At 44.9% G+C, this 71,598-nt stretch overlaps 2 protein-coding genes, 1 long non-coding RNA gene and 1 pseudogene across 4 annotated transcripts in view; 2 read left to right on the forward strand and 2 right to left on the reverse strand.

The window, feature by feature from the left end:
* Nucleotides 1-9,102: 9,102 nt before the first annotated feature.
* Nucleotides 9,103-10,692, reverse strand: LOC113836937 (annotated as a pseudogene).
* Nucleotides 10,693-15,175: 4,483 nt separating this feature from the next.
* LOC113836938 (C-type lectin domain family 2 member G-like) lies at nt 15,176-27,314 on the reverse strand. 2 transcript variants are annotated; one of them, XR_004771051.1, is made up of 6 exons: nt 27,175-27,314; nt 19,767-19,898; nt 17,606-17,787; nt 16,971-17,077; nt 16,540-16,801; nt 15,176-16,420 (listed from the first exon to the last, which is right to left on the reverse strand). XR_004771051.1 is itself a non-coding variant. In XM_027428398.2 (5 exons), the coding sequence occupies exons 1-5, from the start codon at nt 27,224-27,226 to the stop codon at nt 16,663-16,665; spliced, it is 612 nt and encodes a 203-aa protein (XP_027284199.1). In that variant the 5' UTR covers nt 27,227-27,314; the 3' UTR covers nt 15,176-16,662. The 2 variants fall into 2 exon arrangements, 1 of the variants encoding a protein (XP_027284199.1); XM_027428398.2 differs by having other exon boundaries at nt 15,176-16,801.
* Nucleotides 22,546-31,316, forward strand: LOC103164484. Its single transcript, XR_003487466.2, has 2 exons — nt 22,546-23,500; nt 27,192-31,316. It is a non-coding gene; the product is annotated as an uncharacterized LOC103164484 (long non-coding RNA).
* A 38,656-nt stretch (nt 31,317-69,972) lies between these two features.
* Nucleotides 69,973-71,598, forward strand: part of LOC100760941 (killer cell lectin-like receptor subfamily B member 1B allele C) — a 13,790-nt gene continuing 12,164 nt past the window's right edge. The window contains 2 exon segments of the mRNA XM_027428396.2: nt 69,973-70,011; nt 70,014-70,206. Of these exon segments, the coding sequence (XP_027284197.2) occupies nt 69,973-70,011; nt 70,014-70,206 (232 nt within the window).

The raw sequence follows: 71,598 nt of genomic DNA on the forward strand, positions 1-71,598 counted from the left end.
TGACTGCCAACCTTAAGTTATTTTCATTGCTACTTCATAACTGTAATTTTTCTACTGGTATGAATTGCAGTGTAAATATCTGATAGGCAGGATATCTGACATGTGACCCCAAAGGCTTAGAGACCCATAGGTTAAGAAACACTGCTCTAGTGCCAGGGTAAGAAAGGACTTCCTAGCATGGTGAGAGCAAGCAGGCAAAGAGCAAGAGCTTCCTTCTTCCTCGTCCTCACATAGGCTTCCAGCAGCAGGTGTGGCCCATGTTCAAAATGTGTGCTCCTGCCTCAAGACCCGAATTGAAGGCATGTGTCTTCCTACCTCAAAAGTCTTCACTAGAAGTGGATTCACCCACCTCACACCAAGCACAAATTTTCACCGGTGTGACCTTCTGTAGGTGGAGGTTCTTGTCTGACCAGGTCCTGCCACTCTTCTCAGCATTAAAGAAAAACATGGATGCTATATTAGTCAGTCTGTAGGGAAGCTGGGGCCCTGGAAAGCATGGTGAAACTGGAACTGGGTGTCTGTCTACTTTCTTCCTCAGGCTGTAGGGCAGATGTCCTCAAGGTTCAGGAACAAAGGTCTAGTGTTTCACTCCAGCTGGTTCAGACCACCCTCTCCTGTGGACACAGAATCCAGTTTTTCTCTATTCCACGAATCTCACCACCGTTCCGATAACCAGTGCTCCTCATTCTCCTCCTGTGAGAAAACACAGACATGCTCTAGACCCCAGATAATTGGGGGGTCCCATCCCCTCCATTGTCTGGTACATGAATCTCTCCATTGGACCTGAGCGAAATTTGCCCAAGTTCTGGCATGGGAGAATCTGTCTGCAGCAGATTGCTCACCAGCATCCACATTTAAAAAGTTTACGATAAACAGTGCGTGGTTTAACGCATCATGTGGAGACTAGGCGCACAGCTCTCCCCTTTTTATCTTTGCAGCTGCCTTTTTAGAGCACTATGGGACTGCTCCACTATTCCCTGTCCGTGGGGATTTTAAGGAATACCTGTTTGTGATCAATTTTCCATTGAGCACAAATTTGCTGGAAAGCATCCAGACCCATTGTCTGTTTTTATAACTTTTGGCACTCCCACGTAAGCAAAACATCTTAAACAGTGACTTATAACATGTCTGGTGACTTCTCCAGTTTGTGGAGTGGCCATTAAGAAAACTAATATTTGTCAATTGTCAAGTGTACATATTTCAACCTGCCAAACTCTATAATATGAGTAACATCCATTTGCCATAGATGGTTGGGGAGTAGGCCTCGATGATTCACCCCTAAATTAGCCACAGGTAGATACTGTGGACACACTCCACATTGTTTGATGATTTGACAAGCAGTCTCTCTGCTTAAGCCAAATTGTTTTCTCAAATCCTGCGATTCTGATGATGAAAGTTATGAGACTGTCTCACTCTCTCTACCTGGGACAGAGCTATCAGTTTTGTTAATTTATCTGCAGCTCTGTTCCCTTCAGCTAGTGGCCCTGGAAGGTTTCAGTGGTCTCTTCTATGACCCACTAACATGGCAATTTTCTCAGGTGAATTGCATTTTGAATTTGCTCAAGTATAAGTACTGAAAAGAAGGAAATAAAGTCATACACCAAGGACATCTGTTCAACCATGTTCATAGCAGCATTATTTGTAATAGCCAGAAACTGGAAGCAGCCCAGATGCCCATCAAGCAAGAATGGATGGAGAAAATGTTGTACATTTACACAATGGAGTATTACTCAGCAGAAAAAAACAATGGAATCCTGAAATTTGCAGGAAAATGGATGGAACTCGAAAAACCATTCTGAGCGAGGTAACCAATCACAAAAAGACAAACATGATCTGTACTCACTCATATGTGGATTTTAGACATAGAGTAAAGGATTAGCAGCCTCCAATCCAACTGTCAGAGATACTAGTAAGCAAAGAAGACCCTAAAAGAGACAAACTTTGTCCCCTGGAGAAGGGTAAGGGTCACCATCCCCTGAGCAAATTGAGAACATGGGAAGAGGGGGGAGGAAGCTACAAGAGTGAGAAGGGAAGAAAAGGAAGGATGCAGAGGTCATGAGGAAGCAGAAATTTTGAGTCAGGTGTAGATTAGAAGAAAGGACAGATGACAGGTAGGATTTTAGTGGGGGGGGGTGATAGGGGAGGACGGGAGGGAGAAGGGAGCTTGGATCGTCATGTAATTCAATCTTGTTTGTAATTCATATATATATATATATGTGTAAAGAAAAGAAATGACTCTAGTTCTACAACATGGAACTGAGAGCTCTCTAAAGATGAAAAAATAAATTCGCAACCATCTGAGTAATACAGAAGCGTCTATTGAATAACACAGAAGATCAGTCTCAAACTATGGCTATAGCAAAATAGTATTAGCTTACTCTTTAACAGCTCCTGTGGGCCCAATTAATTATCAAAGAAATCCTGTTTTAATAAATGTATATGCATAAAAAAAATAAAGAAAAAAAGAAGAAGGAAATTAACGGTATCCAGGAGAGAGGTGATCCTGCCATAACTCCGCGTTAGTTAAAAAAGAAATATTTATAGAACGCTTGGTCGCTATCAATGAAAGTAACTCCGGAGTCGGATAAAACTCAAGAGTCACAGAAGTGAACTAAGCTTCTATGTTGGGGAAGGAAAAAGTGTAGTCCAGACTGGCCTCGAACTCAGATCCACCTGCCTCTGCCTCTTCAGCAAATCCTACCGGCCTGCGCCACAAGGGCCGGCGATACAACGCACCGACAGCTTCCTACTTCAAGCCAGTTTTGGATGACGTAACACGTTCAGCCTATACTACTCCTTCCGAGAAAACTTCAGACCAACACCTCACCGCCCCTGACGGACCTTACAACAAACACAGCGACTCACAACGGCCTCCAGGACTCCCGACAAACACAACAAACACCTCACAAACCTGCTCCCTCTTCAACACTCACTTGCTCAAACAACACAACAAAACACTCGCAAACGTCCCCAACACATGGGCCACGACGCCGACATACAATGCAAGTGGGGAGGGGACAGACTTGCTTTCCCTCTCACAACACGGTCCCGTCCTCAGGCTCCTACACAGGAACAAATGACCACAGTCCATTGTAGGGAGACACCCTAGCCCCGTCCAATAGTCCTGGGACAGGTACCAGGTGGACCCGGGACTCGCCCATAAGGGCGTGGTGAAGGAAAGCCGGGGTGAAGTAAGGGAGCTTCTTAAGGGGCTGCACGTGGGGACCCGGGTCCCTTTTGTTCTGGCCGCGCTTGCTGGGTTCTATAACCTAGCTCTGGCCTGTGTTTTGCCTTGGTGTCTTCTTGAATAATGAGACTTTAATCTAAACAGGTGGCGCTCATAAAAAGCATCATGTAAATAGCAAGGGTTTAAAGAAGGGCTTCTCCATCACTTGGCAACAAGCCAAGGAGATGGTGAGAAACTGTCCTACTTGTTCCTTTTATAACCAAACTCCACTGCCAGCAGGATGTAATCCTAAAGGCTTTCGGAGGAATGAGATCTGGCAAATGGATGTCTTTCACTTTACAGAATTTGGAAATTTGAAATATGTGCATCATACCATTGACACATTCTCAGGTTTCCAATGGGCTACTGCTCTCAACTCTGAAAAAGCTGATTCCGTTATTACACACCTACTGGAGGTGATGGCAGTTATGGGCATACCGGCGCAGATAAAAACTGACAATGCTCCAGCATATGTCTCCACAAAAATGGAACAGTTCTTCAAATATTATAACATTAAGCATGTCACAGGTATACCACACAACCCTACAGGACAAGCAGTCGTTGAAAGGTCTAACAGGACACTTAAGGAGATGCTCCATAGGCAAGCTGGTAAGTCAAAACCCCCCAAACATAGATTACATAATGCTTTATTAACGTTAAACTTTCTTAATGCCAATGACAGTGGACAGACAGCTGCGGAAAGACACTGGACTACGGAAAAAACTGCTAAACTGAACCAACCAGTGTATTATAAAGATGTGCTGACCTCGGTATGGAAACCTGGACATGTGTTACCTTGGGGTAGGGGTTTTGCATTTGTCTCCACAGGAGAAGAAAATCTTTGGATACCATCAAAATTGATCAAGATTCGAGTTGAGGAAGACAACCCCCTCCACAAGGATGACTGACAGGTATTTTCTGAGGAACCCCCCTCTAGAAGTCAAAGGACACTACATGTATGGATACTTAAGGAAAGAATGTAGCTATAACCATCAACAAAAGGAACGTGCCATATGGTAAAATTTACAGCTGTCTCTCGAATAACTCTATGTCTATTCATTTCCTAGTCCCTATTCAACTAAATCGAGACTGGATTTAGAGTTGGATTTGGCTTTCCTACTCTAAAATCCAAGCATGTTATTTAACATTTAAAAGTTTCTGTGTTATATCAAAAAGCCAATTGCTGTAATACAGAATAAATAAAGAATAAGAGGACTATCTTTGTCTTTTATTGGCTTTTTCTTTCACACCCTCTCATAATCGTTGTTCGTCAAGGTTCGTCAAGGTACCTTTCCCGGTACACATACATAAACAAGCGAACATTTCTCTGATGACACTTATGTTTGAGTCCCATACAGCCAACAAGACCCAGCCTGACAGCAATCCCTACATGCCCCGGAAAAGGAATTGGACTACACCTTCCTGACTACACTGGATTCAACTCACTCTGTTTTGACTGACACTCCAACCAAAACCTCGAGTAACGACTTCAATCAAGTTGAGGATTTCAACGTAGATCTTCAATCAAACAAATCTCATCTAACATGGACTAGACATAACTCATTAGAGACTTTCCCTGTACTGGCATTTTTTTTCCCACAGGGCCCCCACATGACTACCATCGTCCCATTTCAGCAGGAAGTAACCTAGAAGATGCTATGCCCCCGTTCCCCATTATTGTGTATTAGGGTAGTGTAAGCCTAGTTAAGAATGACCTTCTTACTGTTTAGAGTTGGGATTGGAAGAAGGTGTTCAAGTTAGACACTTTTTCCACATGAATTTAAGACTTAGGTAGAATAGACATAGGAAGTACCATAGCAGATTATTGTATCTTCTTGTATTTCACCCTTATGATTGTTAGTTTTGGATATTTTACACTATTAAGTTTTAATTCTCTTTTAGACTAAAAGGGGAATTGTAGGGAGACACCCTAGCCCCACCATATAGTCCTGGGACAGGTACCAGGTGGACCCGGGACTCGCCCAAAAGGGCGTGGTGAAGGAAAGCCAGGGTGACACAAGGGAGCTTCTTAAGGGGCTGCACGTGGGGGCCCGGGCCCCTTTTGTTCTGACCGAGCTTGCTGGGTTCTATAACCTAGCTCTGGCCTGTGTTTTGCCTTGGTGTCTTCTTGAATAAAGAGACTTTAATCTAAACAGTCCATCATCTCCTGTGCTGGGCAAAGAAGCGCTCACCACGGCGGGATCTGCAGGAGATTTAAGCCACAAGGAACCAGGCCCTGAAGAAGCCACGGTGTGGACAAGAACGTGGAGGAGGCTCTCAGGGAGCTCCCCAGGTGACCTCTTCACAGAGGCCAAGTGTCAGGACCTGTAGACCTGTCTACTTTGACCTGGCTTTGATGATAATCTTAAATTTATCAGCCCAGGAATGGACAAAAGGACTTGACTTAAGGTTCACTAATTACTTACAAAACAGAGAAACCTTAATTTTTAAGGAAAACAACACGGAAAATGTATTTGTCTGTAAAAATTGTATGTGATTTTACAGAAAGTCTATTTCTTGGTATATAAAAGGAGGGACCACTCAGATTTAGTTTTTCCAAACCCTTTTGAAATTTGCAAATCTCTAATTGGACCCCAGGGAGAGGGGCGACCTCAATCTAAGAATAATATCTGGACCTGAGCAGTTCAGCAGTTTTAGTTGCCCACAGATGAGTAGTGTGGTAGAGTTTGGTGACCATCTATCTGTCTTCTGATAAAGGCAGGGAGCACCGGTCCCTCATCCAGCAAGAACAACAAGCCGATTGTCTCCTGATGGGTAGCTCTTCTTTTTCTTCTTTCTTTCTTCTTCTTCTTTTTGTTTTTGTTTTTGTTTTTCTTTTTCCTTTTGTTTCTCGAGACAGGGTTTCCCTGTAGCTCTGGAGGCTGTCCTGAAACTCACCCTGTAGACCAGGCTGGTCTCAATCTCACCTAGATCCACCTATCTCTACCTAGTGCTGGGATCAAAGGAATTCACCACCACTGCCCAGCAAGTATCTTTCTTTTTCTCCACTTTCTTTGTATAAATGTTGGGCTCTAGGACAATTAATGCTGAGTCAGGGTAACTGCCTGAAGAGACCATACTGGTTCAAGGACTGCTTTCAGGGCAGCCAAATTTGCCAATTTGTTCCCTGGCCCAGATGTTGTTGTTGTTGTTGTTGTTGTAATTTATTTATTTATTTATCTTCAGTTGAATTGCATTTTGAATTTGCTCAAGTATAGGCATTGACAAGAAGGAAATTCACTCATAGAACAAGGACATCTGATCAACCATGTTCATAGCAGCATTGTTTGTAATAGCCAGAGCCTCAAAGCAGCCTAGATGCCCCTCAGCCGAAGAATGCATAGAGAAAATGTGGTGCATTTACAAAACATGTAGTACTAGTCAGCAGAAAAAAACAATGGAATCTTGAAATTTGCAGGAAAATGGATGAAACTAGAAGAAACCATTCTGAGCGAGGTAACCCAATCACAAAAAGACAAACATGATCTGTACTCACTCATATGTGGATTTTAGACATAGAGTAAGGGATTAGCCGCCTCCAATCCACACTGCCAGAGATACTAGGAAACAAGGAGGACCTTAAGAGAGACAAACTTTGTCCCCTGGAGAAGGGGAAAGGGTCACCATCCTCTGAGAAAATTGAGAACATGGGAAGAGGGGGGAGGAAGCTACGAGAGTGAGAAGGGAAGAAAAGGAAGGATGCAGAGGTCATGAGGAAGCAGAAATTTTGAGTCAGGTGTAGATTAGAAGAAAGGACAGATGACAGGTAGGATTTTAGTTGGGGGGTGGTAGAGGAGGAAGGGAGAGGAAAGGAACTGGGATCGTCATGTAATTCAATCTTGTTTGTAATTCACATATATATATATATATATATATATATATATATATGAAATGACTCTAGTTCTACAACATGAAACTCTAAAGATGAAAAAAATTCAGAACCATCTGAGTCTTACAGAAGCGTCTATTGAATCACACAGAAGATCAGTCTCAAACTATGGATATAGCAAAATTGTCTTAGCTTACTCTTTAACAGCTCCTGTGGGCCCAATTAATTATCAAAGAAATTCTGTTTTAATAAATGTATATGCATGAAAAAAATAAAGAAAAAAAGAAGGAAAGTAACGGTATCCCGGAGAGAGGGGATCCTGCCGTAACACTGCGTTAGTTTAAAAACAAATATTTATAGAAAGTTTGGTAGCTACAAACGAAAGTTAACTGGAGAGTCGGGTAAAACTGGGAAGGAAAAAGTATAGTCCAGGCTGGCCTCGAACTCAGATCCACCTGCCTCTGAATCTTCAGCAAATCCTACCGGCCTGCGCCAACAGAGCCGGCGATACAACACACCGACAGCTTCCTACTTCAAGCCGCTTTTGGATGACGTAACACGTTCAGCCTATACTCCTCCTTCGGAGAAAACTTCAGACCAACACCTCACCGCCCCCTGACGGACCTTACAACAAACACACCGACTCACAACGGCCTCCAGGACTCCCGACAAACACAACAAACACCTCACAAACCTGCTCCCTCTTCAACACTCACTTGCTCAAACAACACAACAAAACACTCGCAGACGTCCCCAACACATGGACCACCACGCCGACATACAATGCAAGTGGGGAGGGGACAGACTTGCTTTCCCTCTCACAACACGGTCCCGTCCTCAGGCTCCTCACACAGGAACAAATGACCACAGTCCATCATCTCCTGGGCTGGGCAAACAAGCGCTCACCACGGCGGGATCTGCGGGAGACCGATTCAAGCCACAAGGAACCAGGCCCTGACTGGAAGCCGCGGTGTGGACAAGAGCGTGGAGGAGGCTCTCAGGGAGCTCCCCAGGTGACCTCTTCACAGAGGCCAAGTGTCACCACCTGTAGACCTGTCTACTTTCCCTGGATTTCATGATAATCTTAAGTTTATCAGCCCAGTAATGGACAAAAGGACTTGACTTAAGGTTCACTAATTAGTTACAAAACTGAGAAACCTTAATTTTTAAGGAAACAACACAAAAAAAATGTATTTGTCTGTGAAAATTGTTTATGTTTTTACAGAAAGTCTATTTTGGGGGATATAAAAGGAGGGACGACTCAGATTTAGTTTCCCATACCCTTTTGAAATTTGCAGCTCTCTAATTGCAACCCAGGGACAGGGGCGACCTAAACCTAAGAATAATATCTGGACCAGAGCAGTTCTGCAGTTTTACTCGCCCACAGATTTGGTAGTGTGGTAGAGTTCGGTGACCATCTGTCTTCTGATAAATTCAGGGTGCACAGCAAGAACCACCACCTATTTGTCTCCTAATAAGTATCTCTTCTTTTTTCTTTTTATTTGTTGTTGGCGTTGTTTTATTTTTGCTTTTGTTTCTCGAGACAGGGTTTCCCTGTAGCTCTGGAGGCTGTCCTGAAACTCACTCTCTAGACCAGGCTGGTATCAAACTCACTGAGTACTGCCTATCTCTTCCTACCTAGTGCTGGGATCAAAAGAATTCACCACCACTTTTGAGTAAGTATCTTTTCTTTTTTGTCCACTTGATTTATGTGTATAAAGGTTGAGCTCTAGGACAATTAATGTTGATGAAGGGTAACTGTCTTAAGTGACAACACTGGTTAAAGGACCGCTTTCAGGGCAGCAAAATTTGCTGCTTTGTTCCCTGGTCCAGATATTTTTGTTGTTGTTGTTATTTAGTTATTCATTTATTTATCTTCAGAGTGAGGTGAGGAGCCCCTCTCTATCCACGGTCTGTCTCCCACAGACATGGCATTTTTTTTTTTAAACAGAAGAGAATACCTTAATTCTATTCAAACCCAACCAGGCCTCTGTGAAGGTTTAAAGGTATAAAAATAACATCAAGACAGGAATAACACCCACATAAGTCACTGTGCCATCCAGTTTCTATTCACAAAGAAAAAGCTCCAGTCCATCTTTTAATTTTTTTAAAAAAATTCCTGACATTACAGAACTAAACTGAAATGTATTAATATTCCACTCTTACATTTCCTTGATAAACAAAAATCCATGAACCAAAAAAAGGGAAAAAAAGGAAAAAAAAAGGGCTAAAGTTTATAAAACTAAATATGGATATCTCAGCATAACTGCTGAACAGATAAAGGAATTAAAAAGCTTTGAATTAAAAAATCATGAGTGGATGATAAAGTGCGTAGAAACTGAAAATTTACAAACTATTTAAAACCTGGAATCGCTGACTGTTTAGAAACTACACAGATGGATCATGGGTGGTGGTGAAGAGCAGGAAGGGATCATGGATGAACCTGCTCGGCTCTAGCCACTCCCCATGCCACCTGTCTCCGAGGAAAGCCTGACATTGATAAGGTGCTGAGCCAGGCTAATGCTGCCAGCAGACCCAGCATTAGAAGATGGTGACCTGCCAATCAGTAGATCCTTCCATTGGGTTTGCAGTTTTGATCTGTGCCCCAGACATCTGACGGATCTCATTGATTTTGGCGCCCTGACGCCCGATTATGCAGCCAATCATATCATTTGGAAAGGTGAGTTCATGAGAAGTAGTTTGAACAGATGCAGCCAAACCTGCCCAATAGCCTTTCACCTCTGGAGAGCTGGATCCAATGCCACTGAGCCCGGTGTTGCCATGGTCATGGGAAAATGAGACTGTTGCATTGCCAACTGGTGCAGCTTGATCAAATCTGGCTGTGGAATGGCATACTGTCCTAGAATGGTATAGGCCTGACCACCTGCAAAGATGACTGGAGAACTCGAGGGCTTGGGCCAGGACGAGATGGTCACGCCCTTGGGGGTGGGGTGGGGAGGACGACTGGGAGAGAGTCTCCAACATGACCACGCAGACCTGTTTGACACACTCAATGATGGATTGCGGAATGCCAGCAATGGTGATTGCCCGCTCAGGTGAGTTGGGAAGCATTTCCCCTGCCACCTGGACCCGAGACCCTGTACTGTCTCTTATTTCCTTGATCTTGCAACCACCTTTCCCAAAGAGGGAGCCACACTGACAGCAGGAACCACCTACCGTACTTAAGGTGGCGGGAGGTCTACTGGCAGCTGTGCAATTGGTCATAGAGCTGCTTATGTCCTCTTCCCGTTTGTCAATGATCACAGCAAAGGCTTTGAGATGGCATTAGTCGGGCCAGCCAAAGTGATAATTCTCTCAGGACAATTCCCTTCTGAGATGTTGATCCGGGCACCACTCTCCTCGCGCACCTTCTTGACGGATTCTCCTTTCTTTCCGATGATAATGCCATCTCCCTTTCCATGCATAAGCAGCCCGATGGTGAGAGTGACATTTAACCCATCTTCAGTCACACCGGTGTCCATGTCTAGTAGTCACAGGGAGCTGGACTTGGAGTGGTCAAGTCTTTGGTCACTGGTGGGAGTGAAAGCCAAAACTGGAGGCTCCAGTCGACTGAGGGGAAACTGAGAGCAGGCGGGAAGGGGAAGGGCGGGAAGCGGGTGGTTTGGGGGGAACAACAGGGGCTGGCGGGAAGGCGAGCACACACACACACACACACACACACACACCGCGCTAGCGGGAGGAGGAGGGGGGATGGAGGAGGTGGAAGGGCGAAAGAGACCCCGGGACGGGTGGAGGGCGCAGGCTGCGGCTGTTCCGGCTGCTCAGGCTGGTAGGGCCACACATGGCTTTGGCAAGTGAACAAAAATATCTGTGTCCACAGAGAGGGCTTTGCCCTGCTCACAGTAAAGTGCCTGGGTTAACCGCAGAAGCTCAGCCCTTTATGCTGAAGTCCCTAGGTTGAGGGACCGGGCCACACCGGTCCTGTCTAAGGTGAAAGCTGTGGCCCCAGCACACCTATTTCACCTTGAACAAAACTTCTCCCTTTCAGTGGCTCTTCAAGTCTGATGTACTCCACTGTTTGGCCACTCTCAGGAAGTACAGATTGCCAAGGATCACAGATAGGAGGTCAGAGAGAAGCCTCATCCTGTTGTAAATGAGGTGCTCTCAACCCAGAGGACAAGGCCAGGAGGAGCTCTATGAACTTCAAGTTCTTACTGAGCTGTCGTGGCTCGGCAATTCTCAGCCCCAAACCCGGCAAGTCATGAGGTTCTGCCTGAGTGGGGGAGCGTGGACTTGGAAATTCCTAGTAACCCAACGGTGATAAAGACCAGACACAAGCATCTTGTCATCTTTAGAGAGCTCTCAGTTCCATGCTGCAAAACTGGAGGCTCTTCTTTATTTAGCATTTTCCTGGTTGTAATCTAAACGTGCTCCTCTGGCCATTTCCCTCTCCCCCAGCAGACCCCTCCACCATATGCCTCCTAACTCTGTCCTCACTTGTTACTTGCACCTAGCCCTCTGCCAAAGTGCAGGCCTAGCCAAATGCTTAGTTCTGCAGAGATGCAAACTAGGGGACATTCTCCACTGAGGCCATGCTGTTCAATAGCAAAGCAGCTAGCATCCCCAATTCAATGCATACCTGAGCTCCTGGTTACTGGAAGCAGAGGTTTGGACCTTGAGAAATTCCCTAATGGAATTTTCCTGGCGCCCTGACACTGAGCCACACAGACTTGGCCAGGGTCAACCATTCTTGAAACTTCAGGTCTATAATCGGCCCCTAACTGAGTGAGCAGGGACTTTATAAAGGCAAAATCCACAAGTGTGGTACATTCTATTAGCCACTCAAACACTTACCAGGTCCTGCAACCTATGTGTCTCATTGCACTTCCACACAGCTGGAATAGCCACTCTGAAGACCTGGATCTTTAGTTATGGTTTTAGATTTTCACTGTCAATTGCATTTTCTATTAAATTGTTCACCACAAAATAAGAATACCCTATGGCAGAGCTGAGACTAGAAAAGCAATTTTCATCGTAACTTTTTCATGACTTACAGGTCCCCCCTTTACCTGCATCCTGTCCTTCTTATCACCGTATATCACTGATTGTCAGGGTGCTCTAGAGGAACATAACTTATAGAATGTATCTATAAGAGGTAAATCCAGAACTATCGTCACAAACACTCCTTACGAAGTTAATTGCACAGTGTATAATATTGGTTTTAAAACTGTTTATATCTCCCTTCATGTTCCCCATTTAATTTTGTGAAAAGAAAAATGCTGAGCTTCTGGAAGCTTGCCAAACTAAATACTTTCGAAAGGTTCAGGCTCTAATGCTGATGGGCAATATCTCTTTAAGAGACAGACCCCGCCCAACAACAGTCAGGGCTCGCACAGGAAAACGTGCTATGTCATCACCACAAAACCTGCCTCGCATTACTGCCTGGGTGAGGACTCTGGGCATGCATGGAACCTCAGTGGGCATGCGCAGTCTTCCCTTTAAAAGTTCCAACTTCCCTGCTGCTCGCTCTCTTTACTCTCTCTCTCTCTGCTTCTGCTTCTCTCTCTCTTCTCCCACCTACACGCTCTCTCTGCCTCTCTATGGCGACCGGCCATGGTGGTCAGCCATTACCCCTGTTCCTCTTCTCTCTTACTCCCTCTACTCTGCCATGCATTATACGGGCCTTATAATAAACTGAATATGCCTCATCTGTCTCTTCTCCTCTTTAGCTTCTGTTTTTCATGATATTATGAACACGATATCAATATACTTCCTGAGCCAGGAGAACACCTGAGTCTGCAGTGAAGGAGACTGTGACACATTTTCCCTCCAGAGCAACAAGTATAGTTGCAACCCCAGCATGCAAAGTAACTCCCATTTGATACCCTTGCCTTGGGAGCCAATGTGTGTCATTTGTTTCTGGTCCTACACAGTTAGCCTCTCTGTTGGGCTGCAGTGACCTCGGGGTCTCAATGAGTTGCTTGTCAGCCAAAAACCACAAGTACATCTGAAGGATCAAAAAAATTGCTGAAGGTTGAAAAGACTTGGGCTCTGAAGGAAAGAGAGAGGGGGAGCTTCTGATGGCTGGGAATGACATGGCTGGCACCTGAGATGGCTCCCAGAGAGGCAGAGGTGACTATTCATCACTCCTGTTGGCATTCTTTTGCTGATTGCTGGTTGTAAAGGTGCCCTGCTGGTTGTAAAGATTCCCCAGCCCCGAAGTTAATTGACAAACCCTGTAACCTGCCCCCCCAACCTCCTGTCCTGTCTTATCTCAGTCAAATGTATCCCCCTTAATTAGTAGAGTCACTAACTGACTCTGTACTTTGTGTGACCTTAAGTAACCATAGCAACTCGGTAGTTTATGGCCCACACCCTTATGGTCTGCCTTTTTGACTGGATGGTATCTCATTTGCCTGCTATGCAATGAGATCCTGAAGGACCCCAGCCTAAGATGTTTCCTTTGTAGATATGTGAGAAGCTAAATTTAAGACCCTAACAGGAAAGAGCCGCTAAAGTTAAAGAACAAATGGTTCCCAGAGATGAACATGTAAGTGCCCTAAACGACCCCTGAGCCCGGAGATTGTGGTCCGCCACCTGGAATGTGCCAATCAGAACTGTTACCCTCGACCACCCCAGACCCCGTCTGTTTGAAGTTTTTGCCTTTAAGAAGCCCCTAGACAGGAGTTCGCGGTCCAGCTCCTCTGTTCCTGCGTGAGTAACTAGTTGGTCCCCAGCCCCAGTTACTGAATAAAATAGCCTCTTGCTCTTGGCATCAAGCTCTCATCTCCGCCTGGTGACTGGGGGTCGCTGCTCCCGAGTGTATGTCCCAGGAATCCCACCCCATGGGGGTCTTTCACATCCTGTTTTCTAGTCCTGGATTACAGACTCAGCCTTGCCCCACTGGCATCACATCTAGTTGTGAAAACCTGGGCTCTTACACCTGGGGTTTTTCCACTGTGCTGTGAGTCTGTATATGAGGCTGCTCTCTCCCTGCAACAGAGAGGCAGACACACATTCTCTTAGCACAAATGACCAGACTTCTAGTCTTTCATTGAAATCTCCAGGCTTTCCCCCCATACATTACACTTGCTCTTGGGGCAGACGCCACAAGTGGAAGTCCCACTGAGATCAGGGAGGAAAGAAAACCCTGAGAGATTGCCCTGGGAGGCTGGCCATGCTTCTATGCTTCAGAGTGGAGCTTCCTGGATGACACTGAGCTGGTTGAGCACCTGGAGACCACCAAGGCCACCATGTCAGAGATAGAGCACAAGGTGATACAAGCCAGGGGAAATGAAGGAAAAATCAAGGAGACCACAGAGTGCTACAGGCCAGTGGCAGTGAGACCCTCTCTTCTATGCTTTCTTATTAACACTCACATAGAGATGGGTTCCCCAAGTCCAAAGAGAGTTGGTAAAGAAACAAGGTACTGGAAAATGGGTACCTCATGGAAACCTCTCTAGGGGAGTGAGCAATGAGTCTAATTAAAAGTCTGAAGATGACTGGAAGAATTATAATGATTTTGAAATTAATAAAAGTCAATGATGTATATTGATGACAAGATGAGAATTAGTTGAACCACCTTGTAGGTGAGTTGTATATGATTTTAGAATATCTCTAATCTATAGTCATATAGAAGAGTCATAAAAATCTATACTAGAATGACACGATGTGCCTAAATGTGGCTAAATATTGTGATTTTACATTATCCAAAGGAAATGGTTGAATTTAGAGGCTTAATTTTATCTATTAGTTTTTGATTAATTGTATTACTTTGATTAATCTGTATTTGATGAAGCATAGTTAGATAAGATGATTCTCTAGCTCTAAAAGTCTGTTTCTCTCTCTCCTCTCCTCTTTTGGCTAAATGTACACATACTGACAGAGCCTTTTGCTTGTTTACAAAATCATGGCCGTGTCATAAAGGTCTGATTAAAGGTCTTTCAGTTTGTTTAGAGATGTCTGCTGAGCATAAAGACTTAAAGATAAATATTTATCTTCTCTCTGCAACTAACTATCTACACGCTTCTTATATGTTGTATTACTGGGGAAGAACTTTCATTTCCACATTATGAATTCAATTGCAACTGTCCTCTTTAAATTTAACAAAAGTAAAACATAAAACTCTAACTCTATAAAGAGAACAAACTTAAATTATAAACAGTTAAAAATAATTTTGCTTTAATTATAAACTATAAAAATAATTTTAAATGCAGTGTAACGATTTATCACCCAACTACTAACTTATAAACTATTAGGGATAATTTACTTAAATTAAATTCTGGACTTATATTCACCCAATCTTCTAAACAAATAAAAAGTCATCTACCTGACCACCTACAGATATATGTATGTGTCTGTAAGACTGAGATGCAATCATAACAGAACATTCGCAGGTCACAGGAGTTTACACATTACAGTGCAGGTATCAGGGAGACAGCAAACTGCTCTAACAAGAGCGATCAACAGCTTTCAGAGTCCATGGTCCTGCAGACATGGTCCTTTTCTGGACAGGATTAACCTCCAGCACATAGTCACTCCTCTGGTGGGTTCACATTTGACCACTAGTTGTCACCTGCAATAATTCTCATGGCCCCTGAAAACACCAAATTTAGAGAGCAAAATCCAGAAAGTGAACCATTCTCCATCTTGGATATCTCACTGTCCCTCAGAGCCAGGCTGGTCGTGGGGCTGGGTAGTGCATTAGGGAACAGAGCCTGTGAGAGGTCCAGGCTGCTGTTGACCACCACCCTGCCAGTGTTTGAGGAGGCCTAATCCAGAAAAGGAACCTTTCTCCATCACGGACATCCTGATGCTGCTTAAAGCCAAGGTGAATTTCCAGCTGGTCAGGGTATCTAAAGGCAGGACCCACTAGAACTCCAGGCCTCTGCACGTCTCTCTGCCCTCAGTGAAGGCCGGTCTGCTGGCTCATTAGGTGTGAACATTGCACCTGTGGCCCAAGCAGCAGTGTCTCCAGTTGGGACCAAGAAGCCACCCTACTAGACACCATCTTGAATCAATCTTCAAATATTGTTAAAAGGTTCTGATAACAGAACTTACAGATGTGCCAAGGCTCGTTTATCAGAGAGTCAACCATTCTCTCTGACACCCGGCCCTGATTTTCTAACAACAGGGCTCACTTCAGTTCTGGCTTGGGTTACAGGGGCTGTGGCATCAGTGACTGAGGCTCCTCCATGGCGACTGTAGACCTGTGATGCGGCCTGATGCAGGATACCCAGAGCTGTGGGGAGACGGTGCAGGAGAGACTGGAACATCTGCCTCCTCTTCTGGCCTTCTGCAGGAGCCCTGTTTGTTTCAGCCCTCTTGGCTCAATCCTGTGCACCATTTTTTTTTTTAAATGTACCAGTCATTCAGAGGAATAGCGGATGAAAAAATTTTCATACCTTGAAATAAAAGTGGAGAACACTAATACTGATGTGATTGTAATTCAGGTTTAAGAGACAAGGACCAATCATACCAAATCACTTATATAATTTAGGATCATGCATAGCCTCCCAAGTACCTATAAGCATATCTTCCATGATTGCTTTCATCTTTGAAGTCACCACAGATTCTGAATTAATTTGGATGATTTTATAAGATAAAGAAATGAGGTTGCCATTGGAGATAACATGTTCCAGACCTCTCACGACTGCTTTGGCACATCACAAGCTGTGAAACTGTTGGGCTTGCTACAAATCCACCTCCTGTGAGTATAGTTCCTGCCACTGCTGACGTCACGGCCACTCAGGTAGGCACACTCTCCTTCTCCTCGGGGGGAAGTCCTAGAACAAAACAAACAGAATTTCTGCAGTCTGCCATTTATTCACTCCTGCAATGCTATCTCCCCAGTACAGTTGAACTCCCATGACACAACCTGTCATCTCTCACAGCCACAACCCTCACACGTCCCAATACGTGATCACAGTAGAAGGAAAAGTGTTCTGAACATACAAGTTGTTATATTCAGTGCCGTCTGTCCACATCCAATGGTGCTCTGAGGACTTTCTGTGGAGGCCGATCCAGTGGTCATGCTTCCCCTTGTACCTCTCCAGAAATTCCTGTCATAGAACACAGAAGGCGAATGCATGTGTCTCAGCTTCAGATAAGACTTGAGTCTCTCTGCCCTACAGCCTCCTCTCAGGATGGCAGCAGGTTTGCACTGAAGGTCATTGACTTTGGCGCCTAAATCATCTTCAGTTCTTAGTGGATGCATGGCACCCTGACAACCACCAATCCTTCTGCGGCTGAGAAAGTCCCTGGCTAAGCCTCTACTTGTAGTTATTAGCAGCTGTCACCTTAGGTATGCAACACCTGCCATCTCAGAAAAAGGCTTAACGTGACAGCCATTTTTCTCAGTCATGTCTATGTGGCCATGCAGTTTGCCTATTTGCATTGCAGGAGAGAATGTCTTTGGAATGTCTCAGGGCTGTTGCCAACACAAGTAGCACAAACTAACACACACACCATGATTCTCCCTGAAAGCGTAGGGTGGAATCTTTCCTCATGCTTCATATTTAGCCTCCCTACCTCAAGGCAGTAAATATTCAACAGACAAAACAACAAACCAATTCCTGATCCTTTCTTACCAGCTCCTCCGGGCTGTCAAATCTAGCTAGCTGGACTCCTTGTGCCATGCAAAAGGTCTGGCTGGATGTCCAGTTTTCCACTTTTTCAGAAAAATAAAAACATTTACTTCCAACTCCAATCCAATCTCTAGGACAATCATAATAGATATTTTTGTTTGAGACCTCTTCTGGCTTTCCTGCTCCTGAAATTACAAAATAAAGAAAACTCCTTACTTCTCTGAATTTCACTGTGGATGAATACCAGCACACAACACATGACACGGTCAAATAGGTTTTTGATACCAAAACTTGATCCAGACGTTCCTGTTATTATACCATATATACATTAAAACCATATGAAAACATACTGACTCTTGTTAGAGGCTGTCAGAATGGCGATTATCAAGAAATCTCACAACAGATGTCAGAACTCTGTGCAGAAATAGGGACACTTATTTATTTCTGGTGGGAGTATAAACTGATATATCTAGTATGGAGCCTTTTTTATATTTAAAAACAGACCTTTTGTGACCCTGCTATGCCACTGCTGAGCATATATGAGAGAAGAGTGCATCATAACACAAGATACCTGCACATCCATGTGGACTGTTGCCCCATTTACAAGAGTAAAAAAATCCTGACCTAGAAGCCTATGAACAGACAAACAGATGATGAAAAGGGGGTACATGTGTAACACAGGATTGTTCCTCAGATATAAGAAAAATGAAGCTTAAGGAAAGTGGGGACCTGGAAAGCATAATATTATGTACTCCCTTACATGCTTATCCCAGCCTAGAAAGTACAGTGTGAGGAGCTCTGAGTGTGGGCGTGGCTTTTAAGACATAGAAAGGAGAAGGAGGAAGAGTGATGAGAGGAGATGAGGAAGTCAGGGTGCAGCAAAGGTTCCATGAGTTGTGAAAAATGTTATAAATAGCATTGCTTTTCTACTTTCAAATTTACTAGTGTTTTTTTTTAATTTGTAGCTGATAAATGTACAAAAATGCAAATACAGTGAAAGTCTAAAACCATAACCAAAGCTCCGTGGCTTCAGGATGGCCACTCTAACTGTGTGGAAGTTCAGTGAGATACACAGGGTTTGGGCCTTGGCAAGGGTTGGAGTGTCTGTGTGATGTGCTCACTTGTGAGTCTATCATGATAAAGTGAGTGTGTGTGTGTGTGTGTGTGTGTGTGTGTGTGTGTGTGTGTGTGAAGCTCTTTAGGCAGCAAGGCTTCAGAGAACCACTTAGAAAAATAACAGACATTTTTCTTTCATAACTTTGCGTGGCTCTTTTGAGGGGCACTGAGCCTAGAAATAAATGATTTGATAAGAAATATTACATACTAGAAATGAAATACACACAAACACACACACACTTATTTTTTAGTGGGGGCTAATAGTTGTAGTTGTTCCCCGTTCCTATACCCAGTACCATGAGACTTTAACAAAAGGAACAAATGCAATGGGCACTGAGGGTGACTGTCTCTTCTTTTATCTGTCTCTTTCCAGAGCTATGTAAGAGTTTAGGTAACACTGACTAACTCCTGTTGGCAAATGTTTGTCCATGTTTAGACTTGTGTATGATTCATCAAGGTGGTTAAAGTTGACTTTATAAAATGATATCAGGAATCATTACTCCAGCTATGGCAGGAAAGCTGTACAAGATTTTATCATGTTATTCAGAACAGTCTGCACCTAAAAGCTCAGGAATGATACATTTCTGGAATGTTCTATGTAATATTTTCTGACCATAGTTGCAGTTAGTAACTGAAACTACGAAGCATGGGGCCATATGGCGTCTGGACCTTCCCCAACCCTGTTACTGTCCTCACTTCCCTTTAGCTGCAGCCACCTCCTTGAGGCTCCTCCCTTGGGTTTTTTCTCCTTGATCTCTGCCTAGAATAGTTCCCACAGGTGGACATATGTCTCCTGCACCTCAGTCTAGGGCTTGCTGAATGCCATCTTCCCAGAGATGCTGAGCCCGGCCTCCTGTGCACACCACAGCCTGTGCTGCTCCTCCTCTGTATCTTCCTGCTACAGCCTAAGTTCCCAGAGAACAGGAGTTTTGAGTGTGTTTTCTCTAGAGCCCTTCCCACAGTGCCGGCCTCACAGTGATCAGCAAGTATTTACTAACAACGAGAATGTGGGCAGAATGCTGCAGAATGTGGAGAATGAGTCACTTACTTGGCAATAACAAAGCAACAAAAAGTGCAATAACAGCGACAGAGAGGAACGCAATCACTCCATAGCAGCAGTGAAGCTTAACAGGAGACTCAGCGGAGATGATTCTCAGATATTTTCCTTGACGGTTTTTAACTGTAAAAGAGTAATAGGAGAGTGTCGACTTAGAAAATTTCTTTTCTTTTAAACTGATTACTCAATTAATTTGCTCTATACCTTTGGACACTCAAAATGATGCCTTCTATAAAGATTCATATTACAAACCACATGAACATATATTTACATACACACACATATATATATTATTTTCATTACAGGAAAGAAGAAAAATAAACCATGAATAGTATAACCATATATTATAATAAAACATAAGACAAACATGGAAATAAAGACATGATAATATAGTAGTATTCTATACTCCAACATAGTAAAACAGAATAAACAGTTATAAATGGCACTGTTTATTATGTACTGTAATACTATAATACATTAAAACAAAAAATGAACACATGGATTTTCTTGAATCAATTATTGGAGAAGGGACAGATTTTCTCCTGAGTTTCCCACTGTGGATGGTCAGAAGTTGTCAGGCAATTGTTTGTGGCAGGAAAGGCTTGTCCAGTTTGTCCCTTCTATATGTTTTCTTTTCTATTTATTTAGGCAGGGAGAAGAGCTGCAAGAATTTCTTGAGGAAGATGAGATAAACTTAGCACAAAAACCCACTTTACAATTGCCTACAAGTACCAGAAAGGGCACTAAAATCCTTTCAAAGAAGGTCCTGGTCCATACAGGATGTCCAGGTGGAAAGAAGACCAGAGATGCTGGAAACGGCACTTCAGCCAGGGGTCTTCTAGTTACTGAACTAAGGGTGAATGGTGAAAGAGCCAGAAATGAAAGGAGTGAGGGTCACGGTGAAAGGCAACAACAGTCAGCTGCATTGCTCTCCATAAAAAGTGTTCTGGTGAGAAGGGGGAACAGAAACATTTGGGGGAAAATCAGTGGAACTAGACCTACCAACAAACTAAGAAAAGAAGGAAATAGAAATATCAATACACAGCAAAACTTGTGAATATTTGGCATAATTTTCATAGGAACTGTCCCACCCCTACAAAAATTATCCACTAAAAAACAAAACAGTAAATTCAGCTGCAGTCTTCTTCATTCCCAAGGGTGCAGTTATGAATGCTGTCCCAGCCACCACCGGGAACAGGAGCAGGAAGTCTGCTCACTACTCCAGGGTGACTTTTCAAGGAGCACCGGTCAGGGCAAAGAAACAGGGTCACAAGACTAGAGAATGGCTCAGCAGTTAAGCTCACTTGCTGGTTAGTCTTCCAGAGAACACAGGATCAAGGGCAGAGCCAGCAACTAATTGACAAGAATTGGCCATAGAGAGTACAAAGGACCCAGGATGATGGATAGGGAGAGACACAGGAAGTGGAGGGAGAGAATAGAGATCGTGGCCTTTTTGGTCTGGGACATGTGGAGAGAGACATGCATGCTGGGGAGCCGCTAAAAAGGGGAAGGTCAGCTGGTCCTTCCTCCACCTCCTCTTTGATCTGTCAGGTTTCACCCCAATATCTGACTCCTGAGTCTTTATTGATATTAGAACAACTAGATAAAAACAACAGATGCCCTTTCCTGACCTTTGTGGGCACTAGGAATGCACTTAAAGCAGATAATTATGCAGGCAAAAACAACTCATATGCATACAATTTTAATAATAAAAAAGGAAAGAATTCAAGGTAGTTCTAAACACATAAGCAACTGGAACACTCACTGTTGCTCATATGTCAACAATTCTTAAGCTAATTTCTTGTTGTTGTGGTGGTGGTGGTTGTTTGTTTTCCTGACAGGGTTTTCTCTGTATTGCTTTGCAGGTTGTCCTGGAACTCACTCTGTAGACCAGGTTGGCCTGGAACTCACAGAGATCTGTCTACCTCTACCTCCCAAGTGCTGGGATTAAGGGCATCTGCCACCAACGCCCTACCCTTAAACTAATTTATGTCTGCCACAGTTTCACTTCCTGGAGAGTGGCTGCCCTCAAAAAAAAAAAAAAAATAGCACCAAATTATAGGAAAAGTCTTATGAAAACTAAAAAGAAATTAGAATAGTCAAAAATGAAAAAGAACAGGTTGAATTCAGAGATCATGCTGCCTAATCCCATGACTCATGGGAACAGGAATAAAGACAGCCTGATGCTACCAAAAAAATATAGACACTAGAACAAAACAGCAGGAAAACAAAAAAGGACTCCAGAAATTACATCAAACACTCATGGTCAACAGATATTTCACAGAGATGTTCGGTTTTTAGACAGGGAAAGGCTGGCATCGCCCAAGTATGTATGTGCTACTGAAGTAACCTGGTTTTGAAGGAACCGGCTTCCCTTTTGGCAGCCATAATGGTCGAACATGTGCTTCTATGACCTTGTCCTAGAAACCAGAAAGTCAGATGCCTGTCTCGTGACAAGGAACCAATCAGAAGTTAGCTGGTGGCGCTATGCTTTATGGCTCTGGGTGTGCTTTACGGACAAGCGCACAACAATGACGTAGAGAGCATAGCAACCACCCTGGGAGGGCCTATGAGCCATAACAACCAGTTGACCAATCAACACAGGGCAAGCCCTCCAAGCCTGGAAGCACACCAATCCTGAGCCTGTGCGTACCCCTAGACACTCCCCTTACGCTGCCCTATAAGATCTTTGGGGAGACCTTAGGAGCCGTCTTTTTCTAGCCGTCTGCCATGGCGGGTGGGCAAAAGACCCGAGCTAACATGGGGTTAGTTCGTTAAATTACAATAAAGCCTCATGCAGTTTGCATCAAGCTTCCGCCTCCATTCTGTGTTTGGGGTGGCCGCCGTCCTGGACTAAGATTCTGGAAGCCTCAGCTTTCTGAGGGTCTTACAGTTTCTGTCTGCTAAAAACAAGAATCAAGCCAGACTGTAAACCCAAGAACAAAGCTTAGTATTGTAAAGTCATTTAATTCTTTAAAAAGGGCAGGGGGAGGGGATGTTTGGGAACTTGTCTTAGGCAAAAGTCATCTTAGATTCAAGTGCAAAGTCACTGTCTATATAACAGAAGGTTGATGAATTAGATGTTGATATGACTCTAACGCTTTTTTTCAGAAAGACAAACTTGTACAGACACTGGGAAGCTGTATGGCTGTTTGTACAGGAAGTGTACAATATGGTGATGCCCCCACACTCCCCACATATAGCTATGAAGAAAGGGAAACCTCATTTAAGTTTTAAGAAAAAAGAAAAAGAAACCTTTATGTTCGTATTTGGGATCACTGTGAAAAACTGAGCATGTGCAAACCTGCACTTTCCTATTTCTGATACCACTGTACCTGGACAAAGTCCCTAAACCAATCAGCAAGTTAAAGGCAGTGAGCCACAGAAAACTGTCTCCTTCCTTCCTATAAATTTTGAAAAAAAAAAAAAAAAAGCCAACTGCCACGACTCACTTCCTCCTCTCACTTCTGCACACGTTTCCTGCCGGCTTTTCTTAACCTCTTTGTATAAGATTTGATTTACGGTGCTTCCAATCTTCTGGGTCAGATATGTTCCTGCCTCAGTGGTGCTGTGGATACAGTCTCTAGAATCTAGCCAGTGGAGTATCTGAGGTGCTGTTAATGGACACTGCTTTTCCTGAAGAGCAGAATGCAAGGCTGTGACAATTGAAAGAAGTCAAATGTGAAGTCTCTGCTTCAGGGATCCATTTTAGGGCATTCTGGAAAGTAAGTGTGTAAAGCCCGGGGACAGAGATACAGGGTGTCTGCAGCCGGGAACGGGGAAGTTGGGGTGAGGTGGGGGTCTACATACACTTTATTAGCTATTGCTTTAGATTTATGTTTTGTGTATGACTGTTGTGTCAGCATTTATGTATATATGTGTACTGCATGCATGCCTAGTGCTAGGGAAGATTCTGAAAAGTGTGCTGGATCCCTGGAATTGGAGTTAAGGGTGTTGGGAACCAAACCCAGTCCTCAAGAGCAATACAGGTTGTTAATGGTTGAGTCCCTACATATCTTGATGAAGAATACATGATTAGATGTTTTCAAAATTCATGATAATGTATACCAATGAATTAATTTTACTGAACGCAAACTGTACCTTTTACAAAGTTTCCACTGAGTTCAACCCTTGCCTTTTGCTGGTTCCCACCCCTCTCTCCTACTAATAAAGGAGGAGAAGGATATGGAGGACTTGAAGGCTTTAAGTCCTCAACAGTGGCCTTTGGGTTTTAGGTCCACACAGAACTCTGGACCTACATTCTTTACTCTCTGGTGTTCATTGACAGCTCCAGAGCTTCTCAGCATGTGAGCAATCTGGAATCCCCGGGTCCTCCTCATAGAGCCTCACATTCCCTATACACAGTGAACCTTCGGAGGTAGCTAAACCTTTCATATTTTGAGTGTTTCGGCTTTCTCGTGATTTCTAGTTCTGCATTGTGCGTAAAAAAAAAAAAAAAAAAAAAAAAAAAAAAAAAAAAACTTTCCAAATCCAGTCTGATTTTAACTAGCTCTCTGACTGAAGAGCAGTGTTAGGCGTTCAAAGCCTGACTAATTTCTCAGAACATGTCCCCCTGGTCCACCCATATTCTCACCAAACATCAACCCATCCTCTCTTATTGGTGCACAGGAATCTGTTATATATGGGAGTAGATAAGTTTTGGATCAGCTGTTATTGGATATCCTCCACCACCAAAGCAATAAGCCAATCTAGCTGAATTAATAAATCCACATTTTATCTGAGCAGACAGAAGAACCTTCCAGGTGGCTCTAGGAAAGGCAGGGGAGAAGCATGACTGAGTGTGACAACCATGAGAGTGTGAGCAGCCCCAGGGAGGGACTGACTCTTGGCGGGCTTTCTGAAGGGAGGGGCTGCTGCTTGTCTGGCTTTCTGAGAGAGAAGGTTCTGGAATTGGAGAAGTGAGACTGGAGTGTGGAATGCACCGCCCCAGGTGCAGCTCCCCAACAGGAATATGTCTCACAGTTTTCCCATTTATTCACCGATAGATTCAGGGGTGTTCCATTGCTAGCTAATAGGAACGGAGTTACAATACACAATCAGCCACAAATATCTCTAGCAGGAATTAGAAAGCAAGTAGACAATTTTACTATAGAGTGTGTCAGATCTGGTATTAAAGGACACAGTAGGATTACTTCAGGTCACAATAACTACAGTGTTTCTAAAACTAGCTGGGGTTGTTTCTAATATTCTAATATACTGACCATAATAAACAATGAACAGATGTATGAATTTTAATGTGCCAGTCAAACAGTTCCCTGCTCTGGCCTTGAGCAGTTCAGACTGGTTCACCAGTAGGGGCCTCCACCGGCAGGAGAAAAAGCTTGCTGGGCCTTTGTTTTAAGCAGCCAGATTTTGTCACATCTGAAGTCATGTGATGAAGAGGCGCCATTTTGGAAGTTCAACATTTTTATTACTTAGTCATGGGCTGTCTTACGGCCTGCACGGTATTTATCTAACCGCTAATCTCTCATAGTTCTTGGCTTACCTGAGAAACAGTAGTAATGTTTGTGAGCTTTCTCTTTTAGTATTAGTCAGATGGGGTGAAACTGTTAGAGAGGCTGCTGGGAGTTCCAGAGAGTCGGGTCCTCAGACAGTAGATGAGGTTTAAGAGATAAAGAGGCTGCAGTTAGTTGCAGAAAGCCGGGTCCTCAGATAGTAGGTGATGAGGTGAGAATGTTAGAGAGATCACAGAGAGTTCCAGAGAGCCTGGGCCTCAGACAGCAGATGTGGCAACTTTCACCTAAGTCGGTTGCTTTAACAACTTAGGCCACTGCAGAGGCCTTGGCTGCCCTTTTCAGCCCATAGAGAAGCCTGAAGAAGGAGAAATCTTTACTTTTGAAACTTTTCCCAGCACACCAGGGACTCTGTCTTACCACGAGGAATATGTGACTTGGTGACACCTGAGGGGCAGCAGACAGAGACCAATGACACCTGCTGCTCTGTCCCAGGGAGGGGGCTCCTCAGTCTTTAAAGGGTCCTGGATGGGTGTGGAGGAGACAATTTTCCTGTGCACTGGATGGCACAGGACAGGACCCAGGGATTCGAGGGAGGCCTGGTGGAATGACTTCCTCTGCAGTGTGTCCCTAACCTCCCAGATCAGTATTTCCCATCACAACAGCAGGGTTCTATCTACTTAGAGGAACTTGGCCTGATCTCCTGAGATTGCCACTCGACCCTTGAGCTAACGATAATCGTGAGCTCTGGTTTTCAAGAAATACTCTGTCCTAAGCAGAAACAAGAAAGTGGGGATGGAGACATGGTTCAGTGTTGCTGCCCTTGCAGAGAGAGGGCTGGGTTTGTGTCCAGCACCCACTGGGTGTCCTGCAATTGTCTAAGAACAGTTCCAGGGGATTCAGAGCCTTCTTCTGGCCTCTGCTGGCACCGGGCATGCTTGTGACACACAGACTTGTGGTCAAAACACCCACACACATAAAATCAATTTTTAAAAATGAAACGGACAGAGATTTAAAAGGAATGAAACATAAACATTTTTCAAAATGAGAGGATACAGTTTTCAAATAGAAATCTCCAGTGTCCTTTTCCAATCATCGACCATAAACTAAATCTGCAGACTGATTTGCTGGTGGGATCAATCTCGCATCCCCGCCCGCCTGAGAAACCTGGGATACAACAATAGGAACAGTGGGACCGAGATTGCTCCCTAATGCCATAGAATCATTCAAGGAGTAAACCGGTGCCCTAGGAAGGGGAGACCTTATGACGGTGGGGTGTATGGGTGAAAAGGACTCGGCAGGGGTGGGGGATGGGGTTGGGGGGTCAGGAAAGGAAGGTTAGAGGGTGGAGAAGGGGCACTTGAGGTGTGCAATGGATGGCAGCATTGTGGCTGAGCATGTCCAAGGTCCTCCAGCAACCATCCCACACCTACGTGGCTTTACAAACTCAGAAGGGCTGTTTATCTCTCCCTGCAACTGGCAGGGCCCGGTGTTACAAATGTCTGTAAGACTACGGGGAAATGTTATCTGATGGGCAGTTTGTTCAACCCAAACACTTGTAACACATGGCTACAGTTCCTTTAAATACAGGGAGTGAAAAGAGAGCAAATCCCAGCCTCTCTGGCTACCTCCTCCTCATTGCCTCACTCTGGCGGGAAAGCTAGCTGAGCTCAAATTCCCGACTCCTGAGAAGCGTGCATAACAAGTCCGCTGTTGGTTGTTCTTCTCCAAACATGTTTAAATAACATCCGCGGTAATAGAATAATAAACAATTGCACCGGTGCCAACGCATCGCCGCGCTCCGCACCCCACCCCCAGTCTCTACCGATCTCTAGACCCCTGTGGCAGGCTGGCAGGCAGAAAGAGCTCCGCTCCCTGATGAAACTCCCCTCTCTCCCTTTAGCTCAGATTCATTAAATACTTACAATTTCCTCTCTCGCAGTCTGGGGAAGCAGACTCTGCAGTTACCATTCTCATGAGGGCTTCACACCACCTGTCTTCTTGTTGCCGCAAACAAACTCAGATGAATGAAGTAGACGCCTGAAAGCCGGGAAAACTTTTCTAGTGGGCACTGAGTTCAACCCTTGCCTTTTGCCTTTTTGCGGAAGCGAAGAAAGTCAAATTAATGCAGTGGGCGGGGCTTTAAATCAGCTGATATGGAAGCTCTGCCCACCATGCCAGTGATTTGTTCTCTGATGGATGATCCTGCACATAGCCACCCTTTTGGCGCATAGTATCTGCTTCTTAGAGAAATGGAATTACAAGTTTGGAGAGGGAGTGTGATGTAAAAGAAATGTTTACCGTAAAGGATATATATACATAGAACTGAGGGATGTTTTAGATTTTGATAGTCCAAAATAGTTTCTAATTAAAGCAACTTCACACATTTTTCTATGCTGCCTAGGCAGGATGACATGGGTTGTTTCACTGTCCTATGAAAATCAACCTTAAAGTAAAACAACTGCAAAACGATGAAATGTAATTGCCAGCCCTTTTCAAGCCACGTGAAAACGAAAGTTCTAGAAAGAAGCAGCAATTTTCACAGCCCCTGCTCCAAGACTAATTAGCAGTGACCATAGAGGGTTTGGAAACCTGTGAGTTTGGAACTATCTTTAGCCCTCTTTTAAAAAAAATTATTTTACCTTATGCATATTAGTGTTTCGCCTGAATATACGTATGTGCACTTGTGCCTGCCCTGGGGCTCATGGAGGTCAAAGAGAGCAGCAGAGCTCCTGGAACTGAGCCAGCGCTCCAGTCCTCCATTTCTAGCCCTATCAGTACCTGTATATTGCTAATCTCTGCCTCTCATCTTTGTAACCATCAGGTAACTCCGAAGACTAGCTTTCCTTGCAATGTACTAACAGACAGATAGCTCCCATAACCTCCAAGGCTAAGAGCATCATCAGGTAGCATCTGACCCCTGTGACAAAGCTCCACCCACATTGCTGTAACAGCCTCTCTGGTATTTCCACCAATGTGCTTGAAAAGTGTCTTCATGTGTGGCTTCCTTTGGTCTGTAACTATAAAGACTCCATTCCCACCTTGGAACATGGAATTTGGGGTGATCTAAACGGGTATTGCTGGGCCATGGTCACTCATTTTGTCTCCAGAGTAAACTCTTATTTCCTTTGAGGTGAGAGTTGTGTTTTGCACACAATGGGCAGTGACTGTCTGGGAACAGGATAGGAGAGCACATTGGCACCATAGGAAAAGTGAAGCAGAGAAGAGGTAGACTAGGTACCAGCAGGCTGAGAGTGCTTTATTGGAATAGAGAGGGGACCAATCTTTCCATGGCATGAAGGTTGAGCACATTTAGAGGGGCTGGTGTCTCTCTCTCTCTCTCTCTGTTTCTCTCTCTCTCTCTCTCTCTCTCTCTCTCTGTGTGTGTGTGTGTGTGTGTGTGTGTGTGTGTGTGTGTGTGTAGCTACCAGAAAGCCACAGCTGTGTTTACAGTTCGAGTAGAAGTTGTGTTCACTAACCAGGCACATCATTGCTGCAGTCACTCTGGGGCTAAGAAATTCCTTATGGCCTGGGGCTACACTCAGTGCATCCTGACTCAATCGCCTAAGCCCTGAGGTTCCTACTCAAAATACCCCAACTAAGGTAGGGTAAAACAGAGATTAGTGTTGAGGAGTTCTCTTTGGCTGGTGGGTACCAAAGCTGTTGTGGTCATGTTGAGGATGCTTCCAGGTTAGATAAAAGCTGCTACTCTGGGGGCATGACAATTCCAGTGATGTGATAGGCCAGGAAAGCAGGAAGTCGGTGAGATAGCTAAAAAAGCAGGGTCCAAGCAATAAAGTTAACACAATTATAAAGATTGGGCCTGCCAAGGGCACCTCCAAAATCCCCAAGCATAGAGGGATTTCCAGAAAGCATCGTCTGCCCTTTCTCTGTGTTTTATTCTTTCTAATAACTGTCTAGCATCCCCTTTCCTAGGCCAGGTTTACTCACATCAGAGCAACATTCCTCTCCTAGAAAGGCACAGGAGCCTCTTCCAGAGGTTATTAAGTCCAGCCCTCTGTGGTTTGGGAATCTGTTTGAGTTTGTAGCGTGACTATGCTTTGTTGTACCAGGGTCAGGTCTTCCTTAATACTGTTATGGTGGAAGCTTCACCCCAGCCCCTGGCATCCATATACCCAAAGAGTCTGGAATGTTATGGTGGAAGTTCCACACACGCCTCCCTCCATCTCTCTCCAAACCCTGCTGCATCTCAGAAAGCCTGCCAAATGATGACCCCTTCCCCAGAGATGCTCAAGACCACTCCCACAGGGTATTTAAACTGTGCCCCAGAAAACAGGCTCATGGTTTTTCCAGTCATTGTTTCCAGTCTCCTCTCTGGAAGCCATCTGGGAGTGTGGTATCCATTAAACGTAGGCTTTTTCTAACTCTGTTTGAATTGTTCTGATTTGCATTGCTGCATTAGTGGAGAGGCTTGTTGGGGTGTAGACACTTTTCAAATATGACTCCTAAGAGAGTTGTTAAAGAAGCAAGGTACTGGAAAATAGGTACCTCAACACCTAACAGAGTTCGTAAAGAAACAAGGTACTGGAAAGTAGACACCTCAACTCCTAACAGTTTGTTAAGAGGCAAGGCACAGGTAAATGGGTACCTTAACTTCTAAGACTGTTGGTAAAGAAACAAGATACTGGAAAGTGAGTACCTCAACTACTAAGAGAGTTGGTAAAGTGGCAAGGTACTGGAAAGTGGGTACCTCAACTCCTAAGAGAGTTGGTAAAGAGGCAAGATACTGGAAAGTGAGTACCTCAACTCCTAAGAGAGTTGGTAAAGAGACAGGGTACTGGTAAATGGATACCTCAACTCCTAAAACAGATGGTAAAGAGGCAAAGTACTGGAAAATGGGTATGTCAACTCTTAAGAGAGTTGTTCAACAAAAACAAGGACTTAACTATGTTTCTGTGATTTTCATGATCCCCATAAGAGCGCCCCCATCCAGCATGAAGCAGTTTGGAATGAACGATGCCCAAATTCCCAAAAATACTTTGTATTGGTATGGATTTTCATTTGTTGCTTTGTATTGGTATAGATTTTCATTTATTGATACATAAAGCAGGGGGAGATTTTGGGCCATAGCAACTAGGAGGTCTCCATGAGTTGCTGGTCAGCCAATAACCACAGGTGCATCCTGCTTTCTAGTCCTGGATTCCAGCCACAGCCGTCCCCACTGGCATCACATCTAGTTGTGAAAATAGGAGTTCTTACAGGCCCCACACCTCTCTGATTATCTAAGTCTGGGGTCTGGCTAAGCAGTGCTAATTTGCTGACTGCTTGGTTTGTATTACATTAGATACACCTACCCTGTGTATTTTGTTTGACTCAGCTAGCAGTTTTAGAAATAGCCTGTCAGTGGAAGTTTGGGGAATGGGCAACTACAGAGATAGAACAGCAGAGCCTGATTAGCATAGGGAGCGTAGGTAAATCAGGATATAGACAGGTCCAGGAGTATGGAAATATAAAATTGTAAGCCCAAACATATTTGGGGAATGTATGTGTATATATGCATACATAAACACACACAAATATATATAAAAACCACCTTCTGCCTTAAGAACAGACATCCTGGCAGCCACGGTGTACAGAGGTAAACTTTTAACAATTGTCTACTGCCTCCCAGCTTCCCAGCTAGGCAGCTACTGCAGACAAAGTAAGATTCTAACTATTGCCTCCATGGGACCCTCTTGTTGTATTCCCTGAAGTTTTAACCGTCGTCCCGTGTGACTCTGCTCTCTGCCTTGTATTCTCTCAGGGACAGCACTGTATCAGCCACTGGCTTTCCCAAACATCCTAACTTAACATCCTATAATGAAAAGTTGTAAAACTTAAAATGTAATGTGACTTTAAGCATGACCTCCAGGTTATAAAAGCTCTTTGAACCCCCCTGGTGCTTGTTTTTATTATAAGAAGAGGCTGGAAATCAGCCCAGGTTGCCACAGTTTCAGAAGACTGATCTCTGGATGTGAACCCAGTTAACTGTTAAGCTTCTTGTACCTTGCACTGATTTTTTTTCTTTGTTGCTTGTTTGAATAAAGATTGCTTCTGGTTTTATAGACCTCAGTGTTCTTCCTCTCAGTATTTGTGCCTTCCCCTGACCCAACAGATATCAGCCATCAGAGGGGGTGGTGTTCATGGGGAAGGAGTGTGTTGGGTTATTAAGGGCAGATGAAAGGAGCCATAAAAGGCAAACAGAGAGACGCAAGGCTGACCTTCACACAGGACTGACTGTGTTTATATTGGTGGAAACATGGGAGGGCATCATCTCAGTCTCACTCACATGCAGGGATGGTCGGGCCATACATCCCATTGCCTGTGGGTAGATGAGCAAACATCCACACCATGAGGAGGGATGAGAGAGAATTCCCACTGGAAGAACCTCACTGCAACCTTTATAGGGGCAGAAATGACTTCCATAGTCCAGAAGCTGAGACTCTCAAGTGTCTTGGATATCGGGATGGCTGTGGGGCAGGAGTGTCTTGAGAAAACAAGACAGGCTCTGGAGATGTCTTTGTTGTTAGAGCAGAGTTAGGATATGACAGGGCAGTCTCTTGGGCCATTGGTCAGTGTGTTTTTGAGAAGAAACAGTAATCATTTGTCTCTTTGATGTCCCCTGGAGTCTGGAATGGATGGTTGGGAAGAACTACTTAGGTTTGAAGGACCAAAAATTAAAATTAACGAAAGTTTAAAACCTTGGGCCCTGAAAAGGCAAGTTCTAGTGACTGGGAAGGCCATAGCTGATGCCTGAGCCCTGCTCTCAGAGAAGGGGAGGTGAGTGTCCACCACTTGGGTCACCATTCCTTTTTTTTTTTTTGCTGGTAATGCAGGCCAAGCAGCTGCTCCCCCCAGATATGGAGAACCCCAAGGGAACTGCTGGGTATGTGGATGCAGAGGCCTGAGGTGGAGCTTCCATGAGAACATTCCAGAGGCTTTGGGTATATGGATACAGGGGCTGAGGTGGAGCTTCCATCAGAACAACCGCCTTGACTGTTAGTGAGATTTTGGTCACACGCCTTGGGGTCATTTTTGCGTCTCCACAGTTCAGTTTTCTGAGCCTTAGAAGGTCACTTTTTGGTAAAATAGAATCGGGTAAATAAAAACCTGGATACAGTCGAATCAGACATGTTCCTCAGCTGAACACCACTCAGTGCAGACACTGCAGAACAATAGAAACACTGCCGAGCACTCCAGAAGGGAGTCCATCTGGTTGACAGGACTCGTAGAAGAGCTCAGGAAGGGTGTCATTTGGGCGAGCCCTTGCAGAACTAGGGTGATTTCATAAATGAGATGGGAGGACAGAATATTCCAACCCAACACAGTTGCAAGGTCTGGCTGTGGAATCTGTTTCAGACATTCGGGAGGCACGTTTACCACATGTGATGACTTCATACTCGAAGAAGAATGAAAGCACCATAAGAAGGCAGTGGGGAGGATTAGATTTGTCAAGGGTTATGTCAATAGAACCATCAGCAAACCAAAAACAATCTGCAATTGTTGGGCTGTGTGGACCACATTTTTCTTTCATTGCCTTGAAATCAAACCTAGTTAATTCATGGCTGCCCCTCCCCGATTCTCCTTCTACCAAAAAAAAGGAATTACCAATCTTTTGGTGAACTTTCAAGATACTAGATCTAAGTTCTCATTAGATGTCATCACTGTGCATTGTTAATGTTTCTTGTTTACCTCCTCACAAATGTGCCTTTTGCATTAGTAGAGCCAGAACCTGCTCTATAGGTCTGGACATTTTATGTCCCTTATCCTGACTTTCTTTCTGTGGCCTGTTAGAGGTTATAATGCAATGGTTTTAATGAGCAAGGAAGCAAGGAATTCCATACCTGAGGAGACACACCCAAGTTTCAGCCTATTTTTCAGCCTCTAGAGTATCTTTCATGTAAGTATTGTCTTAACAGAGACCACCAGGTCCATTTTTTAATTTTTTTAATTTTTTTTTATTTTTTGGTGGAGTAGGCAGTGTTTGTAGTGAACTGTAGACAACTTAGCTAAATCAGTACTAAGCAATTATAAATTATAATGCGCCATACAGACAAGGTGTATTGTGATAGCAAAAAGTTAGGGAGCCCAGGTATATAAAGTGTGCTTTAAATAAGGTATGTTTAGGTACTTTTGAAACTAGTCGTAAAATTATTCCACTTAAAAAAAGAAATATTTGGTTTGGGGTGCAGATATTACGGCACCAAAATTAACACAAAGAAAATTGTTTAACTCCTTGTGGGCTTCTAAGAAAAACCAGTAACATAAAGTGATTTTTTTATTCGTGTTTCATTTTTTGGGTTTTCCAGACAGGGCTTCTCTGTGTTGCGTGGAGCCTATCCTGACACTGGCTCTGTAGACCAGGCTGGCCTGGATCTCTCAGAGATGGGCTTGCCTCTTCCTCCCCAGTACCACCTCTGCCACCAATGTCCAGCTTTAATGTGTTATCTTATGTAAAGATTTTAATTGTTGGAAAATATGCATCTTTTGGTTATGAGGAAATCCTTTCTTTCACAGACATTTTTCTCTTGGGGGGATGGAGAGATGGCTCAGAGGCTGGGAAACACTGGTTGATCTTCCAGAGGACCTGAGTTCCATTCCCAGCAACCGCAAGGTGGTTCACATTCATCTGTAATGAGACCTGGTGCCCTCTTCCCGCATACATGCAGGGCGAGCACTCATACAAGGGAAAATAGAAAAAAGAAACAATTTCTTGTCTTAGGAGTTATAACCGGGAGTAAGAGAAAAGATAGGAAGAAGAATAAGGAAAGATGTAAGGGAAACTTCAGGGGAAAGGCGGGAGGAAAAAACTGAAAAGATAAAGGAAAACACATGGGAAGAAGCAGCAAACGGAAAACAAAGCAATGGCAAAAGTACAAAATTGGGGGAAAGGAGCTGAGAGTGTTGTTGATTGCAACAGAGAAAACTCACAGTACGAGAACTGGGCTTCTGTGTTGGGGAAGGAAAAAGTGTAGTCCAGGCTGGCCTCGAACTCAGATGCACCTGCCTCTGCCTCTTCAGCAAATCCTACCGGCCTGCGCCAACAGAGCCAGCGATACAACACATCGACAGCTTCCTACTTCAAGCCAGTTTTGGATGACGTAACACGTTCAGCCTATACTCCTCCTTCGGAGAAAACTTCAGACCAACACCTCACCGCCCCCTGACGGACCTCACAACAAACACACCGACTCACAATGGCCTCCAGGACTCCCGACAAACACAACAAACACCTCACAAACCTGCTCCCTCTTCAACACTCACTTGCTCAAACAACACAACAAAACACTCGCAAACGTCCCCAACACATGGACCACCACGCCGACATCCAATGCAAGTGGGGAGGGGACAGACTTGCTTTCCCTCTCACAACACGGTCCCGTCCTCAGGCTCCTCACACAGGAACAAATGACCACAGTCCATCATCTCCTGGGCTGGGCAAACAAGCGCTCACCACGGCGGGATCTGCGGGAGACCGATTCAAGCCACAAGGAACCAGGCCCTGACTAGAAGCCGCGGTGTGGACAAGAGCGTGGAGGAGGCTCTCAGGGAGCTCCCCAGGTGACCTCTTCACAGAGGCCAAGTGTCACCACCTGTAGACCTGTCTACTTTCCCTGGATTTCATGATAATCTTAAGTTTATCAGCCCAGTAAGGGCCAAAAAGACTTGACTTAAGGTTCACTAATTAGTTACAAAACTGAGAAACCTTAATTTTTAAGGAAAACAACACAGAAAATGTATTTGTCTGTGAAAATTGTATGTGATTTTACAGAAAGTCTATTTCTTGGGATATAAAAGGAGGGACGACTCAGATTTAGTTTTTCCAAACCCTTTTGAAATTTGCAAATCTCTAGTTGGACCCCAGGGACAGGGGCGACCTCAATCCAAGAATAATATCTGGACCTGAGCAGTTCAGCAGGTTTAGTTTCCCACAGATGGGTAGTGATAAAGTTTGGTGACCATCTATCTGTCTTCTGATAAAGGCAGGGAGCACAGGTTCCTCATCCAGCAAGAACAACACCCTGATTGTCTCCTCATGAGTATATTTTCTTTTTCTTTCTTCTTTTTTTTTCTTTTTTGTTGTTGTTTTAGTTTTGTTTTTGTTTCTCGAGACAGGGTTTCCCTGTAGCTCTGGAGGCTGTCCTGAAACTCACTCTGTAGACCAGGCTGGTCTCAATCTCACCCAGATCCACCTATCTTTACCTAGTGCTGGGATCAAAATAATTCACCACCACTGCCCAGCAAGTATCTTTCCTTTTTCTCCACTTTCTTTGTATAAAGGTTGGGCTCTAGGACAATTAATGTCCAAGGAGGAAGTTGTGGCCCCAGCATACCTATTTCACCTTGAACAAAACTTTTTCCTTTCAGTGGCTCTTCAAGTGTGATGAACTGGACTGTATTGGCCACTCTCAGGAAAGTACAGATTACCAACGATCACAGATAGGAGGTCAGAGACTCCTCATCCTGTTGTAAATGGGGTACTCTCACCCCAGAGAAGTGGCCAGGATGAGCTCTTGATGGACTTCAAATTCTGTCTGACCACATAGACTTGGCCAGGGTCACACACTCTTGTGACTTCAGGTCTAGAATTGGCTCTTAGCTGAGTGCTCAGGGATTTTTTAAATGCAAATCCACAAGTGTGGTACATTTAAATATCAACTGAAACTCTTACCAAGTCCTAAAACCCATGTATCTCAATGCACTTCCACACAGTTGGAATAGCCTTTCTGAAGACATGGTGCTTTAGTTATGGTTTTAGACTTGTACTGTCAATTACATCTTTATGAACTTATTCACCACAAAATAAGAAAACCCAATGGCAGAGCTGAGACTAGAAAAGCAATTTTCTTCATAACTTTTTCATGACTTACAGCCCCCCCCCCTTTACCTGCATCCTGTCCTTCCTTTTCACCATATATCTGTTTGTCAGGGTGCTCTAGAGAAACAGAACTCATAGAATATATCTTTTTGTGTTTATAGAAACGGTGTTTTATTAGAATGACTTTCAGGCTGTGATCCAGGTAGTGCAACAATGACTGGCTATGCACAGAAAGTCCCAGAATCCTGAAATTGCTCAATCTATGAGACTGGGTGTCTCAGATGGTCTTCTGTAGATGCTGGGATCCCGAAGATGTAGGCTCTAAGGCAGTGGTTCTCAACCTTCCTAATGCTGTGACCCTTTAACGCAGTTTCTCATGTTGTGGTGACTCCCAACCCTAAAGTTATTTTCATTGCTACTTCATAACTGTAATTTTTCTACTGGTATGAATTGCAATGTAAATATCTGATAGGCAGGATATCTGACATGTGACCCCAAAGGCTTAGAGACCCATAGGTTAAGAAACACTGCTCTATGCCAGGGTAAGAAAGGACTTCCTAGCATGGTGAGAGCAAGCAGGCAAAGAGCAAGAGCTTCCTTCTTCCTCGTCCTCACATAGGCTTCCAGCAGCAGGTGTGACCCATGTTCAAAATGTGTGCTCCTGCCTCAGACCCGAATTGAAGGCATGTGTCTTCCTACCTCAAAAGTCTGCACTAGAAGTGGATTCACCCACCTCACACCAAGCACAAATTTTCAGCGGTGTGACCTTCTGTAGGTGGAGGTTCTTGTCTGACCAGGTTCTGCCACTCTTCTCAGCATCAAAGAAAAACATGGATGCTATATTTGTTATAAACCTGTTGGCCAATGGCTAGGGCTTCTTACTAGCTAGCTCTGTCTTACTTATTAATCCATTTCTGTTAATCTAAGTTTTCCACATGGTCTCTTCTCACCTGAGAAAGGTCCTCACCTGTTACTCCTTCCTCTGCTACATGGTGTCCCACTCTGCCTTCCCTTGTCTCCTAGCCCCCTCCCCTCATCTTCCTGCTTCTTTTGGCCTAACAGTGTTTTACTCATCACCAATAAGAAACATGGATACAGAAGTACATCCCCCACCAACCTCCAGTTCTGAATTGTGTTCCAGACAGTCTTCAGGACTGTGATCGGAGCTAGCTGTACATTCCCGGGTCCGCTGAGTGGGGATGTGTGGACTAGGAGAATCTAATTTTGCAAAGGCACTAATGATGAGGCAGGAAACACCATATCATCTCTGGAGAGCTACCAGCTGATGCTGAGAAGACACAGTTTATTGAGGAGTCCATTTAAATAGTCTTCCAAGGGCACCAGTAGTACCAGGAAGTATCTATTATGATATATATAGCTATCAAGTGATTCTATTAATTCGAGCCTCACATAAACAGTTCCTAGGCAGGTAGACAGAGTTCTCCGACCATGTGCAGGCCTACTCAATGCTTAGGCCCATAGAGATGCAAACTAGGAGGGATATCCACTGAGGCTATGCCATTCAATAGCAGATTAGCTAGCATCTGCAATACAATTATAGACCTGAGCTAATGGTTTCTGGAACCGGAGTTTTGAACCCCAAGACTCTTTCTAATCGAACGTTCTTGCCTCTAATAAATTATCGACAATTCCTCTCTCTTAAATTAATAAAAAGAAACCCATGTTTCTACAATGGGACAGATGACTGTGCCTGTCTTAGGTGGCTCCCTTCAACCTAACATGGGAGCCAGTCATGGAACTATCCATTCTGTCATGTGTGTTCTCTCTAGGATTCCCTGAAGTTAAGGTAAGCTGTACTTGCTCGAATCAGTCTCTGAAAAACAAATAAGGTTAATGGGGAATAGGCCGTGGTCCAGCTCCAAACGTTCCTGAACTCAGAAAAATTTTACCGGGAGGCTGCACCTGAGCTCTCGAGGCTGCAAACATTCTCCTGCAGGATGGAGACGTGTTAGGGTTAAAATGGCTTTTTAAAACCTGTGTGGGAATGCCTCCAGTGCCTCTGGTACAAACACTAATTAAGTTTGCTCTCTTAAACATACTTCTATCCTAAGGCTGGTAAATCACATGATACATTTCTATTAGAATGAACTCTGACTTCTAGTTTCTAATAACATTTGCATAACACATATAGCAACGTCACGGACATTAACAATTTCACCATGAACATACATTAGGGTAAGGTATAATACAATCAAAGAATAATGTTTTCACAATCTGTGGGGTGTGAACCATTTCACAATACTAACCGCTTTTCCATTATTCCCTGGACCTCAATGCCCTTTGAAACTTTCTATTTCTTTCTTAAAGTCAAAAGATCTGAAATCTGTATAGTTCTGAAATCAGGCTGTAATATCATACATAGTCTTAGAATGTTAACTGAAAAGTATTTTTCCATGTCTTGTTTAAGCATTGTGAAGGGGCTTCTGCCATTCATTCTGGTTTATAGCAGTATCCAACTGTCCTAAATGGGTCCTTTTTCCCAATGGGAAAACTGGCAAAACAGTTCTGTGTCTCTGGTTGTGGCAAGAAAGCAAGCTGTGTGTTGTCTGGTTCTTAGTCTGCTCCTGGATGAGCACTCACGGATTCAGAGAGGTGGCTGTAGTCCATCTGAGGGAAGCTGGGGCTCTGGAAAGCATGGTGAAACTGGAACTGGGTGTCTGTCTACTTTTTCCTTGGGCTGTAGGGCGGATGTCCTCAAGGTTCAGGAACAAAGGTCTAGTGTTTCACTCCAGCTGGTTCAGACCCTCTCCTGTGGACACAGAATCCGGTTCTCTGTTCCACGCATCTCACCAACCATTCCGGTGGCCAGCGCGCCTCATTCTCCTCCTGCGAAAAAACACAGACATGCATGCTCTTGACTCCAGATAATTAGAGGATCCGGTCCCCTCCATTGTCTGGTACATGGATCTCTCCATTGGACCTGAGCGAAATTCGCTCGATTTCCATCATGGGAGAATCTGTCTGGAAGATTGCTCACCGGCATCCTCATTTAAAAAGTTTAAGATAAATAGTGCGTGGTTTAACGCATCATGTGGAGGCTGGGGGCACAGCTCTCCCCTTTTTATCTTTGCAGCTGCCTTTTTAGAGCACTATGGGCCTGCTCCACTATTCCTTGTCCTTGGGGATTTTAAGGAATACCTATTTTGTGATCAATTTTCCATTGAGCACAAAATTGCTGGAAAGTTTTGCTAGTATATCCAGACCCATTGTCTGTTTTTATAACTTTTGGCACTCCCATGTAAGCAAAAATCTTAAACAGTGACTTATGACATGTCTGGTGACTTCTCCAGTTTGTGGAGTGGCCATTAAGAAACCTGAATACTTGTCAATTGTCAAGTGTACATATTTCAACCTGCCAAACTCTGTAATATGAGAAACATCCATTTGCCATAGATGGTTGGGGAGTAGGCCTCGATGATTCACCCCTAAATTAGCCACAGGTAGATACTATGGACACACTCTACATTGTTTGATGATTTGACTAGCAGTCTCTCTGCTTAAGCCAAATTGTTTTCTCAAATCCTGCGATTCTGATGATGAAAGTTATGAGACTGTCTCACTCTCTCTACCTGGGACAATAAGTTTGGCTAATTTATCTGCAGCTCTGTTCCCTTCAGCTAGTGGCCTAGAAAGGTTTCAGTGGTCTCTTCTATGACCCACAAAACATGGCAATCTTCTCAGATGAATTGCATTTTGAATTTGCTCAAGTATAAGTACTGACAAGAAGGAAATTCACTCATACAACAAGGACATCTGATCAACCATGTTCATAGCAGCATTATTTGGAATAGCCAGAAACTGGAAGCAGCCTAGATGCCCCTCAACTGAAGAATGGATAGAGAAAATGTGGTATATGTACACAATGGAGTTCTACTCAGTAGAAAAAAACAATGGAATCTTGAAATTTGCAAGAAAATGGATTGAACTCGAAGAAACCATTCTGAGCGAGGTAACTCAATCACAAAAAGACAAAAATGATCTGTACTCACTCATATGTGGAATTTAGATATAGAGTAAGGGATTAGCAGCCTACAATCCACACTGTCAGAGAAGCCAGTAATCAAAAAAGACCCTAAAAGAGACAAACTTTGTCCCCTGGAGAAGGGGAAAGGGTCACCATCTCCTGAGCAAATTGAGAACATGGGAAGAGGGGGGAGGAAGCTACGAGAGTGAGAAGGGAAGAAAAGGAAGGATGCAGAGGTCATGAGGGAGCAGGAATTTTGAGTCAGGTGTAGATTAGAAGAAAGGACAGATGACAGGTAGGATTTTAGTGGGGGGGGGGGTGATAGGGGAGGACGGGAGGGAGAAGGGATCTTGGATTGTCATGAATTCAATCATGTTTGTAATTCAAATATATACATATATATATGAAAAGAAAAGAAATGACTCTAGTTGTACAACATAGAACTGAGAGCTCTCTAAAGATGAAAAAATAAATTCGCAACCATCTGAGTCATACAGAAGCATCTATTGAATAACACAGCAGATCAGTCTCAAAATATGGATATAGCAAAATAGTCTTAGCTTACTCTTTAACAGCTCCTGTGGGCCCAACTAATTATCAAAGAAATCCTGTTTTAATAAATGTATATCCATGAAAAAAAAAGAAGGATATTAACGGTATTCCGGAGAGAGGCGACCCTGCCGTTAACTCCGCGTTAGTTCAAAAAGAAATATTTATAGAAAGCTTGGTAGCTGCCAAGGAAAGTAACTCGGGAGTCGGATAAAACTCGAGAGTCTCAGAGGTGAGCTAAGCTTCTGTGTTGGGGAAGGAAAAAGTGTAGTCCAGGCTGGCCTCGAACTCAGATCCACCTGCCTCTGCCTCTTCAGCAAATCCTACCGGCCTGCGCCACCAGAGCCGGCGATATGACACGCCGACAGCTTCCTACTTCAAGCCGCTTTTGGATGACGTAACACGTTCAGCCTGTCGTCCTCCTTCAGAGAAAACTTCAGACCAACACCTCACCGCCCCCTGACGGACCTTACAACAAACACACCGACTCACAACGGCCTCCAGGACTCCCGACAAACACAACAAACACCTCACAAACCTGCTCCCTCTTCAACACTCACTTGCTCAAACAACACAACAAAACACTCGCAGACGTCCCCAACACATGGACCACGACGCCGACATCCAATGCAAGTGGGGAGGGGACAGACTTGCTTTCCCTCTCACAACACGGTCCCGTCCTCAGGCTCCTCACACAGGAACAAATGACCACAGTCCATCATCTCCTGGGCTGGGCAAACAAGCGCTCACCACGGCGGGATCTGCGGGAGACCGATTCAAGCCACAAGGAACCAGGCCCTGACTGGAAGCCGCGGTGTGGACAAGAGCGTGGAGGAGGCTCTCAGGGAGCTCCCCAGGTGACCTCTTCACAGAGGCCAAGTGTCACCACCTGTAGACCTGTCTACTTTCCCTGGATTTCATGATAATCTTAAGTTTATCAGCCCAGTAATGGACAAAAGGACTTGACTTAAGGTTCACTAATTAGTTACAAAACTGAGAAACCTTAATTTTTAAGGAAACAACACAAAAAAAATGTATTTGTCTGTGAAAATTGTTTATGTTTTTACAGAAAGTCTATTTTGGGGGATATAAAAGGAGGGACGACTCAGATTTAGTTTCCCATACCCTTTTGAAGTTTGCAACTTCTCTAGTTGGACCCCAGAAAGAGGGGCGACCTCCACCAAGAATAATATCTGGACCAGAGCAGTTCAGCAGTTTTAGTTGCCCACAGATGGGTAGGTAGTGTGGTATAGTTTGGTGACCATCTATCTGTCTTCTGATAAAGGCAGGGAGCACAGGTCCCTCATCCAGCAAGAACAACACCCCGATTGTCTCCTCATGAGTATATTTTCTTTTTCTTTCTTCTTTTTCTTTCTTTTTTTTTTTGTTGTTGTTTTATTTTTGTTTTTCTTTCTCGAGACAGGGTTTCCCTGTAGCTCTCGAGGCTGTCCTGAAACTCACTCTGTAGACCAGGCTGGTCTCAATCTCACCCAGATCCACCTATCTCTACCTAGTGCTGGCATCAAAGGAATTCACCATCACTGCCCAGCAAGTATCTTTTCTTTTTCTCCACTTTCTTTGTATAAAGGTTGGGCTCTAGGACAATTAATGTCCAAGGAGGAAGCTGTGGCCCCAGCACACCTATTTCACCTTGAACAAAACTTTTTCCTTTCAGTGGCTCTTCTAGTGTGATGAACTGGACTGTATTGGCCACTCTCAGGAAAGTACAGATTACCAACGATCACAGATAGGAGGTCAGAGACTCCTCATCCTGTTGTAAATGGGGTACTCTCACCCCAGAGAAGTGGCCAGGATGAGCTCTTGATGGACTTCAAATTCTGTCTGACCACATAGACTTGGCCAGGGTCACACACTCTTGTGACTTCGCATCTAGAATCGGCCCCTACCTGAGTGCTCAGGGATTTTTTAAATACAAATCCATAAGTGTGGTACATTCAGCCTTGATGCCCCTCAACTGAAGAATGGATACAGAAAATGTGGTTCATTTACACAATGGGAAAAAAAAAAAAAAGCAATGGAATCTTGAAATTTGCAGGGAAATGGATGAAACTAGAAGAAACCATTCCGAGCCAGGTAACCCAATCACAAAAAGACAAACATGATGTGTACTCACTGAAAGGTTCAGGCATTATGCTGGCCTGCCTCTGTTACCTGGTGTAACCGGAAGCACCCTGGTCAGCCCAAGGTTCCATGGGAACTAAGTCTGCATGCAGGTGCAGAGGACCCCTTTAAAATACAGGTCCCTGCCCATTTATGCTCTCTGTTATCTCTCTCTGTTTCCCTGCTCTGTTTCCTCTCAGCTTCCTTTCTACTCTCTCTCTCACCTATGTGCTCTCCCTATGGCCACCGGCCATGGCAGTCAGCCATTTACCCCTGTTCCTCTTGTTAGTCTCCCTACTGTGCCGGGGCTCATAATAAACTTATAGTCAATATGGCTCATGTCTCAACATTTCTCTTTTCTTCTTTTTAAACAAAACAATAACACTCACTCATATGTGGATTTTAGACATAGAGTAAGGGATTAGCAGCCTACAATCCACACTGCCAGAGAAACTAGTAATCAAAGAAGACCCTAAAAGAGACAAACTTTGTCCCCTGGAGACGGGGAAAGGGTCACCATCCCCTGAGCAAATTGAGAGCATGGGAAGAGGGGGGAGGAAGCTACGAGAGGGAGAAGGGAAGAAAAGGAAGGATGCAGAGGTCATGAGGGGGCAGAAATTTTGAGTCAGGTGTAGATTAGAAGAAAGGACATAGGACAGGTAGGATTTTAGTTGGGGGGGGTGATAGGGGAGGACAGGAGGGAAAGGGAGCTTGGATCGTCATGTAATTCAATCTTCTTTGTAATTCAAATATATATATATAGAAAGAAATGAAATGACTCTAGCTCTACAACATGGAACTGAGAAGTTTCTAAAGATGAAAAAAAAATTCGCAACCATCTGAGTCATACAGAAGCGTCTATTGAATCACACAGCAGATCAGTCACAAAATATGGATATAGCAAAATTGTCTTAGCTTACTCTTTAACAGCTCCTGTGGGCCCAACTAATTATCAAAGAAATCCTGTTTTAATAAATGTATATGCATGAAAATAAAGAAGAAGGAAATTAACGGTATCCCCGAGAGATGCGATCCTGCCGTAACTCTGCGTTAGTTAAAAAAGAAATATTTATAGGAAGCTGAAAAGAAATATTTATAGGAAGGTTCGTGTTAAAAAAGAAATATTTATAGGAAGCTGAAAAGAAATATTTATAGGAAGGTTCGTGTGAACTGAGCTTCTGCTCTGTGTTACGGAAGAAAAAATGTGTAGCCCTGGCTGGCCTCGAACTCAGATCCACCTGCCTCTGCCTCTTCAGCAAATCCTACCGGCCTGCGCCACCAGAGCCGGCGAAAAGATATGCAGCTTGGTTCTTAATTGAAGCTTCTTGTAGATGACGTAATATGTTCAGGCGGTCTTTGTTCTGGGAGAGATTGATGCAGAGCGCTCCGCGCCCCCTGGCGGCCCCTCCGGGAAACACACTCCCACACGGCCTAGTTGCTCTGGCCAGGACAAGACCTCTCTGTTGCACAGCTCACACTGGCCCCGTGTACACTCGCTATTCCTCTGCTCTGTCGCCCTCCACACTCACAGCGGAGGATCATGCTCGGTGGAAGGCTGCACACGGGGGTGACCTTCCCCAGGGATGACTGACAGGTCTCAAAACTCAGTCCTCGGGAAACTGCCGGGGCCACCAGCACTGGGATGCTTGACGCTGATCTGAGTGCGTGACTCCTGGAGAGGCCGGGCCAGGGTGCGCAGAGAACTCTGCAGGAAGACTAGTGCGTGCCTGCGTGAACGCTGCTGGTCCTGCCCAGGGGTCCCTCCCGTATCCCTAGAGCACGCTCCTCTCTTCAGTTGTGCACACCTCCTTCAAGGAGTCCGCTAGCTCCAGAGGACCACCCCAGCCCCACCCAGCCTTAGGCCTCCTTGCCAGGGAGGAGTTCAGAATTTCTAACCATCTTCCCTGCATGCCCTGGACGTGGGTGGGACAAGATGCTAAAAATGGTAACAAACTTCAGTCCTTTAAACCCGAGGAGTATGCACAAAAGCTATCCTCATACTGTTTCACACGTAGCTCGGGGTGATTGTCTTTCTTTTCCTGTCGCTGTGATGAATGATGAAATACCTCCTTGACAAAGGCGATTTAAGGAAGGGAGGATTTATTTGAACTCAAGTTCCAGGTAGCAGGAATACCACCAACGCAGCAGGAGTTGGAGCAGCTGGTCACGTGGAATTAATTCACCACGAGGAAGAATGGCCGGTGACCTATGCCTGGCTCACTTTCTCCATTTATACTTCCAGAGTCCCTTCCCAAGAGACCCTGCCCACAGTTAACATGGCCCTTCCCACCTCGACTACCGTAGGGACATGAGATCTCACAGACATTCTCAGAGACCCAGGGTGGTCTAAATGACCCCTCGAAAGTGTGCCTAGAGGTGTGATTCTGCAAAGTCTGCCAAGTTCCTGAGAAGGTTCAAATATTGCAATGAGCATACATCCTGAAATATTAACACTGTGTTGCTCTGGATTCTGGAATGATTTGTGAGAGTATTAAAATGTTATGCTGTATGTACAAAAATGGATTCCAATGTTTGCTTGTTGTTGTTTTTTTCCTTTGCAAATGAGTTAATCAGACTTCATCTTTGTGAAAAATATCTGGAAGGAGTTTAAAGTGTTTCTTTGGGCTCAGTTTCAGAAGTTTTAGCCTTGATATGCTGCTTCTAGGCGCCCTCTTCCGTTAGTCTTCTTCACAAACAGCCCATCTTCCACTTTGGTTAAAGGTCGTTTGTTCTGTTCATGATTTTGAAGGAGAATACAAAAGAAAAAAATAAAGGTGGCTTTGTGGCTTTGGTCTCTGGTGAGGAACTCAAGCAGACAACATCCTGGGTTAAGAAGCAGGTAAGAGGCAAGATCATGGCAAAACAGGATGACAGGGAGCATGTGACAGAGCAAGGCTCCCCTCTTAATGGTGGGAATCGAGAGAGTGGCAAGTGTGGACCCAAGGATGAGATAGACACAGCCCCAGAAAGCTGCTCTCACCTCACAGTAAGGCCATCAGATTAGGAAGCCATGTGTGGATTAAGGCACTGGTGGAGGCTGAGCCCTCATGATCCAGTCCCCACTCACTGACTTCATCCATCCGCTGAGACCAGGCCTCCCACACTCAGCCTCTACAGGGTACTGGACATCTAAACACAACACAGGCCATATAGGACTCTACCCATGTGGCCATGAATTCAGGCCATGTGATTGCTGCTGCCAACTCAACTGGTATCTCAGGCCTGGGTGTTTTAAGAATCAGGGTGCGATTTCCTTTATTCTCTTTATCAAAGCAGATGGTGCTGCCAAGCCTACCATAGTCCTGCAGATCGTGGGATGAAAGAGATGAAAAACAGGGCCTCCAAGCATCCTCAGTGGGCACATTGGGTGGTTTCCTATGTATTTGAAAGGAAATCTCCATGGTCTTTTCCCCAGTCTCTCTCTCTCTCTCTCTCTCTCTCTCTCTCTCTCTCTCTCTCTCTGTGTGTGTGTGTGTGTGTGTGTGTGTGTGTGTGTGAGAGAGAGAGAGAGAGAGAGAGCGCACATGCAAACATGCATGCTCTCTGTATCACCCTCTGAACCTCACTTCTCAGGCAAGAACTCCAGCATCTGAGTCACAACTTGAGACCCTCTGTCTGTCTTAGGTCTGCCAAATTCCCCCATCTCTGTCTGAAAGAGCTGCAGCCCTGCCATGTTCCTCGATTAAAGTCCTGAAAGAAAATGGGGTGAGAGTGGCCAGCTCAATGACCCCACCCTTCTGATCTGCAGACTGTGGTGTAAAATAACATTTGTATCAAGTCTCTAAATTTTGGAGTAATTCTTCAACTTCAACAAAACCAAACATAGCCATCCAAAAAGATCCGTGTAATAGACAGAAATATGGGATGTGCTGGGAAATAGGTGTTTCAACATGGATTCCAGGAACCAGACTCTGGCAGTCTGGCTTGCAAAGCCAGCATCCTTGGTAGCTCAGCCACCTCCTACCCCTCTTCTTCATTTGTACTGAATACAGCATTTTGTTGGGGATAAGTGTTCCCCCACTTTAATGACATCTTCTATATGAAGCTACTTCCTGTAACCCAGAAAAAATAATAATTGAGGCCAGGTTATGTATATGCATACATATAGATACAGATATATATCAGATTCTCACTTTTTCAACTTTGCATAAGAATTTACTAATTATACAAAATAATGAGTTTCCTAGTGACGAGGTCATGCACACATATATCATGTTTTGATGACACTGACCAGCTCATTATCCTCACTTTTCTGCCCCTCTTTCCTTAGTCCCCTTCACAAACAGCCCATCATCTACTTTGGTTAAAAGAGGTTTGTCCTCGGCCTTCCCCTGTAATCAGATTAATGACTCCCTAGCTGTCATCACAGAGCCTTCATCTAGCGCCTGAGGGAAGCAGAGGTCTACAGCCAAGCACTGGCCTGAGCTCCAGGAGTGTAGTTGGAGAGAGAGAACGGATTATATGAGCAAGGTGTGTGTGTGGGGGGGGCGTCAAGATCATGATGGGGAAACCCACAGAGACAGCTGACCTGAGTTTGTGGGAGCTCACGGACTGTGGAGGGCCAGCTAGGGAGACGGCATGTGACAGAGCTAGGCTCTCTGAATCTGGGTGACAGTTGTATAGCTTGGTCTTTTGTGGGAACCCTAGCAGTGGGTCCAGGACCTGTCTCTGAAGCATGATCTGGCTCTTTGGAACCTATTCCCTATGGTGGGATGCCTTGTTCAGCCTTGATGTGGTGAGGGGGAGGCCTTGGTCCTCCCTCTTGATGTGCCAGGCGTGATGACGTGCTGATTTCCATGGGAGGCTTTACACCACCATCTGAATGGAGACAGAGGAGGAGAGGATGGGGGGGGGAAGGGTCGGAGTGGGGAGGGAACGGGAGGAGAGAAGGGAGGGGAAACTGTGGTTGATATGTAAAATAAATGTTAAAAAAATGATGAATTTTAAAAAGAAGTTTGTTCTGTTCATGGTTTTGTAGAATACAAAAAAAGTGGCCTCATGGGTTTGGCCCTGGATGAGGGGCTAAAGCAGACAGCATCCTAGGGGTCTTGCAGGTTAAAGGGAAGATCACGTGGCAAAACAGGAATCTAGAATCCAGACTGAAGCAAGGAAGGACGCCTACCCAGTCACGCCTCCTGAGTGTGGATGCAGGGAGGGTCAAGAATGCAAACAGGCATGTCCAACTTTTTTTGACACTGCAACGGGACAATGCCATCCACAAAGTTAAAGCTACACACACACACACACACACACACACACACACATACTGATCATGCTCCCAGTAAGTTTACAATAATAGGTTGAGATGCATTCTAAACTATCCCAGAGCACACAAGACCCAGTGGATGTGAGTGCAGGGTCTTGAGCGTGTACCCATTCCCTATGTTGAAGTTAACAGGAGCCCCGACACAGAAACCGAGAAACAGCAGGAGGGTTTACACACTGAGTGGTGTGTGCATAGCGCAGGACATTCTTTGCCCTTAAGAAGGAAGGAGCATCTAGCTTTGGTCTCTGAAAGGCCATCCACAAACGGCTCCACGGTGCACGAGCAGCTCTGGCCCCATCAGCTGAGGATGCTGGGGTCCCGTTGGCTGCAGGCACAGCAGGGCATCGCAAAGTCAGATGGAGGTCTGACCACCAGGATGCCATAAGGAGCTCCTGGCCAAAGATCAACCACATAGGGGACCTTGGCAAACACAGTGGCTGTGGTAGACAGGAAGGCTTGCCCTGCCATCCTGCTTACGGGCCGGGGTCGGCTGCAGAAGTCGGGGAAGGGAGAGATCCGTGGACTTGCTGATGAGTAGTGAGAGAGTCCACAGCGAAAGGGCCTAGGAAACAAGAAGGTGTTGCGTACCTGTGTCCTGGTGGCTTCAAAGGGTGCAGGATTTTAGGAGCCCACAATTGGGAGGCTTTCGACTTTTATTTGAAGGAGAACTTAGATTTTTAAAGTGCTGAAAAAAAATTAAGACTGTAGGACTTTTATTATTATTATTATTATTATTATTATTATTATTATTATTATTATTATTATTATTATTATTATTATCATTATTTTACATTCCAACTGCAGTTCTCACTCCCACCCACCCTCGCCCCAGCCCAATCCCGGTCCACCAGACTACAAATATTTTTAAAAGAAGGGAAAGAGGAGGACGAGGAAGACCACAAGTAGAAATTCCCGTGTGGACGCAGCAGCGATGGGGAAAAGAAAAGGCTGCGGGTCCACTGAGGATGAGCGAGGTCTTCATGCTAAGTGAAGAGCAGACACAGCGCAAACCCGCGGGTCCCACGCACGGGGCGCAGCGGGGCCGTGTGCGAGCGCTGCTTGTTCGCTGCGAGCCCCACACTGCGAGCCCTGGAGCTGAGGTCAGGAGCAGCAGGCAGAAGAGAGGCGGTGTCGACAGCGGGCGGGGAGTGCGGCTCTCTGTGTCTCTGAGAGCCCTGAGCACTGGGGTGGGGCTGGTTTGGATCTGGCTTTCTAAGCAGTTAATTAGAAGAAGAGTTAATTGAGAATTTCAGGGCAGGAAAATTGGTAAGAATAGGGGGTTAGAATTAAATGAGAACTAGCGTTCTAGCGAGGACACAAAGGGTTAACTTTTTTCCTTTTAATTTTCTGCTTTTCTTTTTTTTTTTTCCTTTAATTCCCTTTAAGATTGTTGTTTTTGTTTCTACTGTCGGTGTCGGAGCGCGCGCGGGTGCGGCGTAGGACAAAAAAGGTGGCTGGAGAGACAGCCGTGGGTGCTGGGAACCGAACTCTTATATTTTTGGTTGTGAGCCTAGCCTTTAACGGCTGAGCCATCTCTCCAGCCCGAGAGACGCGCGCATTCTTTCCCACAAGTAGTCACCAGCCGTTGCGCAACCGGGCCTCCGCGGGGCACGTTCCACCTTCCAGTTCCAGATAATCGTCGTTTTCACGCGGGAAGCATAAAAAACAAACGCTCGAGCTTAAAAAGAAAACAAAAAACAAAATCCAGGATTCTTGGCTGCGAACATTTCTGCTCTGAGCGACGGCTGCGGACTCGCCGGTCGGCACGAGCGGGACGAGGGAAAAGGAACCCGAGGGTCGGAGGGCTGAGCAGCGGGTTCCGGGGAGGGAGCGCGGGGCGCGGGCGGAGAGGAGCGCGGGGCGCGGGCGGAGAGGAGCGCTCAAGGCGCGGGAGCGGCGGTGTGGAGCGGGCGCCCGAGCGTCTGCAGGAGCTGGTGCGGATGGGTGGGGTGGGGACGCGGGTGGCCGAGCAGGGTGCGGGTGGCAGGAGCAGGGGGAGCTGCCTTGTGGCTGTTGGGTTGTTTGGGGTGCTGTGTAGCTGTGCGTTTGTGTGTTGTTTGTTGGAAGGCGGAAAAAAAAATGTGTAGTCCAGGCTGGCCTCGAACTCCAGATCCTCCTGCCTCTGCCTCCTTCAGCAAATCCTACCGGCCTGCGCCACCAGAGCCGGCGGGAGCGTTGGCTGCTAGCTGAGTAGTTGAAGCTTATTCTTGATGACGCAACCTAATGGTGTCCAATGAGAGGATCACAGTTCCAATGAAGTTAACAGCACTTTGTCCTTTCTGTTGCAAACCCACGCTCTCTGCCAGCTTTACTCACGCTCTGCTCTGGAGTCCCGCACTCTCCGGCCTCAAGCCTGCCGCCCTCCCCCCAGCGCACCACCCCTGCACAATCCCGGAGGTCCCCCGGCCAGCGTCCCCTGCTGGTCACGCCGGGAAACACACCCCGGCACCGTCGGCCAGCCGTGGAAGTCATTCTCCAGCCACACTGAGGATGGATGGGAAGACACTGAGGTCTCAGGATTCCCCAGCCACAGAGAAGAGGGTACAGTCTGAGATGTGGTGGAGCCAGGGTCACCTTTCAGTCTGAGGTACAGTGAGTGACAGCGAGTGGCTGGATGCTTTGCTTTCCTGATCTTCAGCTTGAAGCTTGAACCCTAATATCAGCCTCTGGGTCTTTTCTTTTTCGTGTTGCACCTTGTGACATGATCGTTTTGGCCACATACACATAATGTTTTGGTCACACTGACCACGCCTCCACCCCTCACTTGCCTCTCCCCCTTCTGTTTATTCCCTGTCACAAATGATCCTTCTACCTTCCTGAGAATTTTCTCTAGTTCGTGGTTTTGAAGGCTAATCCAAGAGTAGGTGATCTCATGGATTTGGCCCTTGGTGATGGGCTCAAGCAAGCAGCATCCCAAGGGATGCGTGAGAAGATCACACGTGAAACAGGAATCTAGAGCCAGCAAGGACATCCTACCAAGCCCCGTGCTTCAGCATCCTGACCTAATCAGTATCTTCAACGTTTTGAAGTTGCAGCAGGGCGGTGGCATCCCTAAAGTTCACCCTTGAAGTCCACAGTATTGAGTCTCTCTCTCTCTCTCTCTCTCTCTCTCTCTCTCTCTCTCTCTCTCTCTCTCTCTCTCTCTCTCTCACACACACACACACACACACACACACAGTTTTAAGAAAGTTCACATATCTGCTGTCTGGATTTGTAGCTTTTATGGGGGGCCCAGGCACCCACGGATGTGAATTTGAAAGGGGGTCTAAACAGATGTGTGTTCAGCAGCATCCGCACCAGCCGAGTGGCCAAAGCAACGGGCAAATTTGCTTATTCTTAGGAATGGTTGTTAGCCAGTAAATAAGACGTGTATAGGCCCAGAATCCCTTTAGCATGGATGGAAGGGCTGTTTGGTTTCATTCACCTCCACACCACCCACACCGAGAAGGACCTGGGAATCCATGGCCCAAGGAACCACTGTCACTCATCCCTGCCCTCATCCCGCAGCAGCAGAGCACTTCTGCCTGAGTCCTGCTAGAGGCGGGCATCGCGATACACCATCCAGGAAAGCGTGCATTGGGAGCTTTGACCCCAGGGGGAAATGCAAAGCTGCAGCCCGAGGGTCAGGCTTGACACAGGGGAGACGCTGGTCAGGGAGCAGACAAGCAGGTGGCTGCCATAGACAAGGTGAGAGGTCCCTTCACCCTGCTTGTGGAGGGATTGCTACCGACGCCCAGGGAAGGAGGAGCTCCCTGGGCAACCAACAGCTGAGCAGCAGAGACCACAAGAACCAGAAAGCTGTAGGGGGTTCCTAGGTCCTGGTGGCTTGAGAGAAGCCCGGAATGCCAAAAATACTTTTCAAAACGGAGGAGAATGCGTGAGGGGAGGAGAAAAGGGAAGACTAGAAATGGGGAGGGGAGGTTTGGATGGGGAAAAGAAAAGGCTGCGGGTCCGCTGAGGATGAGCGAAGTCTTCATGCTAAGTGAAGAGCAGACACAGCGCAAACCCGCGGGTCCCACGCACGGGGCGCAGCGGGGCCGTGTGCGAGCGCTGCTTGTTCGCTGCGAGCCCCACACTGCGAGCCCTGGAGCTGAGGTCAGGAGCAGCAGGCAGAAGAGAGGCGGTGTCGACAGCGGGCGGGGAGTGCGGCTCTCTGTGTCTCTGAGAGCCCTGAGCACTGGGGTGGGGCTGGTTTGGATCTGGCTTTCTAAGCAGTTAATTAGAAGAAGAGTTAATTGAGAATTTCAGGGCAGGAAAATTGGTAATAGGGGGTTAGAATTAAATGAGAACTAGCGTTCTAGCGAGGACACAAAGGGTTAACTTTTTTCCTTTTAATTTTCTGCTTTTCTTTTTTTTTTTTTTCCTTTAATTCCCTTTAAGATTGTTGTTTTTGTTTCTACTGTCGGTGTCGGAGCGCGCGCGGGTGCGGCGTAGGACAAAAAAGGTGGCTGGAGAGACAGCCGTGGGTGCTGGGAACCGAACTCTTATATTTTTGGTTGTGAGCCTAGCCTTTAACGGCTGAGCCATCTCTCCAGCCCGAGAGACGCGCGCATTCTTTCCCACAAGTAGTCACCAGCCGTTGCGCAACCGGGCCTCCGCGGGGCGCGTTCCACCTTTCAGTTCCAGATAATCGTCATTTTCACGCGGGAAGCATAAAAAACGAACGCTCGAGCTTAAAAAGAAAGCAAAAAACAAACTCCCGGACTCTTGGCTGCGAACATTTCTGCTCTGAGCGACGGCGGCGGACTCGCCGGTCGGCACGAGCGGGACGAGGGAAAAGGAACCCGAGGGTCGGAGGGCTGAGCAGCGGGTTCCGGGGAGGGAGCGCGGGGCGCGGGCGGAGAGGAGCGCGGGGCGCGGGCGGAGAGGAGCGCTCAAGGCGCGGGAGCGGCGGTGTGGAGCGGGCGCCCGAGCGTCTGCAGGAGCTGGTGCGGATGGGTGGGGTGGGGACAGGGGGGCCGAGCAGGGTCCGGGTGGCAGGAGCTGGGGGAGCGGCCTTGTGGCTGTTGGGTTGTTTGGGGTGCTGTGTAGCTGTGCGTTTGTGTGTTGTTTGTTGGAAGGCGGAAAAAAAAATGTGTAGTCCAGGCTGGCCTCGAACTCCAGATCCTCCTGCCTCTGCCTCCTTCAGCAAATCCTACCGGCCTGCGCCACCAGAGCCGGCGGGAGCTTTGGCTGCTAGCTGAGTAGTTGAAGCTTCCTCTTGGTGACGTAGGCTGCCTGACTACTTTATCTCTGCCTGTCCGAAGTGTAACAAAGAACCAGGGCTTCTACAGGGCCCCCACTCTCCCTCTCTCCAATCCCACGCTCTTCGCCTGGTTCTTGAACTTCAACTCCCCACGCATTTTCTTGACACTTGATTCCTGCGGGTCCTCCCCCAACATGCCACAGCTCCTTCAAGGAGCCCACCCGCAAAAGGCGAGCACCCTGTCTTCCCGCCTCCCTAGACCCAGCTCTAGGTTTCCTTGCAGGGGTGGTTCAGGGTGTCCACCCATCTTCTCATGCCCTAGACCAGGCTAGGGCAAGGTGTTAAAGCTTTCAGAGCTTCAGAACCGAAGAGCCTGTTTGTGACAACAATCGGTATCCATAGTGTTTCAGAGACAGCATGGGGTCGTTGTCTTCGTTGCTTTGACAAAACATCCCGACAAAGGAAACTTAAAGACAGGTTTATTTTGGTCCACATTTGAAGGCACAGTCAATCAAAGCGGGGAAGTCAAGGCAGCCGGAGCTTGACGTGGTTGGTAACATCGCATACAGTCAGGAAACAAATGTGCACTCAGCACTCTCTCCGTGTCTGTCTGTCTGTCTGTCTGTCTGTCTGTCTGTCTGTGTGTCTCTGCATCGCTCTCTCTTCCTCTGTTTCTGTGTGTGTCTATGTCTCTGTCTCTTTCTGTGTGTCTCTCTGTGTCTGTCTGTCTGTCTTTGCATGTCTCTCTCTCCCTCTGTTCCTGTGTGTGTCTCTGTCTATGTGTCTATGTGTGTCTCTCTGTGTGTCTCTGTTTCTGTGTGTGTGTGTCTGTTTCTGTCTCTCTGTGTGTCTCTGTCTCTGTGTGTATATGTCTGTCTCTGTGTGTGTCTATGTCTCTGTGTCTCTGTGTGTGTGTGTCTATGTGTGTCTGTGTGTATCTGTTTCTGTCTGTCTGTGTGTCTATGTCTGTCTGTGTGTGTGTCTATGTCTGTCTCTGTGTGTATGTCTATGTCTGTCTGTGTGTGTCTATGTCTGTCTGTGTGTGTCTATGTCTGTCTCTGTTTGTGTGTCTATGTCTGTCTGTGTGTGTGTGTCTATGTCTGTCTCTCTGTGTATGTCTATGTCTGTCTGTGTGTGTCTATGTCTGTCTGTGTGTGTGTCTGTCTCTGTCTGTGTTGTGTGTCTATGTCTGTCTCTGTGTGTATGTCTATGTCTGTCTGTGTGTGTCTATGTCTGTCTGTGTGTGTCTATGTCTGTCTCTGTGTGTATGTCTATGTCTGTCTGTGTGTGTCTATGTCTCTGTCTCTCTGTGTGTCTATGTCTGTCTGTGTGTGTGTCTGTCTCTGTCTGTGTGTGTGTCTATGTCTGTCTCTGTGTGTATGTCTATGTCTGTCTGTGTGTGTCTATGTCTGTCTCTGTGTGTGTCTATGTCTGTCTCTGTGTGTATGTCTATGTCTGTCTGTGTGTGTCTATGTCTGTCTGTGTGTGTGTCTATGTCTGTCTCTGTGTGTGTCTATGTCTCTCTGTCTATGTGTGTGTCTATGTCTGTCTGTGTGTGTCTCTGTCTCTGTCTCTCTGTCTGTGTGTGTCTATGTCTGTCTCTGTGTGTGTGTCTCTGTCTCTCTGTCTCTGTGTGTGTCTATGTCTGTCTGTTTGTGTGTCTATGTCTGTCTGTGTGTGTCTCTGTCTCTGTCTCTCTGTGTGTGTCTCTTACACTCCCCTGCCCCCATCCTCACCCAGGAATGGTCCTGCCCACTATAAAGATGGGTCTTCCCACATCCTTCTATGTTGCTGAGACGATCCCTCAAATGCATTCTCAGAGGCTACCTTTAATCTAGATAACCCCTCACAGGTGTGCCCTGAGCCTTGCACCCCTCCAGGGGGGTGGCGATTGCAGGCCAGACAGCCGAGGCAGAATGGAAGGAGCAGGCAGTTCCCTCTTAAAGACAGCCAGAGGGGCGTCAAGATCGGAAGAATAAGGAAGACAGATGAAGGATGACAAAGAGAGCAGGAAGGGGAGGCTGAAGGATAAAGGGCCATGGGGAACTACGGAGACTTCATAGACAAGGGGCTGAGACCTGGGACTGAGCTATAGCAATGGCTTCTGCCAAGGTCCAGGCACCTTGGGCCTGAGTGTGTCTGGCATGCACCTGCCTGCACTTGCGCTCATGTGCTCGGCCACACAGAAATATGAATATTTAAGAGTAAAACGTAACACGGCTCTTGCAACATAATCAATGCTTTTATGTGTCAGGCAAAAATGTGAACGTCTAAAATCAAATGTATTTATTAAAATGTATTTAATAAATCTATTTTATTAAATGTACTTTTAAAATGCCATTTTTCATTTTGCTCCCTCAGAGGTAACAGGTAGATTTGAGGTTTTAGAGACTGTATGTATGTATTTTGTGTATTCTATGCAACAATGAATGAAAGAAATTTGTTTATGTAAATTTCTATCCTCCACAGAGATCTGCCTGCCTCTGCTTCAGAGTGCTAGGACTAACGGCATGAGTCACGATGCCAAGAGGAAAGAATATCTTAACCCTGTCTATCCCCACAGACTCAGGCAAGTGTTATGGGTCCATTAATGTACTAATGGTTAGCATTGCCTACCAACCAGAATTACAAAGCCAAAGCCTCTTGGCTGCTAGCTTGGGACTTCCTGGGCTTTCTGTACATTCTCTAACTTTTATTAACACCACAACCTCCATCCCTAACACCACAACCATCTGTATAGCCCCAGGCAAGCATCTGCTCCAACTCACACTTTAAATTATGGAGATGCAGCTTTTTTGCTTTACATTTGCTGTTGCCATGCACTGGAATTCTGTACTTCCACTTTTACATACGGCTCTTCCCAACAAGTAATATGGAGAGTAGCATGGATGAATGTTCATTAACAAATGACTGATTGAACTGGTTCCCTGCTAATAAGGGAACCGCATTGCTTTATAAAAGTGGAACTCTGAGCATTTTAACTTCCAGCAGCTGTTTTTTTCCCTTTGTTTTTGATGACACAAAATAATGTGAACCATATTACTCTAAAATAATAAAATTAACACCATTATTAGTTTGGGAAAGACAGCTCTTAGTTTTGTGTGTGTATGTGTGTAGTTTGAGGTTTTTGTTTGCATGCTTATATTTGAGAAAAGGTCTCATTACAATGACCCGGCCTGAAACTCACTATGCCTCTGATTAAGAGTGCTAGGATTAAATGCCTGAGCCACTACAGCATGTGGAAAAAAGAATTTTAGCTCTTCCTGTCCCCACAGACTTCAGGCAAGTGTTATTAGACCATTAATACACTGGTTGGCACGTTTGCTATCAGTAATTACAAAAGTCGGTTTCTAAGACCTTTGTGGTTGGTATTTCCTGTGAAGAAAAACAACTGACCTACTTTTGTTGGCAGTGGAAAGTTCAGTAACTGGAATAGCAACACTTTTAGCCACTGCTTTATCACAATTTTGAAATTTTTCTGAGTGTTGGTGTAATTTTATTACAGGGTAAGTTAGAGAAGAGCACTTGCTGTTTGAATGAAATTTTAATTTGCATTAAAAGTCTTATGCTAACCTGAGGTTTCACTTGGTGTCTAGAAGTCATAATTTTTTTGGGGGGGGTTGACCTGCATATATAAATACCTATACATTTGGTTATGACCCAGTCATATACACACACAAAATCATTTGCAGGCAAATGCAACCAACTGCTTTAAGTTGAGTAGGACATGCTATGAACTGAATTATGTCCTCTGCTTCCCCCAAACCTCAAGAAAACATCATAGGTTGTTCTAACCTGATAACACCTCCCTCAGCCAAGGCCCTGGCACCTCCACTTTCCCACCTTAACCCTTTCCTGTCCTGACACCTCCTTCACTATGATATTCTATAATGACAAAAGTTTATTACATTTATGATCTGTCGTTTATTTTCCTACTAGAAGATTTCCAATTAAATCTTCAACTCAAACTTAACAGGGATAATGCTGCAAGTCCTAATCTTATAAAAGCTATATTAACTTACTATAAACTGTTAAAGATAATTAAAACATACAAATTAATTATCAGTTACCTCACAAATGGTCATATTCTTTAATATGTTCATAGCTATACTACAGTCCTGATTAGCTACAGAAATAAGCTTCATTCAGCCTTGTATACATATATGTTTACCTAGTCCAGGTACACTTAATAGATAATGGCTCTCAAACTCCTCAGAGACCTGATGAATAAGGCATTTAAAATGTTCAGCGAAAGCTTCCCACAATAAATGGAGATCCCCCCCACACACACACAAGAAAACTTTAAGGTTTTCTACACTACACCAGTGATGCCACCTGGGCTGTGGTAATGGTAACCACTGGGAAAACTGTCCCATGCCTCATCTGCCACCAGGATGCTGCACAAACTGTGGACACTTTTGGATTGAGTGCTGCACCTTGCTTTGTCAAAGTAAGGTTAATTTTCCCAAGTTCTTCCTCTCCAGAAGAGATTCAGAATTGAGTCTGAACAGCAAAAGGCCTGCTGCTCTGTGGGACAACTAAAGACTAAATACTGCTCTTTTCTGATGACTGAAGGTGACTCCTGTATCCACAATGAGCCACATAAGCTTCAAATGACTAAGTAAGTCTCTGTCATTTGTATTGATACAAAAACTATTTAAATTGTACTTCCTCACTGGGTGGTAGTGGGGCACGCCTTTAATCCCAACACTCAGGAGCCAGAGGCAGGCGGATCTCTGTGAGTTCTAGACCAGCCTGGTCTACAAGAGCTTAGTTCCATGACAGCCTCCAAAGCCACAGAGACACCCTGCCTTGAAACCCCCCTCCCCACAAAAAAATTGTACTTCCTCCTCAAATTTATTCTTCTCGGGTCTCTGATGACATTGACGACTAACTGTAGCATTAACAACAGCAAACACCCAGCTGCCTGGTCACTGTAGTTTATCTTGCTGACCGGTTATGTAGTTATGTATGTAGTTCAACTTGCTAGAGGTTATGACAAATGGACAAGTAAGTTATGTAGGTCAAGGAAAATGAATGATACAAGGTATGCAGGTCTAAGATAGGTCTAAGTTATGACAATATGTGTTAAAGTCTGAAAATATGGAAGTTTAATTAAGTCATAAAATTTTGAGTAAGTCATTTACGGGCCCAATAAAGCAATTTAAGGCATATGAAAAGTTGTTTCATATTTCTTTCTTTCTCCCTGTGTTAACTCTTTTCCCTCACCCATAGCCAGAATACACCAGACCTCCAGACCCCTCCAGACACCTCCCTTAACTTGCTCCTTTCAAGGTATTTCCTCCTCATTCCCTCATGGGATTCCCTTACTAGGACAAGATATCCTCTCCAGAACTGACATAAAGTTTGCCTCTTACTCCAACCCATAAACACCTCCCTTTAGACCTCCTTGTCCGTCTCTGCTCCTTATCTCTACCTTCATGGTCAATGTTCTCCCCTGACACATCCTCTGTTCTAAGCTGCTCCTGCCCCCACCTCCATGAGCCTCTCCCTCCCACTAATGAACAATTCTTTAAACTCACTCTCCTTTCAGCCCCATCCCTCCCCCTTACAGACCTATACAAATCTTCGCATCGTTACAATTCCAAAGACTGACCTTTGCTCCTGTAGCCCACCTCTCCAAAACTCCAGAGACCCCCACCCATGGCTGACCTCCCTGTCTATGTGCTCTTACCACAACTCCTCTGCTCATCCCTAAATCCAACAAACTTAACTCTGGGATCCCCTGTCGTGGAATGTTACTTTAACTAGGCAAAGATGTGTTACGTTTGTTTATGCTGCAGAATATTACTTTAAATGGGTGAAGGTGTGTTTATGCTGCATCTGTTTAATTATGTAAAGCTTTGTTGCATTTGTTTCTCCTTGCCTGCCTGCCTGCCTAAGGCACCTGATTTGTCTACTAAAAAGCTGAACTGCCAACGGCTAAGCAGGAGACGGATAGGTGGGGCTTTCAGGCAGAGAGAATAAATTGGAGGAGAAATCGAGGCTCAGGAGAAGAGGAGAGAATGAGGGACACGCCCAAGAGGAAGATGCCAGGCAGCCACCAGCCAGCTAGACATAGAGAAGCAGTGAAAATAAAATATACAGAAGATAGGTTTTTGTTTTTTTTTCCCCCTAAACTCCTTAACTTCACCTCTGTTCCTAGTCTGTCTGTCTCAACAGATTTAAAGTTAAGTACAGACTACTACAACAACTCAGGATCTATGTCCTGGTGCAGCCTCACAGACTACACTTCCCTAGCCTCAAGTGGTCCAGCAGAAACTGGAATCAACTGACACAGCCTGAAATTCCCAACTGTGACCAGCAGCCTGGCTCCTTTGCTGCCCCAAACAACTATGCCCCAGTGTCAGCAGGAAGCAGACAAAGTGAATGGCGCCCACTTACCCAACGTCCAGCCACCCAATAGTAAAACAAAAAGGTGGGAATGAAGGGACACTAGCCCACTCGAACATGGGGCTCTGGCAGGCCTTGTCTGTCTTCCCAATTCCTCTACCTTGCTAAAAAAAAAAATGGTTAGATTACATTCCTGAAGCTAGCCCTAAGGTCCGTTCACTTGTTTGGCCAACCCTGCCTCCTGAGACTGACTACCAAGGTCCAGCTGGCAAAATACTGAAGTCCAACAATCAAAGGCTCCGTTTGGCTCACCTAATTAACATGCCCAATTAAAATTAAACGCCTCATCCCAAATAGGGTTTCCCTTGTACCTTTATAAACTGCCATTTTCCTATGGGCCACATCTGTCTCCTCTCTATCCAGAGGCAGTCCTTTCTCCCTTCAGGACAGGTACCTCTGCCCCTTTTCCCTTCTTCCTTTCCCCTTCCCCCTTGTCTTTGTCTCTTATTCTTTGCCTTCTGTCTCTCCTTTGTCCTGAGAACTTGGCCTTGGGGGTCCTGAGCTGATACCTTTCCGGTGCCTCAGGATGTACTAGAGACAGTGTGGTGGTGTGAAAGAAAATGGCCCCCAGAGGGAGTGGCACCATTAGGAGGTGTGGCCTTGTTGGGTCACTGTGGGGGCTGGCTTTGAGGTCTTTTCTCAAGCTACATTCAGTGAGAAAGTTGACTTCCTGTTGCACTCTCAGCTCCAGCACCACCTCTGCCTGCACGATGCCATGCTTCCTGGCATGGTGATAATGGACTGAACCCCTGAAACTGTAAGGGAGCCACCCTCAGCTAAATGTTTTCTTTATAAGAGTTGCTGTGGTCACAGTGTCTCTTCACAGCAATAAAAACCCCAGCTAAGACACAGACTTCAAACAGCTTGTCTGGCTCATTAAGTTGAAATGAAGCTTTTAAGGTTACCCCTAGGCTCCTTGGGCTGATCACAAGGGATTAGAGATACACAGTGGAGGAGACCTCAAGCAGGACTGAGGCAGCACTGTGAACCCAGGAGAGGGGCCTCAGATGGAAACTCTGCCTGCACTCTGACTGTAGACTTTAGCTTCCAGGACTCTGAGAATTGCGTTTCTCTTGTTTAAGCTGTCCAGTCTCTAATGCTTTTTAAAGCAAGCCTTGACTTGCTAGACCCCCGAAAACTCAAGTATCCGGGGTCCCAGGCCACGTTCGAGGTCACCCCAATCACCAGGCGGATTCGAGAGCTTGCTGCAAACTGCACGAGGCTTTATTGTAATTTAACGAGCTAACCCCATGTTAGCTCGGGTCTTTGATCCACCCACCATGGCGGATGGCTAGCAAAGACAGTTTGAAGCCGCTGCGCACAGATCTTTATAGGGCAGCATAAGGGGAGTGTCTAGGGGTACGCACAGGCTCACGATTGGTGTGCCTCCAGGCTTGGAGGGCTTGCTCTGTGTTGATTGGTCAACTGGTTGTTATGGCCCATAGGCCCTCCCAGGGTGGTTGCTATGCTCTCTACATCATTGCTGTGTGCTTGTCCATAAAGCACACCCAGGGTCGTAAAGCATAGCGCCACCAGCTAACTTCTGATTGGTTCCTTGTCACGAGACAGGCATCTTTCTAGTGACTAACTTCTGATTGTTTCCTTGTCACAAGGTAGGCATCTGACTTTCTGGTTTCTAGGACAAGGTCATGGACGCATGTGTTCGGCCATTATGGCTGCCAAAAGGGAAGCTGGTCCCTTCAGATTAATACAGAGAGTGATCCATTCTGCTCACCAGTGCAAACAGGAAGCCCAGGCAAGGCTTTCATTTAAGGCATGAATTGATTCTACCACACCACAAATTATTGTGCACCTTTTATGTGCAGAACCTGAAGGAACACAAGAGAAGGAAGGGATAAAAAATAATGTATTTGTTTTTGATGTTTTGAGGCAGGGCTCATGGTGTAGCCCAGGCAGAGTTAGACAGCTTAGGCTGGCCTGGAATTTGCAGAAATCCTTCTGCCTCAGCCTCCCCTCCGCCCGTACTATGGGTTGATGGAATTACAACATACCGGCCCATTTTTTGGGATTCTGAAGCACCAAGCCAAGAGACAACTGGAGTCTAATGAATGAGAAGCTGAGAGATAACAGCCCACCATCACCAGAGGTTAAGAATTTGCCCCAGAGAGCAGTGTTTTCCAATTATGTAAATTGAGTAGGGCCCAGCCTTTTGTAATCACACTTGAATGTACTAGTTGTGCGCAGGGTTCAGCTGAGGCAGACTGCAGAAGACAGTATTTCCACGTTCATCCATCATCCGAGATGTTCACTCACTCACTCTCCAGTCTTTTCCATTCTCTCAGTTTCTTCAGTGACTGGCACACTACAGTTTTATGATGAGAAAAAAAAAAAAAAAAAAAAAAAACAGAAGAGAGTCCATTGAACACGGTCCTCGTATCTCTGTTGTCAGGGATGGTGCTTTATTGTCACCAAATACTACAGCTCAGGTTACAAAAGTTCTCTGCTAGAATTTTCTGTTGTAGCAAAAAGTATATAAAATTTGCAACCCTATCATCAGGCTGACAAAACTGAACTGTTAAGTGTATCTATACTATCATGAAACAGATTTTCAAGACAGGTTTTCTCTGTGTAGCTTTGGAGCATCCCTCTGTAGACCAGGCTGGCCTTTAACTCACAGAGATCCACTTGCCTCTGCCTCTGCCTCCCAAGTGCTGGGACTAAAGGCATGAGCCACCAACACCCGACTTGTGGTGTGTTTTTTAACCAGGGTCTCAAGTAGCCTGGAACAGATTATTTTGGGTTACTGCCATGTGCCAGCATGCTCAAGAAGTTCCTTTGTTTTTCTGCAGTGGTGGAAAGAAGATCCAGGCTCTTGTACAAACGAGTTAAGCACTCTGCCACTGCATCTCCAGCCTGATAACTATCTTGCAAAACTGAATCTGTATGTCTGTGAACAGTACTTCCCCATTCTTTCCTTCTCCAAACCCTGATGCCCTTCTTATCTGTCTCTATGAACTCACCATCCCTAAGTGCTTCCTATAAGTGAGACCACACGGGGTTTGATGTTGTGAAACTGGCTTCCTTCACTTAGCATGATGATCTGGGTTCATCTATATTGGAGCATATGCCCAAATTTCTTCTTTTTTGAGGCCAAGTAAATTTCCATGTGTAGACACGGTATTCTGTCCCGCTCATCTACTGATGAACCATATGGGATCTCCCACATTCTGGCTCCAGTGAGCACTACACACTTGAACGATGATGTGCCAATAGCTCTTCTGTTTGTGTTTGGTCTCTTTATGGGACCACAGATACGAACACACAGATTGCTTTTCACAGTTCTGGAAGCTGGCAAGTCCAAGGTCAAGACTCTGGCATTTAGTGTCTAGTGAGGACCTTCATGCTGTAGCCTTACGTGGTAGAAGGGATGAAAAGGCAGAATGGAGAGTTCTGGATCCCCACACGGCAGTAGGTAGAGGGGCAAAAAGATCTTGAACGTGGTTCCATTTAGAAAACCCTAATCATTGATGAGGATAGAGTCCTTGTGGCTTAATCCCTTCCCTAAAGATTCTGTCCTTAATAGTGACAGAATTTCCATCATGGGCTCCATTGCAAACATGAACTTTGATAGATACAAATAAAATCCTAACAGAGATCCTGTTTTTTTATGTTAGAGGACTCACCACACTGTTTTCCACAGAGGCGGCACCATTTTTGCTTCTCCAGCAATGATGTAAAACGCTTTCAACTCCACATTCAACATTCTTTCATTTTCTTAGTGGGGAAATCACTGGCTTGAGAGTAGTCATCCAGCGGATAGCAGGTGATACCTCATTGCGATTTTAATTCTCAAACCACATGTTTTGTTTGTGCCATGCCTGGGGCTTTTTCCAGGGTAACCAGGTTGAGAAAGTGCAGGATTTTCGACCATTTGTGTGCTGGTGAGGTGGTGTGGGAGAGGCAACTGAGCTAAGGGTGTTGGTGACCTGCGGCCTCTGTCTGTGAACTCGGGTGTTTCTTCACTGTTTCCTCCCGTCTTACATGGAATAGCTAGCTAGAGCAGACACTTCCCTTTTCCACCTAGAAAGCTAGATTGGGCCGAAAGTGATATTTCCCCTTTCTGTGAGGAAAGTGAGTATCTTCTGCACCTGGTCAGTTAGGCTAAAGCCCCAGTCACTTGGGTTCTGGGTTCCTCCTCCCTTTTTCTGAGGGCAGACATCAGTTAGGAAGAGCAGAGGGCTCTGTCATATATTTTTTTTAAATGTAATTGTTTCTCTTCCCTGTGATGTTCTTAAGGGTATATTTGTGTGGTGGTTACTATGAAAACTAGGACAAGTTCCTGGAGGCCAGCCTCACAAACCGTGGCTTCCTTCCCACTGGCTGGCACTGCTATTAGTAACCACACTAAGTCCATGCACTCTGCAAATTGCAGCTGAGGTTTGCTGGCTCTGGCTGGCTCTGGCTCGCTTGTAGGAAAAGCGGAGCCTGAATCTCTGCTCACATGAGCCATGGTTCCTGCAAGTCTCCGCACAGCTGTGGGCACAGCTTTGCCCTCTCTTGCACAGCCAAGAAGAGCTGTTTGGTTTCTAGCTGGTTCACCTGGCTGTTTGTGTGAGGATGAACTGGAAACTTCCAAGGTCCTTCATGCAGAGCTAGAAACCAGGAGTCTTTCCTCACTGTGTTTTCATTTTAATCCTCATGATGGTGTGCAAATTTTCACGTGCTCCTTGGGCATCTTTATGCTGCTATGATACTTAACCTCAGTTGTCAGCTTGTTTGAGTTAAGAACAAATGTCTAAGACGTTAGTAAAGCTTATCTCTCTGGGTATCTGTGTGTCTGTGTAGACACCATTAAGTTGTGAGGGCTCTAATATGATGAATGGATTAATCCCATAATTAATGGATTAATCCTTTGTGCAGTGTTTTGATTTGGACTCTCCCCGAATGTTCAAGGTCCCTTTCTCTGCTTCATGGATCACCTTGTCACCCACAATCTTTGTTATTAAACACATCTTTAAGGTTCACATAATCTGTATATTTTGTTTTTGTTGCTGATGCGTTTTGATATAACTTCCAAGGAGTCTCTGTTAAGTGCAATGTCATGAATATTTCCCTGTAAATTTTTTTTGCAGAAATTTAATAATTTTAGGTTTGTATTTAGGTATCTAATCCATTTGTAGTTGTTTTTGCATATGTTGTAAATTAAGAGTACAACAGGATTCTTTGTGTGTGTATGTGTGTGTATGTATATATATTTCTCAATGTTATGCATTGAGGGGTGGAGAGACGGCCCAGCAATTAATAATATTTGTTGTTCTTGCAGAGAACTTGAGATCAGTTCCCAGCACCCACATGTCAAACTCAGAGCTGCCTGCAACTCCAGTCCCAGGGGATCCAATGCCCTCTTCTGCACACACACCCGAATACCCAGGCACATACATACAAATAAATAAAAATTTAAAATATTGTGCATTGAAGAGACTATTTTATCCAAGAGGATACACTTGTCAAGATCATTTGACCATATACATGGACATGTATTCATCTTGTCTGTACTGTGTTTGTTTCTTTCCCTGTATCTGTTATCTATATGCTGGTAGTATTTTCATTAATATGGATAACAAAGACTTTTTAAAAATAAAGCAACATGGGCTCTCCAGTTTTGTTGGCTTCCAAAAGTGTTTTGAATGTGTTGAATCCCTGGAGGTTCTGTTTAAACTTAAGGGTACACTTTTTATATTTCCTCAAAAAAGATAGTTCTCAGGATTGTGATGGAGATTGCTTTGAATCTGTAGATCACTTTCTTAGTGGAGTCATCTCAACAGTATCAAAGCCAACTATATCTTTAATCCAGGATAAATAATTCCCCTTATTAGTGTGCACGTAATTTCATCCGGCATGCTTTATGCTGTTTGCTATATACATCTTTCACATCTACAACTGGGTTTATTCTTAAGTACTTTAGTCTGTTTCATGATACCGTGGATGGAATTGTTTTATAGGCGGAGCACACAGAAAGGTGGCTAATTTGTTATTTCTAAATGCTAATGACTTTTCGCTTTCCTGACTCCTTTTGTATTTCATCATCTTTTTTTGTAGTGCTATGCTTTGGTTCTCATTTCCTTTTGTCTCTGTTCTACATGAGATGGTTGAATAAGAATGTACTCATAGGCTCCCAGTTGGTAGACTGTTTAAAGCATTGTATACACATTGTCATACAATCGGACCTGCTTTTTTGTATGTGCTTGTTTGTCACTTAAAATCTGTGTGCCAGTATTAGAGAAGCCTGTGTTGCTGTGTGTGCTGAAAACTTTGTATGACTGTTTTTCACTCCTTTCTGTCCTTTCTCTTTGACCTGCAGACCGCTGGGTTGTCTCTTGGTCAGCCAGTCAAGTGCTAACAAGCTCCTTCGGCCTTTGGATACTTGGAAAGTCTTAAGTTTCTTCTTCACTTTTGAAGGATAATATTGCTGACTGCAATATTTTTGGTTGGAATGAATTTTTCTCCACTTTGAAGGCATCATCTGTATGAGTCCATTTGCTGCAATTATAGTGAAATAACTGAGACCAGAACATCTATTTTTAAAAGTGGCGTGTCTTTTTTCCATTTTTTATTAGAAGATATTAAGTATACAGCATAATGGTTTTCTTTGTGACATGCCATGCATGCGTGTACCATGTCTTGGTCTCCTGACACCCTGTCACCTTCAGCAGCCTCCTGTTACGATAAATCTTTCCGCCAAATGCTGCCTGAGCCCCACGGCCACGTGTGAGCTTTACACCAGCCGCCCACCCGAGCTAGGCCCAAATGAATACACAGAAACTTGTATTAGGTTCAAAGCTGCTTGACTGACTAATGACTAGGATTCTTCATCTGCTAGCTCAGTCTTAGTTATCATAAATCGATATATTTTATAAGACTTATCTTATCGGACGCCTTATTGGCGTCCCTCCTTGCCGGTGGATCACATCCTGCCGCTGGAGCAGGAGCGGAGGGGAAAAGGGGGACGCTTCCTGTTTCTCTTTCTTTAAATATGAGTCTCCTTGCTATGTCACCTCCTGCCTGGATCACCACTTATCTACTACATTTCCCAGAATCCTCTTTGACTCCTAGTCCTAACTTGCTGACTCTTTAGCCAAACAGTATTTTATTCAATAATCAATAAGATAAACATACACAGTACATTCCCCATCAGCCTCCCGTCTTTTTCTCCCGTCCTTGTTTTCCTTCAAAAACATCCCATCTTCTGCTGCCATGAAAAGAAGTTTGTTCCACTCACAGTTTTAAAAAGTACCAAGCTCCCTTGACCCCCAGTGAACATTTCATTTCCACTATTGTAATTTTTCTTTCCCCAAATCCGTTTGGTTCTATTTTCAGCTTCCGCATCCTTGTTGGCAGATGATCTAGCTTGTGCGCCACCCTCCTGTGTTCCTAAAGCTGCTTGTCTGTGATGGCCATCGGCTCATTAGTTCCTAGTAGCTGACTAAGCGTCTTTAGGATGCTTTTAAAAAATTCTTTCTGAAGAAGCTCATACATTTGTGATGCTTTAATCAATGAAGTATTCCTTCCTTTCTCCGACGAGGCCACTTTTTTCTGTTCTTGTTTTGTTCATTTGCTTGTTTGCTTTTGTATCTGTGTAAACTTTTCTATGATCTTGACATTTGAAATATTACTCACTTCTCTTAGTCTTTTTTTAATTATTAAGTTATTTTTATTTTAGGTGTGTGGGCATTTTACCTGTATGTATATAGTGCACCATGTGAGCACTTGATGGCCAGAGAAGCTAGAAGAGGGTTTCGGAACCCTTGGGACTGGAGTTACAGACAGTTTTGAGCTGCCTGGTCAATGCTGGGAATCCGACCTGTGTCCTCTGGAAGAGCAGCCAGCCAGAGCTCTTAACCAATAAGCCATCTCTCTAGCACCACCTTTTATCACTGTTGTTCATGAAGTCTCTTTTTTATTTCTCCACATTCAAAAGGAATGTTTATTTTTCTACAATTCTTACTTCCACTATAAAAGAAAAAGAGTTCAATATCAAAGCAAGCTACCACTGGGAAGCTTTGTTAAGTTTGAGATTTTCAATATGACTTAAACTATAGCCACTTTAAACCTCAGTATCGGGGTTTGGAGAGACAGCTCAGCAGATAAGAATGACGGAGCAAGTCAGGTGTGGTCCCTGGAACACCTGTAACCCCCTGATCCTGAGGGGAGGAGATAGGAGGGTCACTGGATCATAATGGTTTCCAGACTATCTGGAAAGACAGACAAAATCAACACAAGGTCCAGAAGAAACCCTGCCTCGAAGGAACAAGGAAAAAAGAATGTCACACACTCTCCTCTCGTCTCTGGGCATGCACAGGAGTGTGTGCATACTCAAACACACACACACACACACACACACACACACCACAAGCATATACTGTATTCACACATTTGCATAAATACATACACCTACATGGATAAAAAAAACAGTAAAACAGTAAAAATGGGTGGAAGTGATCCATTCACCATTTTTATTCTTTAGATTTCACACCATATATGCTTAATAACACATTGTACTCTGTCTCGCACACAAATACACATCTGCTTACCCTCCTTATATTTTATAGTAATAAGATCAATATAATCCTGAAATCTGACATTTTGCACTGAAACTATCATTTGGGCAATTAGGTGGTCAGATGACTTCAGTAGCCCGATGCATCTCCCCAGATGTGAATTCTCCAGAGAGTTTTATTTTTATCTGTACAATGATGGCTACATAACAAAACTTTTGTAGTAAAGATAACTGTGCGGTAGTTGGTGTGACCACAGGAAAAGTGGTCTCCCAGTTGCATGGAGCACACAGACCAATGACGATGTGTTTGGTTGTTATTTTTAGTTTCTTTACGCTTTGTGGTTTAGAGGCTTTTGGAAGCATCTGCTGATAAAACTCCCTCTCTCCTCAAGTCTCTTGCTCTTAATGAGGCCATTGTACAGGGGCTGGAAGAGATGGCTCACAGTCAAGAGCACTAGTGACCTCCCAGATGAACCAGTTCGTTCCATCTTACAAGGCAGCTCACAACTACAGAACACCAACACACATATAATAATAAAGTAAGAAAAAGAAAAACCTTCAATGTCCTCAAAGATTCACTTTCATCTAAATACAGCTTCTGACATCTCTTTACTCTGTTGATTGGTCTAATATATCCCCACAGTCACTGACCGCAGGGTTGATTTCGAAAGCCTGGTCCATGACCCACCTCAAATACTTGGAGCGGTCTTCACACGTTTACCACTGAAGGCTAGTAGTGTCTAGGTAAGGGGGTGGGGGTTCTGGGACAAAAAAACAGAATTATTGACAAACTTTTAGATGGTTCTTATATAAACTAAAGCCTGAGGACCTGGTGCAAATGGAATTTATCTATACTAAAGGTCCAACCCTGGTTGAAATCAGCAGAGGATAAAGAAATATATAGAATCACTCAAGATGGACAACTCTGGAAAATCTTTAGGTTTCAGTGAAGCACGAGGCAGAACCCTGTGCCTGGCTTTGAGTGGAATGACTTTTTCATCAAACAGTGACAGCTGATGAAGTTCTACTGAGTCACGATGTGTGCTGTGAGACCCTCATACAGGCTTCCCCTCACTTTGCAATCATCAGTGGTCTTGGGGAATGAGGGTGTGCCCCCAGACTGTGAGTGCGCAGCTCCTGTCTACCAGAACTCACAGCCAGCAGCCTGCTGCCACTGTAGCCGTCATTGTGAGCACCTGGTACAGTTCCACTCTGACCACAGAAAGTGACTTTAAGGAAATCCTTGCTTTTCTTCTTCTTTTTCACTTGTGATATGAGAAGGTCTGACTTGGTGGCATGATAGTCCTGCTCTAAGGCTCTGGGCCTGGAAACCCTGGGAGGAGCTAGCATGTCCCGTAGACCTGTGTATGCCCTTCACTCGCAGTAGCTCTGATGGATGAAGTCCTCAACTCGGGACAACCCTGAGTAGCACACGCTGCTCCTCCGTCACTGCTCTTCCGATTTAGCCAGTCATGAGTTTTTACCACATTCATGTCTTCATCTTGACATTTCACAACTCCTTTCACGGCACGGATATTTCAGGAGATTAGAGCTTCATGGTGTCAAATAGCACCATGGACTTTGATGCACTAATCCTCAATTTCAAAACGTAGCATAAAACGCCATACATCGTAATCCCTGGGAGTTCAGGGATAAGGTAAATTTGAATTCAAGATGAGTATTTCATTGGAGCTCTGAGAGGATAACTCGTAACAGATGGTTAGAGGAACATAAACAAGGAAAACCTCCCCAGAAATTTGTCTACAAACCAAACTCCATGTTCTGTATGTTGCACATTCTTTCTTTAAAAAATAAACAGATAAAATGTAAGGTGTATGAGCAGGACAGACACCAAGGTCAGTAACTATGGAGAAACCCTCAGTTACCAGTGCAGGTGGGTGTGGACACACACAGCAGAGCACTCTCAGAGGACTTCCTTTTTCCGCTCATTTCACCCCACAGAATTTGGAGTTTGTCCCTGTCCACAAGTTCAGTGTCAAGTCCCTTCATCTGCAATGGATGCGTCAGTGGTCTACGCTGACTTAAACCTAGCCAGGACCCGAGAGCCTAAGCGCGAGTCACCTCCGTCTTTTCCCCCAGGTAAGCATCTTTACTTCTCCTCTGGCTTTCGAGTTATCTTCCAGAGCTAAGATTTTCCTCTGAAATGTATGGGCTTAAGTCCTTGCTTTGAAGGCGAGAAGAGGCCTATGTTAGTGTTAAACAGTGTAGGCAGCCTGCCTGCAGAAAACCACAGTTCTGGAAAGGTCATACATTCCATTTTTATTCAAGTAGACAGCAGGAAACCTGAACATCACTTCCCCTATTCAGCCTTCGTTAAAAGCCCCAAAGAAAGAATATTTTGCTTACACGAGCAAAGGCATATTTTAAGAGAGAATTGATGCAGCCAACTGCCAATTCCAAATTCATCTACAGAATGTGGTCACTATGACCCAGCTGTGCTTCAGCCGAAATGACTTCATGGTTAATGTCCTCACCTCCCAAAAAGGAGGGTAATCTTTGCAGAAAAGTCACAGTCAAAATCAAAGGCTCGAATTAAATTAAAAGCTGGATGTATGTATGTATGTATACATATATGTGTATGAGTTTATTTAATTTTTTAAAAAGCTGGTTCTTTCTATCTTGCAAAGTATAACAATTTTAAGTGGATGAACCACACAAAATCCAAAGCCAGTCAGGAATTAAACTTTCAACACTGACTCAAAGTAGCACCCTTGTCTACCAGAGGGTTTAGTAATACAAGCAGAAGAAATGGGGAAGGCTGGTAAGATGAAGCACATGACCTGCGGATGGCTGAGATGTAAGAGACCAGAAGCTCAGGCAGAAAGTCTGTAAAGTAATTATGATACATATTCCATCCTGCTGTCTAACTGAAGGTACCGACATCTATCTTAAAGCAGTTGTTTTTCAATTTGATATCCTCTATGTGTTGTGACATGTAGACTTTTAGGGCTCTTTGTTAGAAACTATTATATTGTCAAAGGCTTGAGTCAAGAAGCCAGAGTCACCAGAAGTCTGAGTCACCAAATAATTTTCATTATAATGTTTACATAAGGGTGAGTGGAAAGTAGAGGGAATAACTGGTTTGATAACCACAGGGGGACTTGATGGCACCAGCTTTGTTTTGTTTTGTTGGCTTTTTTGTTTTTTTGTTTGTTTGTTTGTTTGTTTTTGGAAAAAGCCAATCTGTTTTCCCATCATGCCTAGCAAAAATGGAGAAAGCGCCTTGTTGAAAAGGGTGTAAGAAAATTAATATAGAGGATGATAATGAAGCTCTCCTCAAACTATACTGTATAGTTTGAGTCAAAAAGACTAGAAAAAAAGTGTCTAGAAAGTCAAAAATAAAAAAAAAGGCTAGAAAAAAATTATGATTTTAAGCTTCAATAATCTGGAAATAAACATGAAGAAAAAAACAAATGATAGTGGACTAAAAACTGAATAGAAAATGCTGATGCAGATGCATGATAACTGTGA

This window comes from Cricetulus griseus, chromosome 8 (genome assembly GCF_003668045.3).
Source record: "Cricetulus griseus strain 17A/GY chromosome 8, alternate assembly CriGri-PICRH-1.0, whole genome shotgun sequence".
Classification (NCBI taxonomy): Eukaryota; Metazoa; Chordata; class Mammalia; order Rodentia; family Cricetidae; genus Cricetulus; species Cricetulus griseus.

Coding starts and splice junctions, on each gene's coding strand:
- LOC113836938 (XM_027428398.2), bottom strand. CDS start 27,226: ATGAGAATGGTAACTGCAGAGTCTGCTTCCCCAGACTGCGAGAGAGGA. Junction 19,899..27,174: donor AGACTGCGAGAGAGGAAATT/GTAAGTATTTAA, acceptor ACTCTTTTACAG/TTAAAAACCGTCAAGGAAAA. Junction 16,802..16,970: donor GGCACTGAATATAACAACTT/GTATGTTCAGAA, acceptor GTTTTGTTCTAG/GACTTCCCCCCGAGGAGAAG.